This window comes from Oncorhynchus kisutch, unplaced genomic scaffold, assembly GCF_002021735.2.
Source record: "Oncorhynchus kisutch isolate 150728-3 unplaced genomic scaffold, Okis_V2 scaffold852, whole genome shotgun sequence".
Classification (NCBI taxonomy): domain Eukaryota; kingdom Metazoa; phylum Chordata; class Actinopteri; order Salmoniformes; family Salmonidae; genus Oncorhynchus; species Oncorhynchus kisutch.
The window spans coordinates 30,668-95,000 of record NW_022262797.1 but is presented as its reverse complement, the minus strand read 5'-3'; the positions used below and the strand labels follow the sequence as shown (position 1 = coordinate 95,000).

At 42.0% G+C, this 64,333-nt stretch overlaps 1 protein-coding gene and 1 pseudogene across 2 annotated transcripts; one reads left to right on the top strand and one right to left on the bottom strand.

The window, feature by feature from the left end:
- Positions 1-3,614: 3,614 nt before the first annotated feature.
- Positions 3,615-10,018, bottom strand: LOC116362589 (ornithine decarboxylase antizyme 2-like; annotated as a pseudogene).
- LOC109877507 (uncharacterized) lies at positions 7,810-38,154 on the top strand. Of its 2 annotated transcripts, none has more exons than XM_031816684.1 (25): positions 7,810-7,938; positions 12,004-12,133; positions 12,450-12,605; positions 12,714-12,851; positions 13,138-13,289; positions 18,025-18,128; positions 18,377-18,569; positions 18,724-18,861; positions 18,952-19,095; positions 19,277-19,412; positions 19,506-19,656; positions 19,754-19,890; positions 24,481-24,592; positions 25,397-25,460; positions 28,083-28,289; positions 28,667-28,812; positions 28,931-29,049; positions 31,210-31,334; positions 31,764-31,861; positions 32,030-32,166; positions 32,710-32,834; positions 33,399-33,544; positions 33,711-33,813; positions 36,606-36,748; positions 37,358-37,647. In XM_031816684.1, exons 2-25 carry the CDS (start codon positions 12,004-12,006, stop codon positions 37,470-37,472), a joined length of 3,219 nt encoding a protein of 1,072 aa, XP_031672544.1. In that variant the 5' UTR covers positions 7,810-7,938; the 3' UTR covers positions 37,473-37,647. The 2 variants fall into 2 exon arrangements, with proteins under 2 accessions (XP_031672544.1, XP_031672543.1); XM_031816683.1 differs by lacking the exon at positions 7,810-7,938 and adding an exon at positions 10,043-10,232 and having other exon boundaries at positions 37,358-38,154.
- Positions 38,155-64,333: the final 26,179 nt, after the last annotated feature.

The window sequence follows — 64,333 nt, the reverse complement described above, 5'->3', positions numbered from 1 at the left end:
AGCATACAGACAGAGCAACATAGGACAAGCAAGACATAGCATACAGACATAGCAACATAGGACAAGCAAGACATAGCATACAGACAGAGCAACATAGGACAAGCAAGACATAGCATACAGACAGAGCAACATAGGACAAGCAAGACATAGCATACAGACAGAGCAACATAGGACAAGCAAGACGTAGCATACAGACAGAGCAACATAGGACAAGCAAGACATAGTATACAGACATAGCAACATAGGACAAGCAAGACATAGCATACAGACAGAGCAACATAGGACAAGCAAGACATAGCATACAGACAGAGCAACATAGGACAAGCAAGACATAGCATACAGACAGAGCAACATAGGGCAAGCAAGACATAGCATACAGACAGAGCAACATAGGACAAGCAAGACATAGCATACAGACAGAGCAACATAGGGCAAGCAAGACATAGCATACAGACAGAGCAACATAGGACAAGCAAGACATAGCATACAGACAGAGCAACATAGGGCAAGCAAGACATAGTATACAGACATAGCAACATAGGACAAGCAAGACATAGCATACAGACAGAGCAACATAGGGCAAGCAAGACATAGCATACAGACTAGCAACATAGGACAAGCAAGACGTAGCATACAGACAGAGCAACATAGGACAAGCAAGACATAGCAACATAGGACAAGCAAGACATAGCAACATAGGACAAGCAAGACATAGCATACAGACAGAGCAACATAGGACAAGCAAGACATAGCATACAGACAGAGCAACATAGGACAAGCAAGACATAGCAACATAGGACAAGCAAGACATAGCATACAGACAGAGCAACATAGGACAAGCAAGACATAGCATACAGACAGAGCAACATAGGACAAGCAAGACATAGCAACATAGGACAAGCAAGACATAGCATACAGACAGAGCAACATAGGGCAAGCAACATAGCAACATAGGACAAGCAAGACATAGCAACATAGGACAAGCAAGACATAGCAACATAGGACAAGCAAGACATAGCAACATAGGACAAGCAAGACATAGCATACAGACATAGCAACATAGGACAAAGCAGACATAGCAACATAGGGCAAGCAAGACATAGCATACAGACATAGCAACATAGGACAAGCAAGACATAGCAACATAGGGCAAGCAAGACATAGCAACATAGGACAAAAGACATAGCAACATAGGGCAAGCAAGACATAGCATACAGACAGAGCAACATAGGACAAGCAAGACGTAGCATACAGACAGAGCAACATAGGACAAGCAAGACGTAGCATACAGACAGAGCAACATAGGGCAAGCAAGACATAGCATACAGACGTAGCAACATAGGGCAAGCAAGACATAGCATACAGACAGAGCAACATAGGACAAGCAAGACGTAGCAACATAGGGCAAGCAAGACATAGCATACAGACAGAGCAACATAGGACAAGCAAGACATAGCATACAGACATAGCAACATAGAACAAGCAAGACATAGCATACAGACATAGCAACATAGAACAAGCAAGACGTAGCAACATAGGGCAAGCAAGACATAGCATACAGACAGAGCAACATAGGACAAGCAAGACATAGCATACAGACATAGCAACATAGGGCAAGCAAGACATAGCATACAGACAGAGCAACATAGGACAAGCAAGACGTAGCAACATAGGGCAAGCAAGACATAGCATACAGACAGAGCAACATAGGACAAGCAAGACATAGCATACAGACGTAGCAACATAGGACAAGCAAGACATAGCATACAGACAGAGCAACATAGGACAAGCAAGACATAGCATACAGACAGAGCAACATAGGACAAGCAAGACATAGCATACAGACAGAGCAACATAGGACAAGCAAGACATAGCATACAGACGTAGCAACATAGGGCAAGCAAGACATAGCATACAGACAGAGCAACATAGGACAAGCAAGACATAGCATACAGACAGAGCAACATAGGACAAGCAAGACATAGCATACAGACAGAGCAACATAGGCAAGCAAGACATAGCATACAGACAGAGCAACATAGGACAAGCAAGACGTAGCATACAGACAGAGCAACATAGGACAAGCAAGACATAGCATACAGACAGAGCAACATAGAACAAGCAAGCAAGACGTAGCATACAGACAGAGCAACATAGGACAAGCAAGACATAGCATACAGACAGAGCAACATAGGACAAGCAAGACGTAGCATACAGACAGAGCAACATAGGACAAGCAAGACGTAGCATACAGACAGAGCAACATAGAACAAGCAAGACATAGCATACAGACAGAGCAACATAGGACAAGCAAGACGTAGCATACAGACAGAGCAGCATAAAACAAAAAGCAGCAAGACAAAAATTCATAAAAGCAACAAAGTGTTTCCACACCTCACAAGCTACAGACAACAGACAACATGGAGTGGCAACACACAGCTAGGGACCATGTTCACAAATCTGATTGACCTTTAGCCATGTCTTCAAACATTTTGTGAAAGTGTGATATGTGGTGCAGTTATGTGTGTCTGATGGCAGTGTATTCCAGACATGGGAAGCTCTCACAGAGAATGCAGATTTACTAAAGGTGCTTTTCCTTAGGGGAACTATACAGTCACCTCTCATGGCAGACCTTGTGGATCTGCTGCCATATGTCTGGGTTTTCTGTTTAACAAAAATATTGAGTGGAGGGGGAGCCAGGCCATTGAGGATCTTGAATACAAGACATGCGTCGGTGTATTGCACAAGATTTTCCCAACTCAAGAGCTCATGCTTTCTAAGGATGTGACAATGATGATGGCTATTGGGCTTCCTATCAAGCAGCACTTTGAGAGCCTGTTTGTAGACAGACTGAATAGGTTTTAATGTTGTACAGCAAGCTTGGGCCCAACTAGTCAAGCAGTATGTTAAGTGGGGGAGTATCATAGATTTGAAGTACAGTTTTGCTACCTCTGTAGTCAAACAATTTCGTATAAATCGGAAATTAGCTAGGTTGAATTTGGTTATTTGAATTACCTTTTCACATGCTTTTTAAAGAGAGGTTGGAATCAAGTATGATGCCAAGGTACTTAAATCAGATACCACCTGGAGCTTCTCCCCTGACACATAGACATCTGGCTCAGTAGCATCTGTTGCCCTCTTTGTGAAGAACATGCAAACAGTTTTTTTCACATTGAGATGCAAACACGAGTCACTGAGCACTTTGTAACCTGGACCATTACAGTAGTGAGTTCTTGTGCAGCTTGTTTGTTTGCTCTTTGCACATATATCACTGTATCATCTGCATACATTTGAACTTCAGACCCAGTACAGACAGAAGGCAGATCATTAATGTACAGGCTGAACAGGAGGGGCCCCAGTATTGACCCTGGGGCACGCCCACATCATAGCTACGAGTGGGCGACAGCTCATTGCTCACTCTGACACACTGAGTTCTGCCTTCAAGGTATGATTTCATCCATCTCAAGGCATCAGGGAAAAGTTGAACTTGGACAATTTTGTGATGAGAATCTCATGGTTAACAGTATCAAAAGCCTTCCTTAGGTCCAGAAACACAGCCCAACAGCACCCCCTTTGTCTCTTGGACTTCACTCTATCACTGAAGAGGTCTACATAATTAATGGCTTGCTCTCCATCATGACTACAGCACTACATATGAGAAGTGCAGAGAGGAAGAGAGAGGCGGGTCTTGTCCCAATATGCTTAAATAGATTCCTTTTCTTGTTTCCTATCACCACCACAGGAAAAAAACATAAAAGGTCAGTTAGGCATGGAAAAGAGACTATTGGGTCAGAGCAAAGATGAGTGATCCCCTCCTGATCAACCCAAACATCAATCTTCCTCTGACTCTGGGCATGTTGGACTCATGGAGTAGCCCAAAAACACAAGGTCTGCTCGGGGTGGTATCAGAGGGTGGCCTGGTTTCACTATCTCAAACCCTATGTAGTGGAAAGTCCTGGTAAGAAGTGCTGGAAAGACGTAGAAAACAGGATTGTTAACGTGACTGTTCAGACCATCTAAATTCAGTTTCCCTTTTTCAATTTTAGTGTGCACGTTGCATTATTCCTGATGTTTTAACACTAGTATGGTTAGAAGTCACTAATTTTTATCAATTAATCTTTCAACTAATTGAATAATGTGTCTAATATAAAGCACTTTTTATTTTTTTTATTTCATCTTTATTTAACCAGGTAGATTAGTTGAGAACAAGTTTCTCATTACAACTGATAAAGCAGAGCAGTGCGACACAAAACAACACATGGAATAAACAAGCGCACAGTCAAATAACACAATAGGGGGGAAAAAGTCTATATAGTCTTAGTACCCGTGTGTGCAAATGGCGTGAGGAGGTAAGGCAATAAATAGGCCATACTAGCGAGGTAATTACAATTTAGTAAATTAACACGAGTGATAGATGTGCAGATGATGATGTGCAAGTAGAAATACTGGTGTGCAAAGAGCAGAAAAGTAAATAAAAACAATATGGGGATGAGGTAGGAAGATTGGATGGGCTATTTACAGATGGACTATGTACAGCTGCAGTGATCGGTTAACTGCTCAGATTGCTGATGTTGAAAGTTGGTGAGGGAAATATAAGTCTCCAACTTCAGTAATTTTTGCAATTCGTTCCAGTCACTAGCAGAGAACTGGAAGGAAAGGTGAGGTGTTGGCTTAAGGGATGACCAGTGAGATATACCTGCTGGAGCGCATACTACGAGTGGGTGTTGTTATAGTGACCAGAGAGCTGAGATAAGGCAGAGCTTTACCTAACAAAGACTTATAGATGACCTGGAGCCAGTGGGTCTGGCGACGAATATGCAGCGAGGGCCAGCCAACGAGAGCATACAGGTCGCAGTGGTGGGTGGTATATGGGGCTTTGGTTGTCAAAACGGATGGCACTGTGATAGACTGCATCCAGTTTGCTGAAGTAGAGTGTTGGAGGCTATTTTGTAAATGACATCGCCGAAGTAGAGGATCGGTAGGATAGTCAGTTTTACGAGGCATGTTTTGGCGGCGTGAGTGAAGGAGGTTGCGAAATAGGAAGCAGATTCTAGATTTAATTTTGGACGGCGAACGGTTTGAAAAGCATGCATTTAGTTTTACTAGCATTTAAGAGCAGTTGGAGGCCACGGATGGAGTGTTGTATGGCATTGATGCTCGTTTGGAGGTTTGTTAACAGTGTCCAAAGAAGTGCTAGATGTATACACTACACATGAAAGAAAATGTGTCTAGACTTCGACATACCTTGATCCACTCTGCTTTTCGAGAACCACAGAAACACATGGCTGACTCCTAACTTTTCTTCCGAGAACATGAGGAGACTGGTGAGTCTGATAAGAGAGAAGAGGGGAAAGAAGGTAGGGGTGTATCTCAAATGTAAGTGTTGCTCCTTTGTGTTCCCTTCCATACTCATGTACACTGTAATATGCAGGATTCTCCCAAAGTAGTCCTCTGTGGCTCCACCCAGTACAGCACATATACAGCTGCAGGCTAAAGTTAAATCTAGACTTTGTTTCCTCTATCACAATCGCTCCTCACCCTCTACCCATGCTAGATTACGGAGACGTAATTTATAGATCGGCAGGTAAGGGTGCTCTCGAGCGGCTAGATGTTCTGTAACATTTGGAACGAGCTGCAAAAAACACTCAAACTGGACCGTTTTATCTCCATCACTACATTTGAATCATGGACACTCTTACTGACACTTGTGGCTGCTTCAGGTGCTGTATTGTTGTCTCTACCTTTTAGCCCTTTGTGCTGTTGTCTGTCCCCAACAATGCTTGTACCATGTTTGTGCTACTACCATGTTGTCATGTTGTGTTGCTAACCTGCTGTGTTGTCATGTTGTGTTGCTACCATGCTGTGTTGTCATGTGTTGCTGCCATGCTGTGTTGTCATGTTGTGTTGTTGTCTTAGGTCTCTCTTTATGTAGTGGTGTCTCTTGTCGTGATGCGTGTTTTGTCCTACATTTTATTTCTAATCCCAGCCCCCATCACAGGCCGTCATCGTAAATAATCGTAAATAATAATTTGTTTGTTTGTTGTTGTTTTAAAGTGCACGTTTTTTATTTAAAATCTGAAAAATGTATTTTTTTATACTTAATTCCAGCCTTACTGATGGCATAATGCATGGTTATAACAGGTGTATGTATGCATGACTATAAAGCCAGCAAGGATAGATGGCAGTTCCTCCTCACCCCTCTTTGCTGCCCTCAGGGAGTGACCCCTCTGGGATCTCCAGGAAGAGGCTGTCTGAGGTGAACATAGTCTCCCAGCATGCATTGCGTTGCTCGCTCAGCTGGTAGTGAAAGTGCAGGATGGGGAGAGATCCACGCACAGAGGTCACCTGGGTCACTGTCAGCCTTCCATCCTGAGAGAGGGAAGCAAAACGTGTTGGAACACTATTCGATACAGATCTTCCACAGTTATTAGATGGACAAGGTTTTGACCCATAACATATGTCTTTGTCAGCTTTCTATCTAGGAACTAGATCGGTTACACTTTAGCCTGATCTAGCATCTATCTCAGTAAGGGAATCCTGTTGTTATGATTATTGCCTATGAGCGTAAAATTTTTTCTAACCAATGGACCTCCAGCAGAATGACTCTCTTCACCATTGTTGTTTGATCGACACAGTGACTGACATTAACTTATACACATAGTGACATTAACCTGTACACATAGTGACATTAGCCTGTACACATAGTGACATTAACCTGTACACATAGTGACATTAACCTGTACACATAGTGACATTAACCTGTACACATAGTGACATTAACCTGTACACATAGTGACATTAGCCTGTACACATAGTGACATTAACCTGTACACATAGTGACATTAACCTATACACATAGCGACATTAACCTGTATACATAGTGACATTAACCTATACACATAGCGACATTAACCTGTACACATAGCGACATTAACCTGTACACATAGCGACATTAACCTGTACACATAGTGACATTAACCTGTACACATAGTGACATTTACCTGCACACATAGTGACATTAACCTGTACACATAGTGACATTAACCTATACACATAGTGACATTAACCTGATACACATAGTGACATTAACATGTACACATAGTGACATTAACCTGATACACATATTGACAATAACCTGTAAATTACACACAGGGATATTCAAGCCATTCTCTGCCTGTTCTCCCATTTTGACTAATTCCAGGCAGTCTAGGATGAAACTTGTCCTTGTTTACAAGGGTCACTTGTTCACTACTAAAAGTAGCAAGGATTAACCTAACTTTAAGAGCATGCTTTTGGGCGTGTGTAGGAATGCTGAGTATCTTTGGGCTCGTGTCATTTTGTGGTTCACTAGCGTTCTGGGTTAACGAGAGTGGGTTTTGGCACCTGACACAGTGACCCACATCCCTGAACGTGTTAACAAGTAGCTAAACAGACCATGTAAACCGACTGCAGTCTCTCAAATGGTAGATGGAGCATCAAGTGAAGTGCCTGTGGGCTTATGGCTATAAAGCTAAACAGTACGATGCAATGTATTTTTTGACAAAATGTGCTAATTTTAAACATTCATCTTTGTAATATCCTCATGGTTATTAAAACAGACATCCTTCCTAATTTCTTCCCTTAATGACCTATGTGTTTGGATGAGTGAAATGTATGTTTCTAACCCCATTGCTTTAACCAATCCAATTCTCTCAGGTCTTTGATTGATAACTTCAATAGAGGAAGAATACATTGTTTGGCTATTGGGATGGGGCCCTATAGGGACTCACTTTGTGAAGGAGCACATGGAGAGGGGGATCCCTGCCAGTCCCTCGCCCACCTGGGATCTTCAGCGGTGGGTGAGGGGCATCAGGAGCACCACAGAGGCCCTGGAGCCTGGCGTTTGGAGCAGCCCATATACGACACCAACATGGGACTGGCGGTACACAGAACAACAAGGTGAGGTTGGCTAAGTCATGCTAAAGTTATTGTAATATAAGTGGCTTTGGATGGGATGGTCAGTTAGCATAGGGTACCAGTTCAAATAAAAACAGTAGAGACACTAGCCTGACCCAGAAAATACTTTCACCTCAGAGTGCTATTGTACTGTATATGCAGGCTGGGATTAAAGCTACGTAGCCTATTGTACTTCCAATTAAAAATGTAATGAAGAATGTCAGCAGAGTTTGTTCACTCAAAACACCCCACATTTGGCATGCACACTCAAAACGAGTAACATGTTTCTATTATTGTACTAAACCAACCTTTAAAAAACTCATTATTTACAGCTCACTGGCAGAGAGGGAATTAGGTCAGGAATTAAGAGCCTGGCTAGGAAACCATGACCTAGTGTGTGCTAGTGGACATGTAACCTCTAACCTGACCTATATACCAGTGGAGGCTGCTGATGGGGAGGACGGCTCATAATAATGTCCGGAACGGAGCAAATGGAATGGCATGAAACACATGTATTTGATACCATTCCACTGACTCCGCTCCAGCCATTACCACGAGCCCGTCCTTCCCAATTAAGGTACCACTCCTGTGCTGTATACTGACAACACATCACAACAAGACACCTATAGAACTTTCTAGAAAAGTAGGGCTCAGGTCCATCTAACTGACCACCCACATATTATTAACAACATCTCAGTGTGCTGCACTGTGGGAGGAGAGAGTCTACTATCCATTCAAGCAAGGGTACTATTTCTAAGTGGCTTATCTAATTCTCTAGGGGGGAGGAGTCTGCATAAAGCAGCAGTTGTGTAACAGGGACAGATCCAGGATCTGTCCCTGTTACACAACTGCGGCTTTATGCAGAAATTGCTGCTTTTGGCTGGAATTGTGCTGTGGCAGAGATTCTCATAGCCCTACTATGTGCTGTGAATCAAATCAAATTGTATTGGTCACATACACATGTTTAGCAGATGTTATTGCGGGTGTAGCGAAATGCTTGTAATGTTTAAAAAAGGAGATTGAAGGAAAAAAATGTTGGAAAGAAACTACTCTATGCAAAGAACAAAACTATGTTTCAGTGATGTAAAATGGAGATGGATTTGCTATTGATATTTTGTCATTCGATAGTGGTTCATTAATCATTCAAATGAAGCTGTTGAGCCAGTAGTCAATAAAAGTGATTCCTGAGGCATGCATGATGCACTGTTTTGAGGAACAATGGGCAACACGGGTTTCAGACCGTCTGTCTACAGATGTTATCCCTGTTTTGAGGAACAATGGGCAACACGGGTTTCAGACCGTCTGTCTACAGATGTTATCCCTGTTTTGAGGAACAATGGGCAACACGGGTTTCAGACCGTCTGTCTACAGATGTTATCCCTGTTTTGAATGCATGTACTTTTCACAAATTGGATATTATACCTGGTGACCTACACGAGTCATTATTATCAGATACACAGGTCACAGGATATATATTTGTTTAAACTTCAAATAACAATCACTTTAAGTAGCTAGCTATCTGTAATAGAACAATATGTTGAAGTGCACAATCTCACCCTTAAAAAAACAGCATTAATTATTGTAGGAATTACACCAACAGAATAGCTGCAAAAGTGTTGTTGCTCTGTAAAAAGTAAGATATTCCTGTTTTTAGACAGCAGCATATTTCACCATACATTAAGTTTGCAATATTAATGAATATATTTGCTAAATGTTGTTCATATCATGTAATCAATCTGTTACGCAAATTAAACCAACAATATCAGGAATTCTTACCTCTCTTCAGTGGCAGACATTATGAGAAAATAATGAAAAAGGAATTTCCTTACAACCAAAACAATAGCTATTCAATAGACGTTCGGCAGGATAATTCACCATCCGTGAAGCGCCAAGTAGTCCTAAAGACGGTCCTGTTTTTGTGTTGCAGAGCAGCGCAGATGGGTCTGGACTGCTCTCCGACTGGCCTGTGTGCACCGTATAAAGACAAACTGGGATCATGACAGGAGTTCCCTGGTGATCAATCCTCCAAATTTCCAGCAGATGGTGCTACAACACCTAACAGTAAAACAAGTGTAGAAATGCGGAAGTCAAAACGTAGTTACAAAAAAGTGTAGAAATGCGGAAATCAAAACGTAGTTATAAAAAAGGTTCCCTAAAAACGTCGATACTGTGTTGGAGACGAGCAGCTGCTGAACCCAGCTATCAAAAGCGTTTTCTCCGTAGTGTAAATGTAACCGACTGAGTAGGCATAGCTATATAGCTCCTGTCACCCAATGGCAGGCCTTCAATGTGTAAAGGTGAGTATTATAGCACAGTTCCTGGAAAAGTCGTCCACTATTACTAGGCTGGGCCTGACGATGCGTAGCTAGTTAACTTTAGCGCGCTCAAAGTGGTCATATTTAGCCAGCTAATCTCACTTTAAAAATGCACACATTTAATATAATTGATTCACAATGTCAACATGAAAAATAATGACATGTCATATAGGCCGGTAATACTAATGCACACCAGACCAACGTAAGGCATGGTTTAGGCATAGCCTGGCATTCTCCAGACCAAGGATAGGCAAACTCCAGTCCTCGGAACGGTTTTTCAAAACATTTTGGGGGATCAGAATGATCCGGATTCTGTAATCCTCATTTTTGCTATCCCGGACCAAATCGATCTGTCTGTTTTTGAACCGATTTTCCAGAAAATAATTGGATAGGATCGTTCTGATCCGGATACCACAATATCAAGGTCACAGAATCCAGATGTTCAGTGCTTTGAACAGACCTACACCTCGCCATCTACTGGACAGGTTGTGTTACTACTTCATTGTCATAGAGAAACAGACATGAGTTAAACTACATGAATAATGTACCTTGATTCAAAATAGTAGAGCCTGCATTTCACTTATAAGTAAATGGATGTATTTATTTGACACTTCTCAATATAACAACTGACCACATTGGCTTACCTATACTGAGGTAAATTTCATAAATTTTTTAACCTTTTTTTTTTAACTAGGCAAGCCAGTTAAGAACACATTCTTATTTACAATGATGTCCTACCAGGGAACAGTGGGTTAACTGCCTTGTTCAGGGGCAGAACGATGGATTTTTACCATGTCAGCCCGGGGACATTTAATATAATGAACCTTTGGTTTTCAGATGGAAAAACGTTTTTGATAAAGCTCCCCTGAGTTACATTGATATTTATTGGTTGTAGTGCCTTTCACCTTTCTAAATCCACCCTCCTAGTGGAATCGAGATGATCAAAACTATCCTAATCACTACCTTTGAGATTTGAAAAATGCTAAATGACCTACAATCCCTGATTTAAAGGTCAGATTGGATGACCAAATCCTTATCCCTATCTGGAGGATCAGAATCCTATTTTTCAGTTTTGGAAAAAAAACGATTCTAATCCTATCCGATAGGGGTAATCCAATCAGATAAATTTTGAACAACCATCCCCAGGGATCTGATTGACGCACTTTATTGCCACACTCTACCAACACACTTGACTCCCAAAACTGCTTATCATGGGCTTCAGTTTACAATGCAATATGTTTAATCAGTTGTGTAATCATTAGTCCAAAACGTTTTGCAACGAAAAATAAGAGTTTCTATTGGACAAATTCAGGTAGGTCCCTCCCCGTTTTGTTCCATTTGCTTCTGTTTGGTTCCTAGTGAATACACCCTAGGTGTGTGAGCTGCTCCAGAGCTATATGTGTAATGTCTTAATAAAACTCAGTTTTTCTTAATTAAACTAATGTCTTAATAAAAATCAGTTTGGCTCCTCCAGAACATGAGGCGGAAGACTTAAATGGACCAACAACCAGTCAAAGCTATTGCCAGTAATAAATAAACATTTTAGTTTGTGAAGAAACGCTAGTTCTCTAGATAATAAAGAGACATTGACATTATTCAATCCCCATTCTTTCTTTGTTTTTCTCAAGTGAATGACAAACTAGGAACACTATTTCTTCTTCTTGGTGCAGAGCATTATTTGGCAGAGAGGAAAGGTCTTGTGTCAAAACTAGTTATCAAAAAATGTGATGTCTGACCTGATTGTTCTATTCAGATGGATACAATATACAACCTTCTCCAGCAGCACAGACTGGACACCTACCACCACAAATTCCTCACTTTGGGTGTCCAAGACGAGAGAGATTTCACCGATGGCGTAAATGGTGAAGATTTAGACAAAATGGGTAAGGTCACAGACCGGTTACTGACTCGGGTGATTTAAAGTATCCCATCATGCCAACAACTGCATTATTCCACTGTAAACAGTTTTGCCTGGTCATATGTAAACTGTTCTGCTTGGTCATATGTAAACTGTTCTGATTGGTCATATGTAAACTGTTCTGATTGGTCATATGTAAACTGTTCTGATTGGTCATATGTAAACTGTTCTGATTGGTCATATGTAAATTCACTATTTAAATAAATAAATAATAATAATTGGTTGTCTCACTCACCATAGACATGCATTCAACTTGTCCAATGCCCCTAATTTTCTAACAGGTTTCAGTCAAGTAGAGAAGAATCGCTTTGAAAAAATGAAAGATTTCATTCAAAGACTCAGAGCGCCACAGCAAGCGATGCCTGTACAAAAACCAATGGAGTCTTTCCAACTGTGGTACACATACCCCCACTGTCCTGAGCTAAAAGAGATCAGAGGTGAGACATAAACCATCTTTATGTAGTTCTTATAACAAAGAGGGGAGGAATCAAAAGCATCACATCAGAAACTATCCTTTACTCCCTTTTGTACAATTTTGAATGCAGACATGGATCCTGCTACCAACACCGTTGAAGACCTGATGCTAAGGATCTGCCACCAAGAGGGCATTGAGAACTCTAAAGCTGTGTGCCTCTACACAGTTGATGGAATGCCTCTAACTGATGATCCTTTCTTCAACACATGTCAGTTAACCAGATACAGTTTGCATAGTTTTCTTATTTCACTCAGTTCCCATCATTTTTGGCCCCATAACTGTATCACAGCTATACAATCAAATGCATGTAGCCTCTAAGACATATTTGCATGGTACAACACTTTACAGAATATTATGATACAAATCTTTGTATACGTCCATTTGAAAGGGTTGGTAATTCCTGTCTACTTCAGTATAATCTGAGTGAAAATAAACTTGTGTAATGACATGGACCATCCCTTGTGTTGACATGCATCTTCTATTTCACCCATTAGGGTCTTTGAAAGACAGGCACATTGAAATTGGAAGTGAGCTCTATGCCATGTTTACACCCAAGGAGAACTTGAGACCAGCCCTGCTAGTGACACTACAAGAAATGACTGACATGACAGGAGAGGATAATGTTCGATGCCACATCATGCTCAAGGTGAATTCATCTTTACATTGGTGTACTCTATTGGGTCTGCGTTCCATACACAGATGGTTACACGTTGACTGGTGAAGTGGGGGGAAATGTTTTCGATGCCACATTCTGTGTTTGTTAGCGTACACACTGAATTCCGGATAAAGCACAAATCAGCTCTTACTATAGGCTACATTTTCCCAAACCTGTGTGTATGAAAGGGTGTGATCCCTGGATTTCTTCCTAAATCATTGCTGTCCCTTATTTAAAGGTAGACTCAGAGAAATGATGTTGCCAAGAGCAGCACTGCAAATATTGTGCTGAGCGCGATGCAAGACTTTGCTCAAATTTTATTTGTCACATGCGCCGAATACAACAGGTGTAGTAGACCTTACTGTGAAATGCTTACATACAATCCCTTAATTAACCAACAATTCAGTTGAATAAATATTTACTAAATAATAAATACGATGAAATCAAAAAGTAACACAAGACAATGACATAACAATAAGGAGGCTATATACAGGGGGTACCAGTACCGAGTCAATGTGGAGGCTATATACAGGGGGTACCAGTACCGAGTCAATGTGGAGGCTATATACAGGGGGTACCAGTACCGAGTCAATGTGGAGGCTATATACAGGGGGTACCAGTACCGAGTCAATGTGGAGGCTATATACAGGGGGTACCAGTACCGAGTCAATGTGGAGGCTATATACAGGGGGTACCAGTACCGAGTCAATGTGGAGGCTATATACAGGGGGTACCAGTACCGAGTCAATGTGGAGGCTATATACAGGGGGTACCAGTACCGAGTCAATGTGGAGGCTATATACAGGGGGTACCAGTACCGAGTCAATGTGGAGGCTATATACAGGGGGTACCAGTACCGAGTCAATGTGGAGGCTATATACAGGGGGTACCAGTACCGAGTCAATGTGGAGGCTATATACAGGGGGTACCAGTACCGAGTCAATGTGGAGGCTATATACAGGGGGTACCAGTACCGAGTCAATGTGGAGGCTATATACAGGGGGTACCAGTACCGAGTCAATGTGGAGGCTATATACAGGGGGTACCAGTACCGAGTCAATGTGGAGGCTATATACAGGGGGTACCAGTACCGAGTCAATGTGGAGGCTATATACAGGGGGTACCAGTACCGAGTCAATGTGGCGGCTATATACAGGGGGTACCAGTACCGAGTCAATGTGGAGGCTATATACAGGGGGTACCAGTAGCGAGTCAATGTGGAGGCTATATACAGGGGGTACCGGTACCGAGTCAATGTGGAGGCTATATACAGGGGGTACCGGTACAGAGTCAATGTGGAGGCTATATACAGGGGGTACCAGTACCGAGTCAATGTGGAGGCTATATACAGGTGGTACCAGTACCGAGTCAATGTGGAGGCTATATACAGGGGTACCAGTACCGAGTCAATGTGGAGGCTATATACAGGGGGTACCAGTACCGAGTCAATGTGGAGGCTATATACAGGGGGTACCAGTACCGAGTCAATGTGGAGGCTATATACAGGGGATACCAGTACCGAGTCAATGTGGAGGCTATATACAGGGGGTACCAGTACCGAGTCAATGTGGAGGCTATATACAGGGTGTACCAGTACCGAGTCAATGTGGAGGCTATATACAGGGGGTACCAGTACCAAGTCAATGTGGAGGCTATATACAGGGGGTACCAGTACCGAGTCAATGTGGAGGCTATATACAGGGGGTACCAGTACCGAGTCAATGTGGAGGCTATATACAGGGGGTACCAGTACCGAGTCAATGTGGAGGCTATATACAGGGTGTACCAGTACCGAGTCAATGTGGAGGCTATATACAGGGGGTACCAGTACCGAGTCAATGTGCGGTGGTACAGGTTAATAAGGAGGCTATATACAGGGGGTACCAGTACCGAGTCAATGTGCGGTGGTACAGGTTAGTAAGGAGGCTATATACAGGGGGTACCAGTACCGAGTCAATGTGCGGGGGTACAGGTTAGTAAGGAGGCTATATACAGGGGGTACCAGTACAGAGTCAATGTGCATTGGTACAGGTTAATAAGGAGGCTATATACAGGGGGTACCAGTACCGAGTCAATGTGCGGGGGTACAGGTTAGTAAGGAGGCTATATACAGGGGGTACCAGTACCGAGTCAATGTGCGGTGGTACAGGTTAATAAGGAGGCTATATACAGGGGGTACCAGTACCGAGTCAATGTGCGGTGGTACAGGTTAGTAAGGAGGCTATATACAGGGGGTGCCAGTACCGAGTCAATGTGGAGGCTATATACAGGGGGTACCAGTACCGAGTCAATGTGGAGGCTATATACAGGGGGTACCAGTACCGAGTCAATGTGCGGTGGTACAGGTTAATAAGGAGGCTATATACAGGGGGTACCAGTACCGAGTCAATGTGCATTGGTACAGGTTAGTAAGGAGGCTATGTACAGGGGGTACCAGTACCGAGTCAATGTGCGGGGGACAGGTTAGTAAGGAGGCTATATACAGGGGGTACCAGTACCGAGTCAATGTGCGGTGGTACAGGTTAGTAAGGAGGCTATATACAGGGGGTACCAGTACCGAGTCAATGTGCGGTGGTACAGGTTAGTAAGGAGGCTATATACAGGGGGTACCAGTACCGAGTCAATGTACGGGGGTACAGGTTAGTAAGGAGGCTATATACAGGGGGTACCAGTACCGAGTCAATGTGCGGGGGTACAGGTTAGTAAGGAGGCTATATACAGGGGGTACCAGTACCGAGTCAATGTGCGGGGGTACAGGTTAGTAAGGAGGCTATATACAGGGGGTACCAGTACCGAGTCAATGTGCATTGGTACAGGTTAATAAGGAGGCTATATACAGGGGGTACCAGTACCGAGTCAATGTGGAGGCTATATACAGGGGGTACCGGTACAGAGTCAATGTGGAGGCTATATACAGGGGGTACCAGTACCGAGTCAATGTGGAGGCTATATACAGGTGGTACCAGTACCGAGTCAATGTGGAGGCTATATACAGGGGGTACCAGTACCGAGTCAATGTGGAGGCTATATACAGGGGGTACCAGTACCGAGTCAATGTGGAGGCTATATACAGGGGGTACCAGTACCGAGTCAATGTGGAGGCTATATACAGGGGATACCAGTACCGAGTCAATGTGGAGGCTATATACAGGGGGTACCAGTACCGAGTCAATGTGGAGGCTATATACAGGGTGTACCAGTACCGAGTCAATGTGGAGGCTATATACAGGGGGTACCAGTACCGAGTCAATGTGGAGGCTATATACAGGGGGTACCAGTACCGAGTCAATGTGGAGGCTATATACAGGGGGTACCAGTACCGAGTCAATGTGGAGGCTATATACAGGGGGTACCAGTACCGAGTCAATGTGGAGGCTATATACAGGGGGTACCAGTACCGAGTCAATGTGGAGGCTATATACAGGGTGTACCAGTACCGAGTCAATGTGGAGGCTATATACAGGGGGTACCAGTACCGAGTCAATGTGCGGTGGTACAGGTTAATAAGGAGGCTATATACAGGGGGTACCAGTACCGAGTCAATGTGCGGTGGTACAGGTTAGTAAGGAGGCTATATACAGGGGGTACCAGTACCGAGTCAATGTGCGGGGGTACAGGTTAGTAAGGAGGCTATATACAGGGGTACCAGTACAGAGTCAATGTGCATTGGTACAGGTTAATAAGGAGGCTATATACAGGGGGTACCAGTACCGAGTCAATGTGCGGGGGTACAGGTTAGTAAGGAGGCTATATACAGGGGGTACCAGTACCGAGTCAATGTGCGGTGGTACAGGTTAATAAGGAGGCTATATACAGGGGGTACCAGTACCGAGTCAATGTGCGGTGGTACAGGTTAGTAAGGAGGCTATATACAGGGGGTGCCAGTACCGAGTCAATGTGGAGGCTATATACAGGGGGTACCAGTACCGAGTCAATGTGGAGGCTATATACAGGGGGTACCAGTACCGAGTCAATGTGCGGTGGTACAGGTTAATAAGGAGGCTATATACAGGGGGTACCAGTACCGAGTCAATGTGCATTGGTACAGGTTAGTAAGGAGGCTATGTACAGGGGGTACCAGTACCGAGTCAATGTGCGGGGGTACAGGTTAGTAAGGAGGCTATATACAGGGGGTACCAGTACCGAGTCAATGTGCGGTGGTACAGGTTAGTAAGGAGGCTATATACAGGGGGTACCAGTACCGAGTCAATGTGCGGTGGTACAGGTTAGTAAGGAGGCTATATACAGGGGGTACCAGTACCGAGTCAATGTACGGGGGTACAGGTTAGTAAGGAGGCTATATACAGGGGGTACCAGTACCGAGTCAATGTGCGGGGGTACAGGTTAGTAAGGAGGCTATATACAGGGGGTACCAGTACCGAGTCAATGTGCGGGGGTACAGGTTAGTAAGGAGGCTATATACAGGGGGTACCAGTACCGAGTCAATGTGCGGTGGTACAGGTTAGTAAGGAGGCTATATACAGGGGGTACCAGTACCGAGTCAATGTGCGGGGGTACAGGCAGTCGAGGTCATTTTCTTTGTCGCTCACAGTATCTGCGCGGGTTCCATTCACGCTGCTACAACGCGTTAGTTATGGGACCAAAACAGCTGAGAAGTTTAGCCTTGCACTCTTTAATTGACCCACTATGCTGTTTACTTTGTGCATCTACGTCATCCCGCTGAGTCTACCTTTCATACTTATATATGAACACTTTTCATCAACAGGGAGACTTTGAGGTCAAGGTGGACTTGGCAAGTGACACATTACGAGATCTGAGACAGAAGCTCTCTGATGAAAGTGGAATCCCAGCACATGTTCTCCATTATAAGTAATCTTATGTTCATTAATTCATTTAATCATTAACCTCTTGGCGCACCAATCCCTTTAGCGGGATCATTTTCGTCAACCTCCGCTGAATTTGGAATACATTTGATAGCATAAAAAACACATACATTTTAAAACCCCAGCACATCTAATGTTTTGACTACTGATAGTATCAATACAATGTTTTCTTTCACACAGCATCAGTAGCCATGATAAGCCATCATTATTAAGTCAATATTGATGTTTCTGCAGATGTGAACGCGGGGGAGTTGGACAGACTTTGCTAGATTGTGGAATCAATGAGGAGTCAACTGTGGTCTTTTCTCTGTCCTCCTTCCCTGATGAGCGTCCAGACATTAAGGAATTCTACTTCAATGATGTCGTACCCTCAGTGCAACAATCCCAGAAAGGACTCAGTGCTTTCTTTTCTTCACTTTATGCCATTGTGAGATATTCCAATATTTATTACACTGTCTTGTCATGTTTGACCATGCTCAGGCCAAGCATGCAACATGGTTCCTTTGCTAGTCTCATTGGTTTTGATGTGAACTTCGTCCCCTGCTATAACACATTCAATGCTTTCCCCCTAATCTTTACAGAACAATAGAGAACACCGTTCTGGAGATTTATTAAGCAAAGTGATTGCATACATTCGAAAGCTCAGTGGGTGCAATCCTTTGGCCCAAAGTCTGCATCAGCTGTTGTATAGAAATGAGGTTGGAACAAGGACCCAGAAGGTGATATATATTTTGTCACAAAAGCATACAAATATAATATCATTTAATATGTCCACAAAAGTATGAATAAAATGTATACATTTGTTTTAGGTTGCTATCGTTGAAGGATTGTACAATCTCTTCAGAGAGCTGTTGCCAAGCCTCCTCAAAAGAAGAGGTGACAAAATCATTGAAGACTCAGATGTTTTTGAGAATGCACCAGTGTGCTGGGCCTACCTGTTATCTGAAGCAAAGGTGTGCCCATTGTCTTTTGAGATGCTGTTGATTAAAGCTGTTTCTACTGTAGCCTACTGAAACACGTTATGAAATAACTTAAATGGTGAATTGAGATACTGCACCTAGACTTTACAGGCATAACACTGTATCATACAAACCCCTGTGTGAAAAATACTTTTGACCTTTCTATCTACCCTAGAAAGAGAGTTCACACCATGAGGTCTATGTACCAATAGTCTTGAACTCTCAACCTGGAGAACGTTTCTGCGACCCAGTTCGAGTACCTGGGTTACCAGATGTCTTTGAGAGAGAGTATGTTCTGCAGAAAATCAAAGGTAAATCTGAACAGCAACAATCTTCAGCATTTTTTAATAGTTTTATGTAGCATGATCTTTAATTGCATGATATACTGTTTTCCCATTGTTAAGATGGAGAGAAAATTCCAAACTGCTCTGTGGAGATCCTGACAGATACTTCAATGTCTAGAGCCTCTGATGTTGAAAAGATTTTGCTCAGTCTGCCTCCATTCATCAAAACATTCCCTAAGTGGGCTTCATCTGGACTTGTGACTGGCCAAAAGTATGTATGATTCCTCTTCACATTGCTTTAATCCACAATAAATTCTATATAAATATATGTGTTGATATTAATGCTAAGTGTCGAATAAAAATGAAAGTTTTCAGATTGTTGTCGATGACACATTTGCCAAGATGAGCGAAGAAGTGAAAGAATACGTTAATCTGACAGTGACTCCAGCATTACAGTTGAAGGATGTTGGAGTATATGGGCCACGTCTCGTCTTCTTGGAAGAAAGTAGGCTTTATTTAATGTATCCTTTATCTAACTAGGCAAGTCAATAAAGAACAAATTCTTATTTACAATGACGGCCTACCAAAAGGACGTCGTAGCAAGGCAGCAACACATGACAACACAGCATGGTAGCAACACAACATAACAACAACATGGTAGCAACACAACATGGTACGAATATTATCGGGCACAGTCAACAGCACAAAGGTCAAGAAGGTAGAGACAACAATACATCACACAAAGCAGCCACAACTGTCAATAAGAGTGTCCCTGATTGAGTCTTTGAATGAAGAGATTGAGATAAAACTGTCCAGTTTGAGTGTTTGTTGCAGCCTGTTCCAGTCGCTAGCTGCAGCGAACTGAAAAGAGGAGCGACCCAGGGATGTGTGTGCTTTAGGGACCTTTAACATAATGTGTCTTGCAGAACAGGTGTTGTATGTGGAGGATGAGGGCTGCAGTAGATATCTCAGATAGGGGGGAGTGAGGCCTAAGAGGGTTTTATAAATAAGCATCAACCAGTGGCTCTTGCGACAGGTATACAGAGATGACCAGTTTACAGAGGAGTATATTGTGCAGTGATGTGTCCTATAAGGAGCATTGGTGGCAAATCTGATGGCCGACTGGTAAAGAACATGTAGCCGATCGAGAGCACCCTTACCTACCAATCTATAAATTATGTCTCCGTAATCTAGCATGGGTAGGATGGTCATCTGAATCAGGGTTAGTTTGGCAGCTGGGGTGAAAGACGAGCGATTACGATAGAGGAAACCAAGTCTAGATTTAACTTTAGCCTGCAGCTTTGATATGTACTGAGAGAAGGACAGTGCAGCGTCTAGCCATACTCTGAAAGTACTTGTATGAGGTGACCTGCTCTAAACCCTCAGAGGTAGTAATAACACCTGTGGGAAGAGGGGCATTCTTCTTACCAAACCACATGACCTTTGTTTTGGAGGTGTTCAGAACAAGGTTAAGGGTAGAGAAAGCTTGTTGGACAATAAGAAAGCTTTGTTGTAGAGCATTTAACACAAAACCAGGGAGGGGCCAGCTGAGTATAAGACTGTATCATCTGCATATAAATGGATGAGAGCGCTTCCTACTGCCTGAACTATGTTGTTGATGTAAATTGAGAAGAGCTTGGGGCCCAGGATTGCGCCTTGGGGTACTCCCTTGGTGACAGGCAGTGACTGAGACAGCAGATTTTCTGACTTTATTTACACTGCACTCTTTGAGAGAGGTAGTTAGCAAAGAGACACCAATACTCCTTAGCCAGCCCACAAGAATGGAATGGTCTACCGTATCAAAAGCTTTGGCCAAGTTAATAAAAATAGCAGCTCAATATTGCTTAGAATCAAGGGCAATGGTGACATCATTGAGGACCTTTAAGGTTGCAATGACACATCCATAACCTGAGTGGAAACCTGATTGCATACCCGAGAGAATACTATTGACATCAAGAAAGCCAGTCAGTTGATCATTGACAAGTTTTTCCAACATTTTTGATAAACAGGACAAAATAGAAATAGGCCTATAACAGTTAGGATCAGCTTGATCTCGCCCTTTAAATAAAGGACGAACTGTGGCTGCCTTCCAAGCAATGGGAACCTCCCCAGAAAGGAGAGACGGGTTTAAAAGGTTGGAGATAGACCTTAAAGAAGAAAGAGTCTAAACCATCTGACCCAGATGGTTTTTTGGGGTCAAGTTTAAGCAGCTCATTTAGCACCTCGGACTCAGTGACTGCCTGCAGGGAGAAACTTTGTAGCGGGGCAGGGAAAAAGAGGGAGAAGAATCGGGGATAGTCGCATTAGAAAGGGTAGGAGATGAGGAAATGTTGGACGGGCAAGGAGGCATGGCTGAGTCAAATAGGAATTCTGACTTAATGAAGTGGTAATTAAAGAGCTCAGCCATGTGCTTCTTGTCAGTAACAACCACATTATCAACATTAAGGGACATGGGCAGCTGTGAGGAGGAGGGTTTATTCTCCAGGTCTTTAACCGTTTTCCAGAACTTCTTGGTTAGACCCACAGAGAGAGAACTGCTCCTTAAAGTAACTAACTTTGGCCTTCCGGATAGCCTGAGTGCACTTATTTCTCATTTGCCTGAACAATAGCCAGTCAGCCTGAGTATGTGGGTGCAGAGCCTTTCGCCAAATGCAATTCTTGAGATGAAGTAACTCTGCAAGATCACGGTCGAACCAGGGGCTGAACCTGTTTTTAATTCTCATTTTCTTTATGGGGGCGTGTTTGTTAACAATACCACTGAAAATATCAAAAAAGAAGGTCCAAGCGTCTTCGACAGAGGCGATCATGCTGATTCTATACCATTTCACAGAGGCCAGTTCGTGAAGGAAGGCTTGCTCATTAAAGTTTTAGCAAGCGTCTATGACAAATCAGGACAGGTCGTTTCACTGAGCAGCCATTACGAACACAGGCTGTAAAACAGTAGTCACTAAGGTCATTACAGAAAACACCAGACTGATACCTATCAGGATTATTTGTGAGGATAACATCAAGGAGAGTAGCATTTTCTGGGTGTTTGGAGTCATATCTTGTAGGATTGTTGATAATCTGGGAAATATTTAGGGAGTCTCATTGATTTAGGACTTGGTCAGGGGGTTTAAGCATGTCCCAGTTTAGGTCACCTAGCAGGACAAATTCAGACCTAGTCTAAGGGGCCAGGAGAGAGCTTAGGACAGGCCGGTGCTGATGGAGGACAATGGCACCCAGCAACAGTCAACAAAGAACTATTTGAAAGTTTAATGCTTAAAACGAGCAAATCAAATTGGGGACAGACTTGGTGGAGACAACCGAGTTACTGAAGGTGATCCTTGGTAAAGATCGACACTCCCCCACCTTTGGAAGATCTGTCTTACTAAAAAAAGGTTATAGCCAGAAAGGTTAACATCAGTGTTCAAAACACTCTTTCTTAACCATGTCTCAGTAATTACCAACACATCTGGATTGGAGCTGTGAACTCACACTTGATCCATTTAGGTAATAAGCTTCTAGTGTTAACATGCAGAAAATCAGTGAAGCAGATATCAGAGCACAAGTCAGAATCGGGGCTGGCAACAGTAGATTGGCCAGGGTATACATGCACATTCCAGATATCATCAACAGTAGATGGGCCAGGGTGGACATGCACATTCCAGATATCATCAACAGTAGATGGGCCAGGGTGGACATGCACATTCCAGATATCATCAACAGTAGATGGGCCAGGGTGTACATGCACATTCCAGATATCATCAACAGTAGATTGGCCAGGGTGTACATGCACATTCCAGATATCATCAACAGTAGATGGGCCAGGGTGGACATGCACATTCCAGATATCATCAACAGTAGATGGGCCAGGGTGTACATGCACATTCCAGATATCATCAACAGTAGATTGGCCAGGGTGTACATGCACATTCCAGATATCATCAACAGTAGATGGGCCAGGGTGTACATGCACATTCCAGATATCATCAACAGTAGATGGGCCAGGGTGTACATGCACATTCCAGATATCATTAACAGTAGATAGACCAGGGTATACATGCACATTCCAGATATCATCAACAGTAGATGGGCCAGGGTGGACATGCACATTCCAGATATCATCAACAGTAGATGGGCCAGGGTGTACATGCACATTACAGATATCATCAACAGTAGATGGGCCAGGGTGGACATGCACATTACAGATATCATCAACAGTAATACAATCAAGGCACAGCATAGGACAGGGAGAGCTCTGCAGTGCTGATTTATGACACCTGAATGTGCATCAGATGGCAACAAGATCATATTGTACAGCAATTTCATCAGGTAACATGAATACAAAGCTGGCGAGAGGTGGTTAGAATGGGATGGGAGGCCAAAAGTCTGTAACCAATAGAGAGAGTCCCGAGTCTGGGAACAAACAGTCTACAAGTCTACAAGTTTGTAGTCAACAAAGTACTGGGCCTTGTTTCCTAATGTATCAGGGATGTTCCGTTTGAATTTGGCCAATGTTTTAGATATTCCTGCAATAATTTCTTTAATTTTCCTTAGGGGGAAGGATGTTAACATAAATTTGCAAATCTAAAATAATTATTGTATATAATAATAAATATAGTATATATATTGTATATAATTATTAAAAATAATAAATAATTAACTCAAGTTATCCAATGTGTGATATTTTGGACTGAACCCAGGCCTCTTGAAGGACGCCTCAAAGTCTGTGTTGGTGTCATTTCAAGTTTTATTGTCACGTGCACAAGTACAGTGACATGACTTCACTGCAAACTCTTTCCCAACGATGCAGTAATCAATATCAGTAGTACTATAAAGTCAAGTAGAACAAAAACACACAATAAATATTTGAAACATTTGAAACTTTACTGTGTGCTCTGAAACATAAGTAGTGTTTATATTTTTGAGTGGGCTCTACTTATTTATGAGTTATGATCCGTTTTAGAAGAATATAAAGGTTCTGCCTCGGCTGTCTCGTTATTGTGAAAGCTGGACTATTATCGTCATTTGGTTGTCATCTAATGATTGGTTGCAGGTTGTTTTTGGAGAAATACTTGTTTGTTGTATTTTAACAAATGCCTCTCCTTGACAGATAACCTTGGTGTTTACATCTGTAAACAAAAAGGATCTCCTCAGGATATCTACGTTTTTGATTGTTTAGCTATGAAATTCAAAACGTTGAACGTGGACGAGTTGGCAAATGTGTAAGTACCTCCATCTGAAAATGTGCCAAATACTTTGTTTGTGATGACATGAAGCATCACAATAACTGGTGGGCTCTTCATGAAGACAAACATTTGATCAATTAATGAACTGATCTTCTTCATCAAACTTCTGGCCTTGAAGCTGGAATCCTTCATTGAAACAATAACAAAGCAGCCCCCCGCCTGTGTTTTAGTAAAAAGCTGAGGGATGGACCAAATTCAGAGCGAGTGCTATGTATGGATGGAAGAACCATCCATGACATCAACATTATAGTTTTAACCATGTTCTGAGGCTATACAGTATTTCATCCCATTTGTTTACAAACATTTGGAGTAAAACAATATTATATGCTGGGTTCAGATGGGATACGACAGTTGAACTACACTCATGAGGCATTTATAAGTTGTATTTTTCACAAATAAATGTGTATATATAATTAATTGATGAGTCCAAAAATGGGTGCAGCAATGAATGATTCTAGCTTTAAGTCTGTTCTACCTCATCCTGTTAAAGTGTGATGGACATGAATAGTGATATGTGCTTCGCTAATCTTCAGACTTGCGAAATGCTGTATAATGTAGGTTATCTGGCAGCATAACGAGATTCATTATTTAAAAGCTGGGGTACAGGGCTGAATGGCTTTAATAATGAACAAATCAAATGCATTACAGTCCATCATATAGTTGTATCTATGGAAACTCATAGAGTGGGTTCTATTTCTATGGTAAACTTGTTGCAGCTACAGATCATAATGCTCATAATGCCATGTCCCTTTTATTCCTGGGTTTTTCATATCGCTTCAGAATGAGAGACATCAGAAGTGACCTGACCTTCATGACCACCAGGACTCCTAAAGAGGCCATACTGGTAATTCAAGATATTCTGATAAACAGTTGAAGTTGGAAGTTTACATACACTGCTCCAGTTTCAACTTCCACCTGACTGTGCTGCTGCTCCAGTTTCAACTGTTCTGCCTTATTATTATTCGACCATGCTGGTCATTTATGAACATTTGAACATCTTGGCCATGTTCTGTTATAATCTCCACCCGGCACAGCCAGAAGAGGACTGGCCACCCCACATAGCCTGGTTCCTCTCTAGGTTTCTTCCTAGGTATTGGCCTTTCTAGGGAGTTTTTCCTAGCCACCGTGCTTCTACACCTGCATTGCTTGCTGTTTGGGGTTTTAGGCTGGGTTTCTGTACAGCACTTTGAGATATCAGCTGATGTACGAAGGGCTATATAAATAAATTTGATTTGATTTGATTTGACTTAGGTTGGAGTCATTAAAACCTGTTTTTCAACCACTCCACACATTTCTTGTTAACAAACTATAGTTTTGGCAAGTCGGTTAGTAATTTTTTCAAAAATTGTTTACAGACAGATTAATTCACTTATAATTCACTGTATCATAATTCCAGTGGGTCAGAAGTTTACATACACTAGGTTGACTGGGCCTTTAAACAGCTTGGAAAATTCCAGAAAATGATGTCATGGCTTTAGAAGCTTCTGATAGGCTAGTTGACATAATTTGAGTCAATTGGAGGTGTACCTGTGGATGGGAAAATCAAAAGAAATCAGCCAAGACCCCAGAAAATACATTTTAGACCTCCACAAGTCTGGTTCATCCTTGGGAGCAATTTTCAAACGCCTGAAGGTACCACGTTCATCTGTACAAACAAGAGTACGCAAGTATAAACACCATGGGACCACGCAGCCGCCATACGGCTCAGGAAGGAGATGCGTTCTGTCTCCTAGAAATGAACGTACTTTGGTGTGAAAAGTGCAAATCAATCCCAGAACAACAGCAAAGGACCTTGTGAAGATGCTGGAGAAAACAGGTACAAAGTATCTATATCCACAGTAAACAAGTCCTATATTGACATAACCTGAAAGGCTGCTCAGCAAGGAAGAAGCCACTGCTCCAAAACCGCCACAAAAAAAGACAGACTACGGTTTGCAACTGCACATAGGGACAAAGATCTGACTTTTTGGAGAAATGTCCTCTGGTCTGATGAAACAAATATAGAACTGTTTGGCCATAATGAACATTGTTATGTTTGGAGGAAAAGGGGGAGGCTTGCAAGCCGAAGAACACCATCCCAACCGTGAAGCATGGGGGTGGCAGCATCTTGTTGTGGGTGTGCTTTGCTGCATGAGGGACTGGTGCTCTTCACAAATAGATGGCGTCATGAGAGAGGAAAATTATGTGGATATATTGAAGAAATATCTCAAGATATCAGTCAGGAAGTTAAAGCTTGGTCACAATTGGTTCTTCCAAATGGACAATGACCCCAAGCACACTTCCAAAGTTGTGGCAAAATGGCTTAAGGACAACAAAGTCAAGGTATTGGAGTGGCCATCACAAAGCCCTGACCTCAATCCCATAGAACATTTGTGGGCAGAACTGAAAAAGTGTGTGCGAGCAAGGAGGCCTACAAACCTGACTCAGTTACACCAGCTCTGTCAGGAGGAATGGGCCAAAATTCACCCAACTTATTGTGGGAAGCTTGTGGAAGGCTACCCGAAACGTTTGACCCAAGTTAAACAATTTAAAGGCAATGCTACCAAATACTAATTGTGTGTATGTAAACTTCTGACCCACTGGGAATTTGATGAAAGAAATAAAAGCTGAAATAAATCATTCTCTCTACTATTATTCTGACATTTCACATTCTTAAAATATTATTTTTACTAGGATTAATTGTCAGGAATTGTGAAAAACAGAGTTTAAATGTATTTGGCTAAGGTGTGTGTAAACTTCTGACATCCACTGTATATCATACATATTTGTGATAATTAAGATATAATTAATGATATACACTACTGGTCAAAGGTTTTAGAGCTACCTTCTCATTCAAGGGGTTTTCTTTATTCTTTACTATTTTCTACATTGTAGAATAATAGTGAAGACATCAACACTAGGAAATAACATACATGGAATCATGTAGTAACCAAAAGTGTTAAACGATTCAAAATAGATTGCAAAGCTGTCATCAAGGCAAAGGATGGCTATTTGAAGAATCTATATATATTTTGAACACTTTTTTTGGTTACTACATGATTGCATACGTGTTATTTCATAGTTTTGATGTTTTCACTATTATTCTATAATATAGAAAATAGTAAAAATAAAGAAAAACCCTTGAATGAGTAGGTGATCTAAAACTTTTGACCGGTAGTGTATATGATATATATATATGTATATGTGTATATATGTGTGTGTATGTCATTATTTATATTTGCATCTATTTATATTTCTGCATCTAAGCTAAGGTCAGTTTTGACACTTGGCAAGCTTGACCCCCTGCTATGGCTCAAATTTTGTCAAACACCAAGCAGCCCATGGTCTTACAGATAGATACCTTGAATGATAAAGATGATAGCCAAAAACGATCCATGTTGATGTAACAAAGTTATACAATATAATAGTTAGATAATCTCCTCCGTTTTGTTCTAGCTAAATAATACTTCTCCATCCAACCTTTTAGGTGCTAGTGGATTCAAGCTCCTCCATGAATGAGACATGCTATGATTCCGATGACAACATGTCACGGTTGGATGCTGTTAAACAGCTCTTTGATAACTTCGCAACTAGAAGCATGGCGTACAATTTTCATCATGTCATTGGCTTGGTGAAGTTTGACTCATCAGTTAAAACTCTCCACACATTTACAGAGACTCTGGAGACCTTCAAGGTAAATATATTTTCTCATTTCTGTTTTATGAATGCAAAATAGCGATGGGGGTGATTTCAATAAGATCCATTCAAGTACTGTACTGAGATCACATACATACTCCCCTCAAACCTGTCTTAAAGACTGAAACTGAGACTCAGCTATATGATGTTGCCTCGAGCAGCACTGTACATGTTACAGAGGAGCGTGATGCACTCAGAGGATCTGCATGTGTATGGAGGCGCTTCAAATTGTCTCCATGTTGTAGTTTATGTGTGCGTTGCTGACGCTACTGCTCAATCAGGGATTTTGTGGCATTCATGATATCATTCTTTAGCATGCATCTGCAAACCTCACATAATATTAGGGATATTAGAAGATATTTTTGGCACTTACAGGAACACGTACACAATCTGGAGGCCAATGGATGCACTGTGCTGTATGATGCCTTGAAACGTGGCATGTCTCAACTGAAACAAGTTGGAGAGCAATTTCCAGACTGCAGACTTCGCATCATATGTCTCACAGATGGGAATGATGATGGGTAAATAGAATGATACTTTTTCAGTGTGTAAAACAGTGATTACCTTGACGTTACATTCATTGCGATAACACAAAGGTATTGTTCGATTGGATTGATTGGTTAATAATTCTATCTGTAGATCAATGACCGAACCAGATGCTGTCACAACCAAACTGATGAGCCTGAACATTGTTGTTGATGCCATCGTTGTTGGAAAGGTGGACAACAACGTGCTGCGTGGAATCAGCAATGCAACAGGTACTGTATAATGTGTAAAGAGATTCTGGTTTATATCCCAGCAGTGGACGTACGCCACCATCATGATGTCTTCTTGTGGCTGAAATATGGACGTAGAATCAGAATGAATGCATTTTGTCCAATCATTTCTCATTGTTATATCATTTTGGCCTGACTGCACTCAAAAACGCAAGTAAAACATTAAATGTTTTTGATATGAGGTTTACTGCATTTGGGATTTTAATTTTTTTTAAGGAAAATTGTTTCGTGTCAGTATTCAATATTACAGTATATCATAATATTACAGTTTATCGTAATTTAGATGACAATTGACATGAAAGTATATTTTGTAACAGGGTTGTAAAGGGTTTAAAATCTGGACGTACTTGGTTACTAATTCACTAGTGGTTGGGTTTTCATTTTGATCCATCCTTTTACAGCCAGTTTGCATTCCCTTGGAAGTTTGAATTGCATTTGGTTAAATGAAGATGACAGCAGTCTACAGTCTAATAAAATATTAGGCAGCCATTGGGTGTTTTTTGAGCCCCTACATAACAATGTCCTATTTTATACATATTTGGTTAAGTAATAACAATGAAGCAACTGTATCCACTCCATGTCTTATAGGAGGGTGTTGTTTCAAACCATCCATGTCTTCTTATAGGATGGTGTTGTTTCAAACCATCCATGTCTTCTTATAGGAGGGTGTTGTTTCAAACCATCCATGTCTTCTTATGGGAGGGTGTTGTTTCAAACCATCCATGTCTTATAGGAGGGTGTTGTTTCAAACCATCCATGTCTTCTTATGGGAGGGTGTTGTTTCAAACCATCCATGTCTTCTTATAGGAGGGTGTTGTTTCAAACCATCCATGTCTTCTTATAGGAGGGTGTTGTTTCAAACCATCCATGTCTTCTTATGGGAGGGTGTTGTTTCAAACCATCCATGTCTTATAGGAGGGTGTTGTTTCAAACCATCCATGTCTTCTTATAGGAGGGTGTTGTTTCAAACCATCCATGTCTTCTTATAGGATGGTGTTGTTTCAAACCATCCATGTCTTCTTATAGGAGGGTGTTGTTTCAAACCATCCATGTCTTCTTATGGGAGAGTGTTGTTTCAAACCATCCATGTCTTATAGGAGGGTGTTGTTTCAAACCATCCATGTCTTCTTATGGGAGGGTGTTGTTTCAAACCATCCATGTCTTCTTATAGGAGGGTGTTGTTTCAAACCATCCATGTCTTCTTATGGGAGGGTGTTGTTTCAAACCATCCATGTCTTATAGGAGGGTGTTGTTTCAAACCATCCATGTCTTCTTATAGGAGGGTGTTGTTTCAAACCGTCCATGTCTTCTTATAGGAGGGTGTTGTTTCAAACCATCCATGTCTTTTAGGAGGGTGTTGTTTCAAACCATCCATGTCTTTTAGGAGGGTGTTGTTTCAAACCATCCCATGTCTTTTAGGAAGGTGTTGTTTCAAACCATCCATGTCTTCTTATGGGAGGGTGTTGTTTCAAACCATCCATGTCTTATGGGAGGGTGTTGTTTCAAACCGTCCATGTCTTCTTATAGGAGGGTGTTGTTTCAAACCATCCATGTCTTTTAGGAGGGTGTTGTTTCAAACCATCCATGTCTTTTAGGAGGGTGTTGTTTCAAACCATCCATGTCTTTTAGGAGGGTGTTGTTTCAAACCATCCATGGCTTGTAGGAGGGTGTTGTTTCAAACCATCCATGGCTTTTAGGAGGGTGTTGTTTCAAACCATCCATGTCTTCTTATAGGAGGGTGTTGTTTCAAACCGTCCATGTCTTCTTATAGGATGTTTCAAACAATCCATGTCTTATAGGAGGGTGTTGTTTCAAACCATCCATGGCTTGTAGGAGGGTGATGTTTCAAACCATCCATGTCTTTTAGGAGGGTGTTGTTTCAAACCATCCATGTCTTCTTATAGGAGGGTGTTGTTTCAAACCATCCATGTCTTTTAGGAGGGTGTTGTTTCAAACCATCCATGTCTTTTAGGAGGGTGATGTTTCAAACCATCCATGTCTTTTAGGAGGGTGATGTTTCAAACCATCCATGTCTTTTAGGAGGGTGTTGTTTCAAACCATCCATGTCTTTTAGGAGGGTGTTGTTTCAAACCATCCATGTCTTTTAGGAGGGTGTTGTTTCAATCCATCCATGTCTTTTAGGAGGGTGTTGTTTCAAACCAGAGACGAGTAAAGCTGGTCTGAAGCTTTTTGAAATGGAAACTGTTCTGTCTTTGGAGATGAGGAAGCTGAAGAAGAAACTGGACCCATCCTACATTAGGAGCGAGGTACGATCTATTAAACAAAAACTATTCAAATAGGACAAGTGTTTCCATATATTCTATATAAAATAATATGATTCTTGTTCTTTATTTTACTCTTTACTTTATTTTACTCTTATTATTATCTATCCTGATGCCTAGTCACTTTACCCTGCCTTTATGTACACAACTACCTAAAATACCTCATGCCATGTACATGTACATTGATCTGGTACTTCCTGTATATAGTTCCATTCTTGTGTATTTTATTCCTCTTGTGTTACTATTTGTATGATTTTTTACAACTTTTCATCGTTGGGAAGGGCTCGTAAACAAACATTTCACTGTCAAGTTGCATGTGACAAATACATATTTAAATCAAATCAAATAAAGTGTAAGTTAATAACATTGATCTTAAAACGAATTGTACTGAACAATGCTCATTTGCCTCTACAGAACATTCTAGTTGCTCTCTTCGCCAACCGGGGTTATGACGAGAAGCCAGAGGTTGCTCTGCCAAGTGGACTAAACGATAAAGTGACTGGGACAGAGAAGTACGAGCAGTTCCATTATCAGCATGTCATTCTGGAATGACAGAGTCATTTACTTTTTCAATTACTTTTCTAGTAAACCACTATTATGCTCAAGAAGCATTTATTTAATGTTGAGATTGAGGTAAACTACTGTATTACTCTAACAAAAATGAATATGTCACAAAATAGTGCATTAAAAAAGAAGATCCAGGAATCCAAGAGCGGACGCTTTTTGGAGAAGGACAAACGCCTTCTGGAAGAGCTGAAGAGCCTGCACTGTGACCCACACCCATTCTGCACTGTTCTGCCTTCAGAGTCAGACTTTAGTAAGTAAACATTATTAGGGTATTGTGTTAAGTGTTATTGATCTGGTAACACTTAGTATAAATATACTTTTCATAATGCTTTATAATAGCATTGTTAATACTTGGGTGGTTCAAGCCCTGATTGCTGATTGGATGACAGCCGTGGTATATCAGACCGTATACCACGGGTATGATAAAACATTTATTTTTACTGCTCTAATTACATTGGTAACCAGTTTATAATAGCGATAAGGCACCTCGAGGGTTTGTGGCATATGGCCAATATACCACGGCTAAGGGCTGTATCCAGGGACTCTGCATTGCGTCGTGAATAAGAACAGCCCTTAGCCGTGGTATATTGGCCATATACCACACCCCCTCGAGCCTTACTGCTTAAATATAGTCTACATGGACCATGACCGTAACAGCCTCAAGTTATTGGTTTGTTTGACTGTAAAGTGTTCAAATCAACTTCCCATCCACATGACCAGTTGGTTATTGTTTGACTCATTTTGCACAATATTGTCAAAAACATTTAACCCCTGTGATTCCATACCTATTCAGCGTTTTGGAAGATTCTCATGCAAGGCCCTCCTGATACACCTTATGAGGATGGAGTCTTTGAGCTGTACTGTCAGTTTGGAGCTGACTACCCCGTCAAACCTCCACTTGTGCGCTTTGTCACACCTGTATCCTTCTACACAATGAATACATGAAGACAGTGTATTTATTCGTATTGCCTAAGTCATACATTTTCAAATTCTATCCAGTTGATTGATGCTTTTTTCCGTCATGAAAAATCGTTTTATTTTTTACCCATTTTTTTTTTGTCTCATCGCTGGTAACTCTCCAAAGGGGTCGGGTGGCAAAGGTCAAGTCATGCGTCCTCTGAAACATTACCCGCCTAACCGCGCTTATTAACACCCGCCTGCTTAACCCGGAAGCCCGCCGCACCAATGTGTCGGAGAAAACACTTCAACTGACTATCGAGGTCAGCCTGCAGGCACCAGGCCCGCCACAAGGAGTCGCTAGAGCGCGATGAGCCAAGTACAGCCCCCCCAGGCCAAACCCTCCCTTAACCCAGGCGACGCTGCGCCAATTGTGCGCCACCCTATGGGATTCCCGATCACGGCCGGTTGTGATACAGCCCGGGATTGAACCCGGGTCTGTAGTGACTCCTCTAGCACTGCGATGCATTGCCTTAGACCACTGCTCACTCGGGAGGCCATGAAAAATCCTTAATGTGGACGAAGGTGTACCACTGCAACATAAACAGTGTGGGTCGTATCTGCCACAACATATTTGACCGCAGCTACAACGCTCACATAACCATGAGAGACATCTTGGATGCTGTATATGGACTGCTCATCGTTCCTGAACCCCAAGATCCACTGGACAGGTTGGTTTCTCGTTATTTGATGACCACACTGTATACAATGAGTGGTGTTAACTCTGATTCTAAAATTAAAAAGGAAAAGTAGGAAATAGTGCATTATATTTATTAGTATGTAGTATATTGAATTCATATACCTACATTTTGTCTGAATAAAAATGTCTTGTAAAAGTATTTTGGCAGAGGAATACCTGACCAGCAGAAACAAGTATGAAGAAGAGGCCAAGAAGAACACAGAGGAAGTTGCAGGCCAATCATTGGATGACATGGAGAAGGTGAATGCACTTATCTAATTATGTTAATTTTTGCAAGCTCTGCTACATCTTTTATTGGGGGCGTTTGTGTGTAAAAAGAGATGGATTCACTTCTCAGACATTTCCATGTAAAACTGACATGTCACAGTCTACGTCAGTGGTTCCCAAACTTGTTATAGTCCCGTACCCCTTCAAACATTCAACCTCCAGCTACATACCTCCAGCTAGCACCAGGGTCAGCGCACTCTCAAATTTTGTTTTTTGCCATCATTGTGTAAGCCTGCCACACACACACACTATACGATCTATACGACACACACACTATACGATCTATACGACACACACACTATACGATCTATACGACACACACACTATACGATCTATACGACACACACACTATACGATCTATACGACACACACACTATAAGATTTATACGACACACACACTATACGATCTATACGACACACACACTATACGATCTATACAACACACACACTATACGATTTATACAACACACACACTATACGATCTATACAACACACACACTATACGATCTATACAACACACACACTATACGATCTATACGACACACACACTATACGATTTATACAACACACACACACACTATACGATCTATACGACACACACACTATATGATCTATACGACACACACACTATACGATCTATACAACACACACACTATATGATCTATACGACACACACACTATACGATCTATACAACACACACACTATATGATCTATACGACACACACACTATACGATCTATACAACACACACACTATACGATCTATACAACACACACACTATACGATCTATACAACACACACACTATACGACCTTTATTAAACATAAGAATGAGTGTGAGTTTTTGTCACAACCCGGCTCGTGGGAAGTGACAAAGAGCTCTTATAGGGCCAGGGCACAAATAATAATATAATAATAATAATCAATAATTTTGCTCTTTATTTAGCTGTCTTATATTTAAAACCTTATTTGTTCATCAATAATGGTGAATAACTCACCACAGGTTAATGAGAAAGGTGTGCTTAAAAGGATGCACCTACAGTGGGGAGAACAAGTATTTGATACACTGCCGATTTTGCAGGTTTTCCTACTTACAAAGCATGTAGAGGTCTGTAATTTTATCATAGGTACACTTCAACTGTGAGAGACGGAATCTAAAACAAAATCCAGGTAATCACATTGTATGATTTTTATGTAAATTATTTCCATTTTTTTGCATGACATAAGTACTTGATCACCTACCAACCAGTAAGAATTCCGGCTCTCACAGACCTGTTAGTTTTTCTTTAAGAAGTATTAACTGCACCTGGTGAGAAGGCAACAACTGTTGGCGCAATTATTAGAAAATGGAAGAAGTTCAAGATGACGGTCAATCACCCTCGGTCTGGGGCTCCATGCAAGATCTCACCTCGTGGGGCATCAATGATCATGAGGAAGGTGAGGGATCAGCCCAGAACTACACGGCAGGACCTGGTCAATGACCTGAAGAGAGCTGGGACCACAGTCTCAAAGAAAACCATTAGTAACACACTACGCCGTCATGGATTAAAATCCTGCAGCGCACGCAAGGTCCCCCTGCTCAAGCCAGCGCATGTCCAGGCCCGCCTGAAGTTTGCCAATGACCATCTGGATGATCCAGAGGAGGAATGGGAGAAGGTCATCACACAACTCCTGCCATATCACTGATGCGTCGTGAAACAGTGTTGTTTGATGAAGGCATTGTCTGTATAGTTTTTTGGACCTTTTCCCCCAGCATTGTCCCAGTCATATCCACAGCAGCAGGAAGAATTAAGTCCTACACAATAGTATGGGGCTTGCCTGTCCTAGCCACTCGGTAGCTCACCATATAAGATGCTTCTAGCCCCTTATTATCTGTTACTTTTATACATGTATTACTACTCGAAAGTCGTCTTTATTCTCGCTCAAAAACACCCATGGCTTATTTTTCAAATTGTCATGTTTTGTTTCTAAATGTCTCCACAAGAGTGAAGGTTTCCCGCGAGAGAGTAACGGTTAATGTGATTGGATAACGGTTAATGTGATTGGAAAACGGTTAATGTGATTGGATAACGGTTAATGTGATTGGATAACGGTTAATGTGATTGGATAACGGTTAATGTGATTGGAAAATGGTTAATGTGATTGGATAACGGTTAACGTGATTGGAAAACGGTTAATGTGATTGGATAACGGTTAATGTGATTGGAAAACGGTTAATGTGATTGGAAAACGGTTAATGTGATTGGATAACGGTTAATGTGATTGGATAACGGTTAATGTGATTGGATAACGGTTAATGTGATTGGAAAACGGTTAATGTGATTGGAAAACGGTTAATGTGATTGGATAACGGTTAATGTGATTGGAAAACGGTTAATGTGATTGGATAACGGTTAATGTGATTGGATGTTAGTTATTTGACTAGGCTACCTGTATTTGACATTGTGTTGTTATTTTGCTGAACACTAGATGGTTCAATTGTATTTTTGGGCAGTGAAACGAGGATATTTTCTCACCCAAATGTATAGTCCCGTTGGAAAATAGTAATGTACTGTTTGAAAATGTGAAGAATCCTTTTATTTTTTTTTTTTTTTAAACGTGAATCACATTTTTATTTGGCGTACCCCAGACGGCATTTGTACGCGGACCCCAGTTTGGGAATACCTGGTCTACATTAGCAGTTTCTCAGATACATTTATTTTAACAGCAACCCTTTAATGTAACAGTTTGTTCAGGGTGTGATGATCTTTCCCTTTTAAATTTACAGGAATTGTTGGGTGAAGAGTTGCCTGAGAAGTTCATACCCTCACACTTGATTTGTCCACTAACCAACAAGATGTTTGTTGACCCAGTGAAGAACCAGGAGGGAACAGTGTACGAGCGAAAGGCCATTGAGAAACATCTGAAGAGGTAAGCTGGTTATTATTCATATTGATATGTCGTTATTTATGATTCATAATTAACGTGTTGCTTTTATAAAGAAATCCAAAAATATTAAGCTGATGTCGCTATGTGTGGTTTTTCATCGGAAGCTTCTGAGTTTGTTTAAACACAAGCCACATTCGTGTAATTCTTAATTCTTTCCTTACTTAGATTTATGTGTATTTGAGTATATGTTGTGAAACTGTTAGATATTACTGCACTGTCGGAGCTAGAAGCACAAGCATTTCGCTACACCTGCAATAACATCTGCTAAACACGTGTATGTGACCAATAACATTTGATTTGTATTAATTGTGGGCTCAAATATTAGCAAATGACTGTTAGTTTATTTATCAAATACATTTTTCTCATCCCTTGCATGCAGAACTGAAATAACACATTGCTAGCAACTATATCAGTTCGGTGTCAGTAGTTTTTGTGTCTTATTGCGATAGGCTTAGACATTTAACTGATTGACAATTCTTCAAACTGGAAAGTCTTCGCCTACTGTAAACATTTTAAATTACTTAACGAATTAAATGAATTATTTGACCACTATTTTTTGAGAATGGTTTACTGTCTTCCCAACATTTACAGGACATGGCTTGGAACTGATCCCAAGACAAACAAGTTACTGACATTAACTGACCTCAAGCCATACCAAGACATGAGAAAAATGGCGAGGGACTATCGCAAACAGCAAATTCAGTAGACAGATGTTTAAAACACAATGTGATAGCCAAAATGTAGCATTCCTGCCTTGTAGCCTACACCTTTTGGTGAAACATGATGATGATGTTGGAACAAACATTGAAGTATGCTAACAATTGTATGTAACTGATATTTGTACTTTCTAGAGGGAATAGGTCTTCATTTTCTTAGGGTTTGTACTTGATTATAAACTGGGTGGATCGGGCCTTGAATGCTGCTTGGCTTACAGCTGTGGTATATCAGACCGTATACCACGTGTATGACAAAACATTTATTTTTACTGCTCTAATTACGTTGGTAACCAGTTTATAATAACAATAAGGTACCTCAGGGGTTTGTGGTATATGGCCAATATACCACGGCTAAGGGCTGTAATCCAGCCACTCCGCGTTGCGTCATGCTTAAAAACAGCCCTTAGCCGTGGTATATTGGCCATATACCACACCTCCTCGTGCATTATTGCTTAATTGTAGCACATTTCATGTGTAGCTAATTAATATTCATATCCATGGCCAATTCCTATTAAACTCTTGTCAAAAAAATGTTGAATTTCTGCATGTTAAAATGGGTTTTGTATAGTAATTGTCTATGTTAAAATGGGTTTTGTATAGTAATTGTCGTGTCTTTGTCTATGCCGGATTAAGTGATATGACATGCTATTCTATAAAATAATTTATCCGTAATTAATATCACCTGATTGAGCTAATCATGTAAATGTAATTAACTAGAGAGTCGGGCACCACGAAATAATATTTATAGAGTGAATAAACTCTTAAAGACCTAGTAATATTTTACATCAATAGCAGTCAATATTAATCGTCCTCTTAATTCAGTCTCATCTGAAAGTTGTAAATTCTTGGTTATCTGCACGAACCCTGGCTAACCATTTGAATCAGCAATACAAAATTGGGTTTAATCATTTATTTACTAAATACCTAACTAATCACACAGAATTACACATACACATAATTAAATCATAACTTGATTACAAATTACATCATAAAGGAAAACGCCCCTAGCGGGCGGAACAGATATGACAGCTTGTTACACAAAAGAAAAGGGTCTGGGTTTGAGTGAAAGAGCGCAAAGACTGAGGAACAAAGGAAAGAAGCTGTGCTATCGTAAATACAGTATCTTATGCATTCTAAATTACCGCCCATTTGGAAAAGGAAAATGCAATAAATATTTACTCTGAGCTGCGCTTCGCTAGGTTGGTGGTAGATGGAAGGCCGTGTTGCTCAACCGAGTCCTTTGAAGAATGTCTCTGGTTGTCAATTGGATACGTTGTACTAACGTCGTTGGGTGATAGACGGGATACTCTGTCTGTTCCTTCCTAACCCTCGTTTGCATCTGCTGTTGCTAACTCAATGGCTAGGAGGTATCACTTCTGTAGTGAATAAGAGTTCGAAGTTCATACCATTCACAACCAAAGCTCACGCTGATGTTGGCTTCATTCTGTAGTTATTATCTGAACCATTCTGACATAGGACCGTCATCCTCACATCATCGGAACAGCAGGGGTTATATTGTCGTTAAGGGCTTATATAGGAAGGGAGAGGAGGGCGTGTTTGAAAAGTTTTATAGCCCATGTCCCTTCACAGGGGCGGGCCACTGATTGAGCAGAGCCCTGTCTTATGAAAACCCAAATCTCACCTTTTAGAAGCTAAAATCACATTTCATCCCATCACGAATAATTTCATATTCAAACATTTAAATTGAAAAACAATTCCATGTGAATCCGATAACTCTGATGTGTAGACTTTCCACTGTAGATTTTATGTCATCTTATCATTAATGAGAAGGTCTCCGATGACAACCGAACTGACATCATATTCATTAAATACCACCGCATATGTTCAATTGGTCGCATTACCAGAATATAGTTCATTTCCCCCCACCTTCTGATGTTCCCCGAATCTCTATGTTAACCAGGTGGTTTTGCAAATGTAACCTCAGCAGGGTAGAGAGAGGAAAAAGGGGGGAAGAGGTATTTATGACTGTCATAAACCTAACCCCCAGTCCAATGTCATGACAGTCCCCCCATGTTGGGTTCAATCTTGCGATTAACCTGCATGTTGCAAACCAACATAAAAATGACAGTGGGTTGTGGTCCCCATCTGGTGGTCGACCCGGGTAGGGTATCTGCAAAGGAAGAAGTCCGCTCCATGGCTGGGCAGCGGATGTCCGGATTGGGATCGTCGTTCCGGACCCGTCGTCTGGTCGTCCAGACTGGAAGATCTGGGCAGTAACTTAGGCAGATGTTAACAATGCACACACTCATGAAATATATCATTACATTTCCTCCCAAATGAGAAGCGTTGTGGCACTAACTGGTGGTTATATGGGGAAGTTGTTTATGGCTCTATCACTTTCTATGTGCTGAAGAAAATGAAACAAAATGAATGAAAGCATAAACAAAACAAAATATAGTTATGCCCCCTTAATCATCTAACTGGACTGTATTCTATATACGTCCATGGTCCTGGCAAAATGACCCTATCATGGCATTGTCTAATGTCATATCTAGGGCTTTCCTAATTTGTGGGATGTTGCTTAGGGTACTATCCTAAGTTGATAACTATATGATAAGTCTACAGCTGTAAGGCACTAGTTTTGGGCAGTCTACAGGGATGACCTATGGCCTTCTGAAGTCCATAGGAAACTGGTGAGTGATGTAGCTGTAGATAGAGTTAAAGGCCTCAAAATAAATCTTCCACTTTACTAAGGCTGATATTTTGCTCGGACCCTTAAGTGATCCTAGCATAAATCCTAATTGGATGTTCCGTTGTTCATGTTCATGTTTACGCAAGCGCACATGTCAAGGGAAGGAAACCAAGTATCCTGGCAGATTACAACATGTTCAGAATGAGTCTGACGTAGTCAGGTTATTTTCAGGTCAATGCCTGGAGGTCAGTCAGAATTGGTGTCGAGGGAGTCTGTAGTAGTTTTACTACCAGTCACTGTCTTCCACTATTGTAGTGGAGGTAGGTATGAAGAAGTCTACTTCATAGCTATGTTATACACGGATGAGCTAACCCCATGACGGAAGTACTCTAAGTATTAGACCAGTCGTATGTGGTGTGATCGTGGTTCATGACTCTAATAACTTTTCTCCTGAACGGAGGGTTCTATTTATTGGTGGAATGTGGAAGAGTGCAATGGAGATTCCCTTCCCCGTGCTGCACTCTGAGTGACTCCTATCTTGCTATTATCAATAGCAATTTAACTCGTGAGGTTACTAATCCTTTTACTGAGTGTTGCCCCCCCCTTTGTGTCTCGGGATCCCCCCACCAGCGGGTGGTGTTGGTATCCGAGGTGTAAACTAAAAGTTCGGACCCTATGTACGAGTTGTCAGTGGCCGCATTATTATGAGAGTGGCTGTAACCTTTCAACCAAATCTGGTGTTTGTGCTTCAACACCTTCAGTGGCTGTCGAGGTCTGTCAGTCACCACCGCGCCCGCGTGTGGCAACCTCTTCAGTACCTGCGAACTGAGACGAGGATATCGGTCTGTGATATCGCAAAGTTTTTCACCAGTGGGAGTCATCGGGTCAGTTGCTGGACTGACGCCATTAGTGTCATTGTAAGGGTTGACAGTCCCCCACAAAACGTAAGGTGTCATCGGAAGCAGAGTATACTCTGTGCATCAATGTTTTTCTTGCTGAGACGGCCGCAGTGCTTGCGGAAGTGTCTGAAAGGCAAGAGAAGTTAATCTCAACTACTGTATTGCACGACTGCAAGGAGGAGGGAAGTTGCGTATTCACAGAGACAGCTGGCTCGAAATCATGACAAGAATGGTCAATCAGATTGGCTGATGGAATGTGTCGAGATATCGTAATATCTCCTTGGATCGGATTCTGCCCAAAGAGGTTTCTAAACGTCTTTTTCCCAAGGGGTGCTTTTGACAGATACCCCTCGTGAATGACTGCGTTGCAGCTAGTGTTAGGGGAAGACAGTGTGTTCGGTGGAGAAGGCACTGTGGCCTGTGACCATACCTGGTTGGTTTTCCAATCTATCAATGGGAGTAACCGATCCATCAAGTCAATAATGAATATACAAAAATATACAATTAATATACTAGTTACATCATTTGAAAACTAGGAGATTCCACACTCTACACACACGTACGTTGTAATATTGTTGTATGGTGGTATATACATTTTGTATTGTAGATATGTAGTGGTGTAATAATGTTATATGATGTACTGTTTTATCTTTTGTTTTATATGTAATGTAAGTGCCTTAATGTGTTTGGACCCCAAGAAGAGTAGCTGCTGCCTTGGCAGGAACTAATGGGGATCCTTAATAAACTCCAGGAAGAGTAGCTGCTGCCTTGGCAGGGACTAATGGGGATCCTTAATAAACCCCAGGAAGAGTAGCTGCTGCCTTGGCAGGAACTAATGGGGATCCTTAATAAACCCCAGGAAGAGTAGCTGCTGCCTTGGCAGGAACTAATGGGGATCCTTAATAAACCCCAGGAAGAGTAGCTGCTGCCTTGGCAGGAACTAATGGGGATCCTTAATAAACCCCAGGAAGAGTAGCTGCTGCCTTGGCAGGAACTAATGGGGATCCTTAATAAACCCCAGGAAGAGTAGCTGCTGCCTTGGCAGGAACTAATGGGGATCCATAATAAACCCCAGGAAGAGTAGCTGCTGCCTTGGCAGGAACTAATGGGGATCCTTAATAAACTCCAGGAAGAGTAGCTGCTGCCTTGGCAGGAACTAATGGGGATCATTAATAAACTCCAGGAAGAGTAGCTGCTGCCTTGGCAGGAACTAATGGGGATCCTTAATAAACCCCAGGAAGAGTAGCTGCTGCCTTGGCAGGGACTAATGGGGATCCTTAATAAACTCCAGGAAGAGTAGCTGCTGCCTTGGCAGGAACTAATGGGAATCCTTAATAAACTCCAGGAAGAGTAGCTGCTGCCTTGGCAGGAACTAATGGGGATCCTTAATAAACCCCAGGAAGAGTAGCTGCTGCCTTGGCAGGGACTAATGGGGATCCTTAATAAACTCCAGGAAGAGTAGCTGCTGCCTTGGCAGGGACTAATGGGGATCCATAATAAACCCCAAGAAGAGTAGCTGCTGCCTTGGCAGGGACTAATGGGGATCCATAATAACCCCCAGGAAGAGTAGCTGCTGCCTTGGCAGGAACTAATGGGGATCCATAATAAACCCCAGGAAGAGTAGCTGCTGCCTTGGCAGGGACTAATGGGGATCCATAATAAACCCCAGGAAGAGTAGCTGCTGCCTTGGCAGGAACTAATGGGGATCCATAATAAACCCCAGGAAGAGTAGCTGCTGCCTTGGTATAAACTAATGGGGATCCATAATAAACACCAAGAAGAGTAGCTGCTGCCTTGGTATAAACTAATGGGGATCCTTAATAAATACTGATGTGGTGTTTTGTTGTTGTTTATGAGTCAAAGGCGATGGAGTACTTTACTCTTTCAACTTAACACTTTATAATAAAGGGTATGATATCCACCATGCCTGCGGTTGCCACAGTTAGTTCAGTAGTGCAGTGCTTTCTATTCTTTTATTTGTGTAATGTTTTTATGTTCTGCCACTTGGTGGAGCTGTGGAGCAACTATCAATTTATGGCCATTTATCTGAGTTGCCTGTTAACACGTGGAACAATCAATCACTCTTTGTTGTGGAGAAAAACTATAATGCAACTGAAGAGATCATTATAGAAATTACAAGTTCTTATCTTCAGTGTCTTAAAATGTATATAGGCCTAGCCTTTCATTGTCACAGTCAGTTTTACATTTGTGTGTGTGTTCCTAATCTTAGACAAGTGTTGAGGCCGGTGCACATGCTCTCACAACAATTTTATGAGGTGTTGAAAAACACAGTTCATACCAGGATGGGTTCATTTAGAATTCACAATGATGAAAGCTCTACTGGATGAAGACATTTAATGATATACTGTTAATGAAGACATTCAATGATATACTGTTAATGAAGACATTCAATGATATACTGTTAATGAAGACATGAAATGATATACTGTTAATGAAGACATGAAGGGATATACTGTTAATGAAGACATGAAATGATATACTGTTAATGAAGACATGAAGGGATATACTGTTAATGAAGACATGAAATGATATACTGTTAATGAAGACATGAAGGGATATACTGTTAATGAAGACATGAAGGGATATACTCTGAGTAAAGGTGATTTAGTGGGAGACCTTAAAGTGGGAGAAGGCTCTCTGAATGATCATAGAAAAGCAGCACATTTTGGGGACAGTTCCAGCACCTATCCAGATCTAACTCTGAATGTTTTATGTTTCTGGGGAGAAGAGCAGTAGAACCTTGGCTATAGATGAGAGGTCAAACACCAGGTGGTGTTTCTCTGGTAAAGACCAAGTATTTGATGTGTGGTGTATCAGTGTGTGTGTGGTCAGTAATGGAGAGACTGAATGACCGTTACAGTCTGGTGGTGGTCACGATTGATAACAGCTGCTGCTGTGGCTGTGCCACACAGAAACACTGTCTGAACAGCCACTATATACTTCTATACCCTATACTTAAATGCAGAAGACACATTTCAGTTGAATACATTGTTGGACAACTGACTAGGTTTCCCCCTTTCCCCTATATACCCTATACCCAGGGATTGATTTGGGATTGTGTTTTATGTGTGCCTATTATTTAGAGGTTTTCCTGTGATGATTCTATCAACATGGTTATATTAACCACTCAGTGTACACATGGCTACCCTGAGAGGACAGTAGGTCTAACATAATAAACAGAAACTTATTTAGCTAGGCACATATACTTGTATTACTAAAAAGGAACTCCTGCCCACTGGAACTGTGGTTTCTCCACTAAACTCGACTCAACACAGAGCCAATGTTACAGTCTGTCAGATCCTGATAACAGGCGTCAATGAGCTTGGGATCAACTGAAATGAAGCTGTTGCATGGAGTACATTGTCTGCAGGACCGTGTGAATGACTTCTCTTTCCTCCACGGATCCTTTTCATTCTCCATGCGTCATGGTTAGGTGCGCACACATCCAAACTACTCGTTTTTCCATTGCTTTCAATGAACATAAAGTGTAAATCAACAGTCATTAATCTTCTCAAAGGGCAGTAACGATGAGGTCATGCATGTTCGCTAGTGAGCCCTAATTGTTTTGACCCGTCCTTGGCTCTGGGTTTTGTTCATGAGGGCATGCAATGGAAAAGGTTTAAAAACATTTTGCAATAAAAAACAAAAATGAAAGTTCTTTATTGGAAGAGTCCTGGTAGTATCTCCTTGTTTCATTCCATTTTCAGCCTAATGACCATGACTGTGATTATGAGTGGGAGGATCTTGGCAGCGAAGCGGTGGTGGTGGAGTAGCCCCTTGGCCTCCTGTCCTTAACCAGTAGAAAGAGATAGAGGGGAGTGCTGGGTAAGCTGTTGCCGTGTAAACACAGGCCCAGAAAAGGCAGTGGAATGTCTCAGTGGTGGGAGCTGGAGGAAGGTTCAGGGAGAGGCCAAGGCAGGTGGTATACATCAGCAACGAGCTGACGTCTCCCCACTAACTTATCCAAACAAGAGACAGGCGCTAGCGATGCTGGGGAAGCGAAAGAGGAGGAGCGGGGGATAGATAGACAAGGGCCAGTATCAGGGGGAGTCATTCTTCTTCCTGGCTCAGCTCTGCTTTGCTCTGGTCTGTCCTCTATCCCAGAGGGAAAAAACAAGCGTTAGTGCATGAGACGGGACTGTTGCCATTTCTATAGCCCTTGATCCCGAGGCCTCCAGTCCTCCACTGATCTTGAGAACTCACGCAACAAATCACTGACAGGCAGATCAGAGCTGGTTTATATTGCAGGAGAACACTGAAGATACACATAGACCGAGGGAGAAGAACGTGCCATCCCCCACTGGGCACAGACGTCAGTTCAACATCTAGTTTTCATTTACACTTGGTTGAGTTGTCAACTAACTTGAATTCAATGTGAAATCAGCCAAAAATATCACCCTGTCATTGGATTTCCAAAATGTCCTGATGTTGATGACTTTTTGCTAATCCAATCAGTTGTCTGTGTTGATTCAACGTCATCACACAGAATTTTTGGGTTGAAATTATGTGGAAACAATGTTGATTCAACAAATTTTTGCCCAGTGGGATGTCTGCTGATGTCTGTGTCTCCTTTTGCTTTTAGAGTCTGACCGATATTAATGTCCCACTGGGCACAAACTGGTTAAATTGACGTTGTTTCAACGTAATTTGTCAACGAATCTACGTAGGAAATTTATTAGATTTAAAAAAAGTTATCAACTGTTGTTTTGAGGGTAAAAATTCAATCACAGGATTATGTACAGTATGTCGTCATGGTAACCAATTTTCAACATAGACAAACCTTGTATAAAATATGTTGAATTTGTACCTTTGAAACAAGGTCAGATCAATAAAACTATAGGCTGGGCAGCACCTCCTACTGGAGAGCTAATCTATCTACAGCTAACCCTTTGGTCTCCTATCCAGGGTTTTAACCAAGCCCAGCCCTGCTTAGCTATGATGTCACTGACTATTACCAATGTGCTATCATGAGAATGATTGTTGAGAGATCGCCACTTAATAGATTCACTGTTGCTATCGAAGTCATTCAAAAGGGTAGGTTCAATAGAGCAAATTAAATCAATCATGTATCATCAATGATGCTATTTTGGCCTATATAGCATTTGTCATGTTATCAACAGCTATAGTTTAAATTCAGCCCAGGATTCAACTAAAAATAGACAATACATAGGCCTAGAGTTTCAAGCTTTGGTTGGTTTAAAATGGAATCAACAAGTTAATAAGAAATATGTTGGATTCACATCTCTATCTCAACCAAAAACAAAGTCTTATTCTTTATCTTAGATTTTTGGTTGAAATGGAGACGTGAATCCAACATCAATTATTAATTTGCAGACAAACTGGAATTAAAGCCAGACTCCTTTAGTGGCACAGATGGAACTATCTAAGCAGAAGATACATCTCCTTCAAATGTTGATATATGGTTGCGTTGACAACCAAACACAATTCAATATTACTTTTGCAAAATGATCTGCACAGAATCTCCAACGGCATTGATCACTTGCACCATGTACTTTAATGTAACCTCGACTAACTGCAATCCAGGTCATTTGGTTCTGCTATGAGATGAAGCACAGAGATAACGCATTAAGTTGTATACATGAACATAATATCTGACATTGTATTCCCATTCTAACTGTGGTGTGCTTTCAAATGGTTGAAAGTGGAGCTATAACACATTTAGGTGCAACTAAACCAAAAATCAGACATTGCTTTTCCATTGGAATTTGAATGTCCCTTTAAATGGTTGAAATCTTAATGATAACACATTGTGAATTCAGCAAACTTTTGGCTGTCTTTTTGAGTGGGTGAAAATAGTTTGGAATCTTATTGATCAATATCTACATACTAAATATGAGCTAATTTTCCACGCTGAAATGATGTGGTGTGTCCAGTGGTGTCTGCCGTGTAAACATAATGGAAGTTACTCTTTAATTAAACATTATGGCCATTATAAATTCACCACAGTGGTGTCTGCCGTGTAAACATAATGGAAGTTACTCTTTAATTAAACATTATGGCCATTATAAATTCACCACAGTGGTGTCTGCCCTGTAAACATAATGGAAGTTACTCTTTAAACATTATGGCCATTATAAATTCACCACAGTGGTGTCTGCCCTGTAAACATAATGGAAGTTACTCTTTAAACATTATGGCCATTATAAATTCACCACAGTGGTGTCTGCCCTGTAAACATAATGGAAGTTACTCTTTAAACATTATGGCCATTATAAATTCACCACAGCATCTAATGTATCTGTTTCATTTATTTGGGCACGAGACTAAACAGAAAAACCCCATTCTCAATAGAGTCCTAAAACAGTCAACTTACTTCTCTATAACTTGGATATTGATGGTGTCTCTTCTGAACTTGCAGTGACTGGGCAATGATCCAAAACCTTACTTTGAGTAATTACCATAATTTGACCATAACTGGTCATTCATGACCAGCATTTGAGCAGAATTAGAGAGTAGGGTTTAGTAATGCCCTTACAATATCACTAAAATAACAGACAGGCCTTCTGGTGCGTAGGTTCACCTTACATGGAGGATGATTAAGGGTTCATTTTCATGGATGTCAACAATAATTAGGAACTGGCAAACATTACCTTCTATGGAGATATATTAACTTTCTACCTCTGTGTCTATTGGCACACGATCACATGGTTGGATTGTATGGTATCCCTCTCCGAGCTTGAAGAAGACAGACCTGCTTTGTTCTTGTCTTGTTGGGGCAGACAATACACACATTTATTTTATTGCTGAATAACATTTTGCTTCTTAAATGTACAAGATTTTGAACAAATATATATTAAATACATCTGTAGCTGTTGTCTTATTTTGACATCATGTCTTAGGAGAAAGTTGTGGTACTATTTAAAATGATTATTTAGTTCTCTAAATTAACTCGGTGTGGGAGGCCGTTTCAAACTATCTACCATAATGAAAACATGGTGTTGCTTTGGAACTGGACTTTTTCTGCTCTAGCAATTTATGCTTCCCGTTTTAGACCTACTACATTTATTACCACTTCTAATGTTAGTATGTCTTATGCTATTTAATGATATACCTGCCTGCTAGATGCAGCACATCTCCTTTATGCTTCGGCCAGCTAGATAACAGAGAAATAACACTCCTACACAACTCACTGGCAAGCAAATAATCCCAGACTTGACCCCTTGACTCTTTAGTAGATTCACAACCATGCCTGAACTCCCACGCAGTGTCCTCTCACATTCATATGACTGAAAACACTAGTGCAGGGCTCTCCAACCCTGTTCCTGGAGAGCTACCCTCCTGTAGGTTTTAACTCCAACCCTGTTCCTGGAGAGCTACCCTCCTGTAGGTTTTAACTCCAACCCTTTTCCTGGAGAGCTACCCTCCTGTAGGTTTTAACTCCAACCCTGTTCCTGGAGAGCTACCCTCCTGTAGGTTAACTCTAACCCTGTTGCTAGAGAGCTACCCTCCTGTAGGTTTTAACTCCAACCCTGTTCCTAGAGAGCTACCCTCCTGTAGGTTAACTCCAACCCTGTTCCTGGAGAGCTACCCTCCTGTAGGTTAACTCTAACCCTGTTCCTGGAGAGCTACCCTCCTGTAGGTTTTAACTCCAACCCTGTTCCTGGAGAGCTACCCTCCTGTAGGTTTTAACTCCAACCCTTTTCCTGGAGAGCTACCCTCCTGTAGGTTTTAACTCCAACCCTGTTCCTGGAGAGCTACCCTCCTGTAGGTTTTAACTCCAACCCTGTTCCTGGAGAGCTACCCTCCTGTAGGTTAACTCTAACCCTGTTCCTAGAGAGCTACCCTCCTGTAGGTTTTAACTCCAACCCTGTTCCTGGAGAGCTACCCTCCTGTAGGTTAACTCTAACCCTGTTCCTAGAGAGCTACCCTCCTGTAGGTTTTAACTCCAACCCTGTTCCTGGAGAGCTACCCTCCTGTAGGTTTTAACTCCTCCAACCCTTTTCCTTTAGAGCCACCTTCCTGTAGGTTTTTACTCCAAACCCAGTTATAACTAACCCGAATCAGATTATCAACCAGCTAATTATTAGATTCAGGTGTGCTAGATTAGGGTAAGAGTGAAAACCAACAGGAGGGTCCTCTCCAGGAACAGGGTTGGAGAGCCCTGTACTAGAAGCATGAGCACAGATATAATATTTTTGCACAGGGATGGGCAACTCCAGTCCTCGGGGCCTGATTGGTGTCGCACTTTTGCCCCAACCTCAGTTAACACACCTGAGTCCAATGATAAATGTATCACAATCATCAGTTTAGAATGCAATTAGTATAATCCGCTGTGTTTTCTAGGGGTGGGGAAAAGTGTGACACCACTCCAGCCCCTGAGGACTGGAGTTGACCAATCCCAAGTAAAACACCAACGACCTCATCAAAAGGTTTGGATCTCTTCATGTTAAACTGACAGCCACAGTGTCGTAGGTTTACCATTTGGGCTACCCCCAGAAATAGCTACACTATTATTGAGAAATGAGGTTAAGACAATTTCCCAAAGACTTACCCATACAGCAAGTGTTCCTTGCAACTCTCCACTACCCTTCCTCTCCATGAGTCTTCCTCACCACTAGCCTTCCTCTCCACTAGTCTTCCTCACCACTAACCTTCCTCCCCACTAGTTTTCCTCTCCACTAGTCTTCCTCTCCACTACCCTTCCTCTCCACTACCCTTCCTCTCCACTACCCTTCCTCTCCACTAGTCTTCCTCCCCACTAGTCTTCCTCTTCACTACCCTTCCTCTCCACTAGTCTTCCTCTGCACTAGTCTTCCTCTCCTCTCCACTACCCTTACTCTCCACTAGTCTTCCTCTCCACTACTCTTCCTCTCCACTAGTCTTCCTCTCCACTAGTCTTCCTCACCACTACCCTTCCTCCCCACTAGTCATCCTCTCCACTACTCTTCCTCTCCACTAGTCTTCCTCCCCACTAGTCTTCCTCTCCACTACTCTTCCTCTCCACTAGTCTTCCTCTCCACTAGTCTTCCTCTCCACTACCCTTCCTCTTCACTAGTCATCCTCTCCACTACTCTTCCTCTCCACTCATCTTGGCCTGTTTCACCTTGACCTGTGTAACTGCAGCTGTCCTCGTTGGCTCCCTTCCCAATGGGCCTTTTGTTCCATGATGATCATCACTTCTGTTTAATAAACACACAGCTCAACTACTGTGCTACCACCATTTTCACATGCTCTCCATTTGCTTTCATAGGCCCATTAGTTATGGTGACTACCTTGCTCTACCTCACTGCTCCACTGTGATAAGGGGTGAGTGGTGAAGTTTCTGGTGCAAAATGGCTGCCATGGCTTGGCCAAGGTGGGTGCTAGACATTTGTTCCCCCATACAATGTAAAAAGCTATACATTAAATTGTTTTAATAGTAATAATTAAAAGAGAATGTTTGTTTTTATTAGTGCTGATATAATTGGTAGTGCAGACTGCGTTTCTGTCAGGAGAGGTAGGCTTTCCCATTCTGTTAGTTCCCTTCATGTTGCTGAGGCTTTATTGAAAAGGAGTACTTTTTTAAACTTCCATTTCCAGTTGGAATGTTGAACTGTTGGTGTTAGCAATAGGAAACAGTTAAGCATCCAACCACTTCAAGGCTAGGATCTCTAGAGTTACATTCATACTGTACACAGTAAGTGGGTGGATTATCTTGCTCCAGTTAACCAAACTATTGGCTGATGTCTTTGAATATGCATAGGTTTCTGCTTTCCTGCACTCATGCACTGTATGTGTGCAGGCACACACGTTAACATGTACAGTATCCACGCACGTTAGCATGTACAGCTTCCACGCACGTTAGCATGTACAGCATCCACGCACGTTAGCATGTACAGCATTCATGCACGTTAGCATGTACAGCATCCACACATATTAGCATGTACAGTATTCACGCACGTTAGCATGTACAGCATCCACATACATTAGCATGTACAGTATCTATGCACGTTAGCATGTACAGCATCCACATACGTTAGCTTCCCAGTGGTCTGGACAGGAAAAGTTATTGACAGAGTCACACTACTACATTGGACTTCACACACATCTATTGTCTGGACTAGCTCTTCAACCCCAACCCACCCCCATGCCAAATACAACCTCCCTGAAGTTCAAATCTGATACATATTTGATAAGGGTACGGGGCACATTTCACAGCATGGGCCGTCTAAATTATGCAAACTCCAGCATCCTCTTATGGCCAGAAGTGGAGTTGTGCTTAGTTGTCAGAGGGAACGCATTATGACAGGCCCATGCGATGGGGAAGGTGGTGTATGAAATATTTATCCCGCTAAGTAAAGCCTCAGCTGGTGCTGGTGGAGTTGACTGGAGGCGTTGTGTAACGTGTGATGAGCCTGCCAACCCCATCGGCCGCCCCCGAGTAATGCACTTCACTTTGACTAAGTCTGGAATGTTCCTTTTTCTGTTCCCATTTCTCCCTCCCCATTACTGCTTCCCTTTAAAAACTCCACCTGCTCAAAACTCAACCTCCTCTACCCACTCCAACACTCAACCTCCTCTACCCACTCCAACACTCAACCTCCTCTACCCACTCCAACACTCAACCTCCTCTACCCACTCCAAAACTCAACCTCCTCTACCCACTCCAACACTCAACCTCCTCTACCCACTCCAACACTCAACCTCCTCTACCCTCTCCAACACTCAACCTCCTCTACCCACTCAAAAACTCAACCTCCTCTACCCACTCAAAAACTCAACCTCCTCTACCCACTCCAAAACTCAACCTCCTCTACCCACTCCAACACTCAACCTCCTCTACCCACTCAACCTCCTCTACCCACTCCAAAACTCAACCTCCTCTACCCACCTCCAACACTCAACCTCCTCTACCCACTCCAAAACTCAACCTCCTCTACCCACTCCAACACTCAACCTCCTCTACCCACCTCCAACACTCAACCTCCTCTACCCACCTCCAAAACTCAACCTCCTCTACCCACCTCCAACACTCAACCTCCTCTACCCACCTCCAACACTCAACCTCCTCTACCCACCTCCAAAACTCAACCTCCTCTACCCACTCCAAAACTCAACCTCCTCTACCCATTCCAAAACTCAACCTCCTCTACCCACTCCAAAACTCAACCTCCTCTACCCACTCCAAAACTCTACCTCCTCTACCCACTCCAAAACTCAACCTCCTCTACCCACTCCAACACTCAATCTCCTCTACCCACTCCAAAACTCAACCTCCTCTACCCACTCCAACACTCAACCTCCTCTACCCACCTCCAAAACTCAACCTCCTCTACCCACCTCCAAAACTCAACCTCCTCTACCCACCTCCAAAACTCAACCTCCTCTACCCACTCCAAAACTCAACCTCCTCTACCCACTCCAAAATTCAACCTCCTCTACCCACTCCAACACTCAACCTCCTCTACCCACTCCAAAACTCAACCTCCTCTACTCAGTCCAAAACTCAACCTCCTCTACCCACCTCCAAAACTCAACCTCCTCTACCCACCTCCAAAACTCAACCTCCTCTACCCACTCCAACACTCAACCTCCTCTACCCACTCCAACACTCAACCTCCTCTACCCACTCCAAAACTCAACCTCCTCTACTCACTCCAAAACTCAACCTCCTCTACCCACTCCAAAACTCAACCTCCTCTACCCACTCCAAAACTCAACCTCCTCCACCCATCTCCAAAACTCAACCTCCTCTACCCACTCCAACACTCAACCTCCTCTACCCAGCTCCAAAACTCAACCTCCTCTACCCACCTCCAAAACTCAACCTCCTCTACCCACCTCCAAAACTCAACCACCCCTACCCACCTCCAAAACTTTAGATGAACTTGTGGGAAAGACCAGCAGAGCGATACAACACCAGGGTAAGAATGTGGCTCTATCAATGCCAGGGTTGTGGGTTCAATCCCACTGGGGCTATAATGCTCAAATGTATTATGCACTCTCTGTAGGTATTTTGGGATAAAAGGGTAAAGGGCATAGGGTATAGGGTAAAGGTTCTGCTAAATGGCATTATATTGTGTATACTGTATATACAGTTGTCGGAAGTCTACATACACCTTAACCAAATACATTAAACTCAGTTTTTCACAATTCCTGACATTTAATCCAAGTAAAAATTCCCTGTCTTATGTCAGTTAGGATCACCACTTTATTTTAAGAATGTGAAATGTCAGAATAATAGTAGAGAGAATTATTTATTTCAGCTTTTATTTCTTTCATCACATTCCCAGTGGGTCAGAAGTTTACATACACTCAATTAGTATTTGGTAGCATTGCCTTCAAATTGTTTAACATGGGTCAAACGTTTTGGGTAGCCTTCTACAAGCTTCCCACAATAAGTTGGGTCAATTTTGGCCCATTCCTCCTGACAGAGCTGGTGTAACTGAGTCAGGTTTGTAGGCCTCCTTGCTCGCACATGCTTTTTCAGTTTTTCCAAATGTTCAATAGGATTGAGGTCAGGTCTTTGTGATGGCCACTCCAATGCCTTAACTTTGTTGTCCTTAAGCCATTTTGCCACAACTTTGGAAGTATGCTTGAGGTCATTGTCCATTTGGAAGACCCATTTAATACCAAGCTTTAACTTCCTGACTGATGTTTTGAGATGTTGCTTCAATATATCTACACAATTTTTCTCCCTCATGATGCTATCTATTTTGTGAAGTGCACCAGGCCCTCCTGCAGCAAAGTACCCCCACAACATGATGCTGCCAACCCCTGTGCTTCACGGTTGGGATGGTGTTCTTCGGCTTGCAAGCCTCCCCCATTTTTCTCCAAACATAACGAGGGTTTTGTTAGAAGAAACTGTTTGGCCATGTTTCATCAGACCAGAGGATATTTCTCAAAAAATGATCTTTACGATCTTTATCCCCATGTGCAGTTGCAAACCGTAGTCTGGCTTTTTTATGGCAGTTTTGGAGCAGTGGCTTCTTCCTTGGTGAATGACCTTTCAGGTTATGTCGATATAGGACTCATTTTACTGTGGATATAGATTATTTTGCACCTGTTTCCTACAGCATCTTCTTAAGGTCCTTTGCTGTTGTTCTGGGATTGATTTGCACTTTTCGCACCAAAGTACGTTCATCTCTAGGAGACAGAACGCATCTCCTTCCTGAGCGGTATGATGACTGCATGGTCCCACTATTGTTTGTACAGATAAACGTGGTACCTTCAAGCGTTTGGAAATTGCTCCCAAGGATGAACCAGACTTGTGGAGGTCTAAAATGTATTTTCTGGGGTCTTGGCTGATTTCTTTTGATTTTCCCATGATGTCAAGCAAAGAGGCACTGAGTTTGAAGGTAGGCCTTGAAATACATCCACAAATAAACCTCAAATTGACTCAAATGATGTAAATTAGCCTATCAGAAGCTTCTAAAGCATGACATAATTTTCTGGAAATTTCCAAGCTGTTTAAAGGCACAGTCAACTTAGTGTTTGTAAACTTCTGACCCGCTGGAATTGTGATACAGTGAATTATAAGTGAAATAATCTGTCTGTAAACAATTGTTGGAAAAATTACATGTGTCATGCACAAAGTAGATGTCCTAACCGAATTGCCAAACTTATAGTTTGTTAACAAGACATTTGTGCAGTGGTTGAGAAACAAGTTTTAATGACTCCAACCTAAGTGTATGTAAACTTCTGACTTCAACTGTATTGTAGCGAATGGTGGGGCAGGAAAGCAAACTCGGGTTGCTGGCATGAAACGCAACACACCCTACGCGTCGCTCAAATAGGGTTAACCCACTTGGTGGGAATTGTAATGTGGCTCATAAAGCAAGGATTCCTACTATATATACTACCGGTCAAAAGTTTTAGAACAACTACTCATTCAAGGTTTTTTCTTTATTTTTACTATTTTCTACATTGTAGAATAATAGTGAAGACATAAAAATGATGAAATAACACATATGGAATCATGTTGTAACCAAAAAAGTGTTAAACAAATCAAAATATATTTTATATTTCAGATTCTTCAAATAGCCACCCTTTGCCTTGTTGACAGCTTTGCACACTCTTGGCATTCTCACAACCAGCTTCATGAGGTAGTCACCTGGAATGAACTTCTTAAAAGTTAAGTTGTGGAATATCTTCCTTCTTAATGTGTTTGAGCCAATCAGTTATGTTGTGACAAGGTAAGGGGGGTATACAGAAGATAGCCCTATTTGGTAAAAGACCATGGCCATATTATGGCAAGAACAGCTCAAATAAGCAAAGAGAAACACCAGTCCATCATTACTTTAAGACATGAAGGTCAGTCAATACAGAGCATTTCAAGAACTTTGACCGTTTCTTCAAGTTCAGTCGCAAAAACTATCAAGTGCTATGATGAAACTGCCTCTCATGAGGACTGCCACAGGAATGGAAGACCCAGAGTTACCTCTGCTGCAGAGGATAAGTTCATTAGAGTTACCAGCCTCAGAAATTGCAGCCCAAATAAATGCTTCACAGAGTTCAAGTAACAGACACATGTCAACATCAACTGTTCAGAGGAGACAGGCCTTCATGGTCGAATTGCTGCAAAGAAACCACTACTAAAGGACACCAATAAGAAGAAACATGAGCAATGGACATTAGACCGGTGGAAAATTGTCCTTTGGTCTTGGAGTCCAAATTGGACTGGATTGGATTTTTTGTTCCAACCGCAGTGTCTTTGTGAGACGCGGTGTGGGTGAACGGATTATCCCCGCATGTGTACTTCCCACCGTAAAGCATGGAGGAGGAGGTGTTATGGTGTGTGGCTGCTTTGCTGGTGACACTGTGATTTGTTTAGAATTCAAGGCACACTTAACCAGCATGGCTACCACAGCATTCTGCAGCAATACGCCATCCCATCTGGTTTGCACTTAGTGGGACTATTATTTGTTTTTCAACAGGACAATGACCAAACACAACTCCAGGCAGTGTAAGGGCTATTTTACCAAGAAGGAGATTGATGGAGTGCTGCATCAGATGACCTGGCCTCCACAATCCCCCGACCTCAAACAAATTGAGATGGTTTGGGATGAGTCGGACTACAGAGTGAAGGAAAATCAGCCAACAAGTGCTCAGCATATGTGGGAACTCCTTCAAGACTGTTGGAAAAGCATTCCAGGTGAAGCTGGTTGAGAGAATGCCAAGAGTGTGCAAAGCTGTCATCAAGGCAAAGGGTGGCTATTTGAAGAATCTCAAATATAAAATATATTTTGATTTGTTTAACACTTTTTTGGTTACTACAGGATTCCATATATGTTATTTTATAGTTTTGACATCTTCATTATTATTCTACAATATAGAAAATAGTCTAAATAAAGAAAACCCTTGAATGAGTAGATGTTCTAAAACTTTTGACTGGTACTGTATATATATATATATATATATATATACAATTGGAGATAGGAAGTTTCATTGCAAAGAGCTGTGTTAACACTGGAAGTGTTGGCCTCGTTTCTTGTGGTTTACAAAACGCTTCTTGTTGACAAGCTCTACAACGTGTGTTGAAGTCACCTCTCTCCTTGCCTGCATCAGCTACATTGTCAGCATTTCGTCTATAAATCTGAAGTGGAAGTGGTGGCACAAAACAGCATTGACCTTATTTTCTGTAGGTTTCTTCTTGGCATAGTCTACTCTTTCAAAATGGCCACTCCAGGTTTCACTTCCTGTACACTGTGTTCTATAATCCTGAAGCTTTGTCTATGTTGGATCCCAGGGGAATCCTGCACCACTGAACCAGTCTCCAAACCAGGTTTAATATTTGATGAGATTAGTTCCGCTCACTGGTTCTACACTGTTAGTTCTGCTGACTGCCTTAGAGTCTAAATTGAGCAGGTGACTCAAGAATCCAGCTTTCTTCTGTCCAGATAACCCTCTGCTGGTATGCACATTCTAAATAGGGCACCAATCAGAGAGAAAACAGATTTTAGCCGTAAAAGTGTGTAATCCCAGTGTTTCCATCTGTAATGATGACCATTATCATTTGATTTCCAGATTTTCAGAGGCAAAATACATTTGAATGTGATTCCACTGATCCCTGAGAAAAGAAAGAAGATTGAACAGGATGTACCACTGGCCATATTGTATTTCCCAACAACAGACAGGACTAATGTCAAAAACACAACTGGTTCTTGTCATAAAAAAAAGGTGGCCATGTGGCAGATTTCCCATTAAGACTTTCCCAACTAACCGCCTGAAGACAATCTGCATCCCACCTACAGCACAGGTTTCAAGATGAGATATTGTAAGAAAAGTGTTTATTTGGATTAGATTGATTTAGTCCCTCTAAGTCAGAAAGGACTGTGCTCTGTCACTAGTAGGGACTTGACGTTGTCTGTTAGTCAATAGATGTTCTGAGAGGTAGAGAGAGCAGGAGGGGTGGGTGGAGAGTTAATTATATGTTTGGATTTAGGTTCTTTGATTGATGTTCATTTAGACAGCAACAGACAACACTCTCTCTAAGTACTCCGCACTTGTAAAAGAGCAGCACAACAGGGCTTTTAAATGCAAAGTGGGGCCAGTAAAACTCTAAACAAAGTAAAATCCTCGTCAAACTACAACGTAAACAAACAGATGTAAGAGAGGGTACAGACATGTCAGGGTGTTATGGTATCTGTGGTTGAACTAAGAGAGGGTACAGACATGTCAGGGTGTTATGGTATCTGTGGTTGAACTAAGAGAGGGTACAGACATGTCAGGGTGTTATGGTATCTGTGGTTGAACTAAGAGAGGGTACAGACATGTCAGGGTGTTATGGTATCTGTGGTTGAACTAAGAGGGTACAGACATGTCAGGGTGTTATGGTATCTGTGGTTGAACTAAGAGAGGGTACAGACATGTCAGGGTGTTATGGTATCTGTGGTTGAACTAAGAGAGGGTACAGACATGTCAGGGTGTTATGGTATCTGTGGTTGAACTAAGAGAGGGTACAGACATGTCAGGGTGTTATGGTATCTGTGGTTGAACTAAGAGAGGGTACAGACATGTCAGGGTGTTATGGTATCTGTGGTTGAACTAAGAGAGGGTACAGACATGTCAGGGTGTTATGGTATCTGTGGTTGAACTAAGAGAGGGTACAGACATGTCAGGGTGTTATGGTATCTGTGGTTGAACTAAGCGAGGGAACAGACATGTCAGGGTGTTATGGTATCTGTGGTTGAACTAAGAGAGGGTACAGACATGTCAGGGTGTTATGGTATCTGTGGTTGAACTAAGAGAGGGTACAGACATGTCAGGGTGTTATGGTATCTGTGGTTGAACTAAGAGAGGGTACAGACATGTCAGGGTGTTATGGTATCTGTGGTTGAACTAAGAGAGGGTACAGACATGTCAGGGTGTTATGGTATCTGTGGTTGAACTAAGAGAGGGAACAGACATGTCAGGATGTTATGGTATCTGTGGTTGAACTAAGAGAGAGAACAGACATGTCTTTCTATATTGGTCAGTGTGTTCATCTTATCTCTGAGGTAAACATTCTTTCTTAGAAACAGTGCACAGTAGATACTGGTAGAGATGTAGAATAGTGTACATTTCAGTATTCCTCAGCCCTTTAAAGAGGCAGTATGGAACATAGCTTACTACAGTTTTTTTTTACCTGATCATAAACCAAAAACACATTCCTTGTGGGACATGAAATATGGTCAGGCCTATGTTGTTTACATTTGCAACCTGCAAGAAGGAGAACCTATTGCGAATCAGGAAGGCACTGCGATTGAAGATGGGTAGACCAGACACTCAGTAGACAAGCAACCTTGTAGCTTTTCAAATGATTAAAATACAACAACAAAAATATTTCAAGGAATACTATTCCTTTACTACTATATATCATAGACATTACAATCTATTTGTGTGTGGCAATATTATGGAATGCTCCTTTAATAGGCCTAGTTAGAATGTTGTGTTACAGAGGAAACAGGCAGTCAGATGTTGATCTAGCCCAAAGACAGACAAGCCTATAGAGGAGTAGTTGAACTTGAGTTTCTAAAATTAGCTTGGGAAATGTGAAATAGTTCCGTCCCATGGCTATATGACAACACAACACACATTTACCCATACATGGTCTGCAAACCAAGTCTTTCTCTCTGATGGCGTCATAAAATGTCATTGATAAGATCACTTACCTCGAAATGACTATAAGACACTGTGGAGATATGACAAACACAGTTTAAATAATAAGTGGAGGTAGCCATGGTTACCACCAAAACACAGTAGCCCCCTTAGTTGGAGACATTTAAGTCACTAGAAAGTGTATCATAAAGTCCAGTCCCAGTCTATAGTTGGTTATAGAGTCAAACGATAATCATAATGTCATCTTTTACTTTATTCATATCATTCGAAGTCTGGCTTTTAGAAGGGAGAAGCAGGGGCTCCATTGTGAATCAAAAACTACCCGAGAAACGTTCATGTTTTTGTCGTTGAAATGTACTAAATGTATTTGTACTGTAGTTGTGGTTACACTGATAATTATCCATGTACATATAACCAAATATGTTGAAAAACATCTTAAAGTAGCCCTGTTTACCTAACAGGTCATTCTGCCCATTAGAAACCATTGTATAATGTTCTAGTCTAAGGGTGTTTAGAGCACAGACTGCCTGGTGTGATTCTTATCAACAGGCCTTCCTGTCTTTGAAATTCCAGGGCTGCTTACATGGGCCCATGCCCACTTCCTTCAGTAGCCTCAGACATTACAACTGCACATAAACACGCGGACATCACATCACATTGGACAGTGATTAGGGGGTCCCAAAGGAGACAGAGGCAAATCCAAATTAATACACTGAGTTCATTGATGTTTTCTCACCGAGTCACTGCAGAGATATCAGTAAAATAATTAAATTTGCAGACTGGGGTGAGGAGTATCAACGCCAATGTCATTTAACTCATTTAATATGTTTCAACGCTTGTCTTGCTATACAGATAAAGTAGAGATTCAACCAGACATGCGTTCAACAATGTCAACCGTTCACAAATGTTTGCTAATAGTCTAATTTGTCTATATTGACTTGTTGCTTGAGAATTGTTGTAATGGTTCAACACGCTGATGCACAAATTACATTCCTAGTTTTGTGTCGGAATCTCCTCCGGGGATCTGGCCCCATTCCCTTTCAACGGACCTCTTCCTCCATCCCCCTCTCCCCTTGAGAAACTGGCAACATAGTTTATCAGATTCCTCTTCCTGGGAATATGTTGCCCTTTGGTTTTAATAGCATAACCCTCTGTGTCCATGTCCCATACTTCAACAGGAAGTGGAGGACTGTTGTAGAGAAAGGACATTGAGAGAGTGTTTGTGTTTTCACTGAAATGTATCTATATTATTATTTGTTCTGCTGATACCCGGCCGAGAAAGTCCCCTGTTTTGGGACTGAAGGTTTAATTCTTACACTGACACTAATAGCAAGACATCTTATCAAAATCATAACATATAAGTAGGAATTTAGCATTTGCTAGTAAGCCAGTGCTGACATGTTAGCCATGGTTAGTTTGAATAGCACAATTCAGATCATTTCAGTTGTTGTTGTTGTTGTGACAACATCTATGACATCTATTACAGGCTGTGAGCATGCAACAGAGAGGACAGCAGTCCTTTCCCTAAGATGATCTGTCCTTGTCAAAAGGTTGAACGAGAAAAAACAACCAAGGGTGTTCTGTCATTCACATGCAACACATCAGACACTATCAGTACAGTTCTCTGACTGTTGTTCAGGGAGCACCAGTGATACAGGCACCATCATGATAAAATCTCATGTCATATTGCAACTCAAAGTTATTGCATTCTGTTCTGTATAAAACAATAAACAGAGGCTACCTTGGCACTAACTTTGTTTTCATTGTGGGGAAGAAAGAAAAACAGCACAGAGTTTAAAGGTCCAATGCAGCCATTTGTATCGAAATATCAAATCATTTCTGGGTAACAATGAAGTACTTTACTGTGAATGTTTTCAATTAAAGCGCTCAAAAAGAAACAAAAATAGCTTCTTAGCAAAGAGCCATTTCTCAAGGAAGAATTTAGCTAGGACTGTCTGGGAGTGTTCTGAGTGAGGAGGGGAAAACAGAAAATGAGCTGTTATTGGCAGAGAGGTTTGGAACTCTTTCTTATTGGTCTATTAACTAATTTACCGCATGGCGATGTCACCATGGAAGGCCAAAACTCCATCCCACCAAAACAGGCTGAAATGTCAGGATGTCTTCTCAAACAGATCTTACACTAAAAGGGCATTCTAATTAGTTTCAAAATGTCACAGTATTATTCCAAATGCATAGTGTGGAAATATATAAAAAAAACATAAATATCACGTTTTTGACTGCAATGGGCCTTTAAGAAGTGGTGGAGGCAATGAACTGAAGTTAGAGTAAATTTGTGGATGTTTGTGTTTCCTGGGATGTGAATGACAGCCAACATGTCAAAGACTACTGGAGTCTCTGGAACAGTCTACCACAGCTGGGCAGTGTGCTGATGGAAGAGATCATGTTACCAGTGTTTGATGTTGTGATCTAGAGGACGCTCTATAACAGAGATTCACCATTTAAGAACATTTTTTTATCTTGTTGTGAATCTGGAGACCTGCCAAGGGGAGATGACAGTCACGTTTTCTTTCCTCAAGCTACAGTCGGTGAGGGACAGAGACTGGGTCATGTTCAGTAGGACTCAACGTCGCAAAACGTTTTACACTATTATGAGCGTTGTTATTGGACAAGTTCAGGTAGTACCTCCCTTTTCAAAATATATGATTTTTTTTCTACTGAACACCATTCAGTCAGGTAATCTACAGTCAGAGTCTGGTTACATTACAGTCAATGAACTAATCTTACTAGACCCAGCTGCTATTGCATTGGCATCTATGGGAGAACCATCCCGTTAAGCAGACCGGATCTGACACATTTTTTTCCGGTGGTAAACGGCCTGAGTGAACTATCTTAATTTATCAACCCATTTTGCTACTGTCTTCCCTCTTCCTGTTGACTCCCGGAAGCTACACCTTGACTGCCAGAAGCTACCCCTTGACTGCCAGAAGCTAACCTTTGACTGCCAGAAGCTACCCCTTGACTGCCAGAAGCTACCCCTTGACTGCCAGAAGCTACCCCTTGACTGCCAGACGCTACCCCTTGACTGCCAGACGCTACCCCTTGACTGCCAGAAGCTACCCCTTGACTGCCAGAAGCTACCCCTTGACTGCCAGGCGCTACCCCTTGACTGCCAGAAGCTACCCCTTGACTGCCAGAAGCTACCCCTTGACTGCCAGAAGCTACCCCTTGACTGCCAGGCCCTACACCTTGACTGCCAGACGCTACACCTCGACTGCCAGACGCTACCCCTTGACTGCCAGAAGCTACCCCTCGACTGCCAGACGCTACCCCTTGACTGCCAGACGCTACCCCTCGACTGCCAGACGCTACACCTTGACTGCCAGGCGCTACACCTTGACTGCCAGGCGCTACACCTTGACTGCCAGACGCTACCCCTTGACTGCCAGACGCTACCCCTTGACTGCCAGAAGCTACCCCTTGACTGCCAGACGCTATCCCTTGACTGCCAGGCGCTACACCTTGACTGCCAGACGCTACCCCTCGACTGCCAGACGCTACCCCTTGACTGCCAGACGCTACCCCTTGACTGCCAGAAGCTACCCCTTGACTGCCAGAAGCTACCCCTTGACTGCCAGAAGCTACCCCTTGACTGCCAGAAGCTACCCCTTGACTGCCAGAAGCTACACATTGACAGCCAGACGCTACACCTTGACAGCCAGACGCTACACCTTGACAGCCAGACGCTACACCTTGACGGCCAGACGCTACACCTTGACAGCCAGACGCTACACCTTGACAGCCAGACGCTACACATTGACAGCCAGACACTACACCTTGCCCACCAGAAGCTACCCCTTGACTCCCAGAAGGCTATGTGCCACTACATTGTCGACCCTAATTGGGTCAAGAACAGAGTCAACTATATTATGTAACGATTAATAAAAAATAACTGAAGAGAACAGTAGGATTCTATGATTTATATTTTTTAATAGTAAAAGCAGTTTTAATAGTAAAGTCAGCAAAGCTATGTTTTCGTTATTTCTAGAAAATACCTTGATTCTCTATATATAAACCATCCATAAAGGGATATACATATAAAATGCACATCACTCTGTGCAGGCGAAGTCTTCAAAGTTCCTTTAGACTTCCAAGTGGATGTTTCGCTCAGCCACAGAGGACACTGGGAACACAAGCTAAGTGCTTTAGCGGCCGGTGACACTAACGCAACAGGACAGAGTCAGTGAGGCGCTGCAGAAGAAGAGTGCTGTGTGAGGTGACTTGTGGGACAATGGGGCCGCTTTTCACAAATAAAACACAACGCTCATCAAGAGCCTCCACTGTGTACTTTGGCTTTGTATCAGGTGTTTATCTATAGCAAAAGAGGACAGGGAGACATCTGACCTGATGATAACAAAAGCTGTAACTATTAGGGGTATAGTCTACAGTAGTCTACATTTCTCCCTCTTCCAATGGTGGAACACTCTATTGTATAGTTGTAGAAACTCCACACTAGTGATGGTGTTGGGGGGGGGTTGTGACGCTTTGATATTCCCATTGCTTTCTCATGCTTTGCATCAGGTTACCTGTGTACAGTTACAGTACGAGGCGTAAAATACTCCAAAATGGCTGCCCATTGAAGGCCAGAAGGGTAAACATCTCGCTATGATCTTAGTCTAAAAAGTTATATCATGAATTATGTAAAGCACCGAGGGTAGTCCTGACAAGGAACAGGGTCTGAATTTAGCTCAGAGCTCATCATTTAAAATACTTCTGAGATTTGTTGTCGATGTCCCCTTTAAATCAAACTGGAGAAGGCCATAAAGAGATGACCACCCAGCTTGTCTCTGGTTGAGAGTATGGTATTGACGTCTCTGGTCGGAAAGAAAGTAGCTTGTCTCATTTTTGTCTATTTTCCATTAGTTTACCACGATCCCCAATAGTTAAACCTCTGACATAATGGAGTTTACACTGTTCTCACTGCTTTACATTAGACGTTTGATTCAACACACCATCTTCTACGTTTGTGTTTGAATCCTGTATATTGTTGTATTAAAGATACACTGTGGATGATAATATCTCATGAAGCCACACCAATCTCTAGTTTTAGGCAAACTATACTGAACAAAAATATAAACGCAACATGTAAAGTGTTGGTCCCATGTTTCATGAGCTGAAAAAGATTTGAGAAATCTTTCATACGCACAAAAAGCTTATTTCTCTTCAATTTTGTGCACAAATGTATTTACATTCCTGTTACTGAGCATTTCTCATTTGCAAA

Coding starts and splice junctions, on each gene's coding strand:
- LOC109877507 (XM_031816683.1), top strand. CDS start 10,209: ATGGCAGGCCTTCAATGTGTAAAG. Junction 10,233..12,003: donor CAGGCCTTCAATGTGTAAAG/GTGAGTATTATA, acceptor TGTTCTATTCAG/ATGGATACAATATACAACCT. Junction 12,852..13,137: donor TGATCCTTTCTTCAACACAT/GTCAGTTAACCA, acceptor TTCACCCATTAG/GGTCTTTGAAAGACAGGCAC.